This window comes from Lepidochelys kempii, chromosome 16 (assembly GCF_965140265.1).
Source record: "Lepidochelys kempii isolate rLepKem1 chromosome 16, rLepKem1.hap2, whole genome shotgun sequence".
NCBI classification, from domain to species: Eukaryota; Metazoa; Chordata; order Testudines; family Cheloniidae; genus Lepidochelys; species Lepidochelys kempii.
In genome coordinates, this window is record NC_133271.1 from 3,214,265 (window position 1) to 3,285,778 (window position 71,514).

At 48.9% G+C, this 71,514-nt stretch overlaps 1 protein-coding gene and 1 long non-coding RNA gene across 3 annotated transcripts; both read left to right on the forward strand.

The window, feature by feature from the left end:
- Positions 1 to 13,589: 13,589 nt before the first annotated feature.
- On the forward strand, positions 13,590 to 29,114 carry LOC140899365 (uncharacterized). Of its 2 annotated transcripts, XR_012155299.1 has the most exons (4): positions 13,590 to 13,730; positions 25,093 to 25,166; positions 26,902 to 27,065; positions 29,034 to 29,114. It is a non-coding gene; the product is annotated as an uncharacterized lncRNA (long non-coding RNA). The 2 variants fall into 2 exon arrangements; XR_012155300.1 differs by lacking the exons at positions 13,590 to 13,730; positions 25,093 to 25,166 and adding an exon at positions 26,419 to 26,482.
- An 11,594-nt stretch (positions 29,115 to 40,708) lies between these two features.
- Positions 40,709 to 42,574, forward strand: LOC140899372 (sperm acrosome membrane-associated protein 3-like). The gene is made up of 4 exons (XM_073314802.1): positions 40,709 to 40,847; positions 41,245 to 41,403; positions 41,730 to 41,808; positions 42,499 to 42,574. Exons 1-4 carry the CDS (start codon positions 40,709 to 40,711, stop codon positions 42,572 to 42,574), a joined length of 453 nt encoding a protein of 150 aa, XP_073170903.1.
- Positions 42,575 to 71,514: the final 28,940 nt, after the last annotated feature.

Genomic DNA, 71,514 nt, shown 5'->3' on the forward strand with positions numbered 1-71,514 from the left:
ACTCCCCTGTTTACAGCTCTGTTTGCTAGCTCCTGTGCCGCTGCAGCTGTCTGTGCCACTGCCTGACTGGCTGCTCCCTTTATAGGACCCCTAGTCAGTGAAGCCCCGCCCCCTAATGAGGGCTCAGCTTCTCTCCCAGCACAAAGCCCCTCCAAGCCTCTACACATACAGATACTACCAATACAAAAACACACACAAACACCTTCTCCTCCAACAGAACTCCAACTCAAACTCCCCTGTTTACAGCTCTGTTTGCTAGCTCCTGTGCCGCTGCAGCTGTCTGTGCCGCTACCTTTATAGGACCCCTAGTCAGTGAAGCCCCGCCCCCTAATCAGGGCTCAGCTTCTCTCCCAGCACAAAGCCCCTACACATACAGATACTACCAATACAAAACCAAACACACACAAATAACTGCTCCTCCAACAGAACTCCCACTCAAACTCCCCTGTTTACAGCTCTGTTTGTTAGCTCCTGTGCCGCTGCCTGACTGGCCACTTCCTTTATAGGACCCCTAGTCAGTGAAGCCCCGCCCCCTAATCAGGGCTCAGCTTCTCTCCCAGCACAAAGCCCCTACACATACAGATACTACCAATACAAAACACACACACAAATACCTTCTCCTCCAACAGAACTCCCACTCAAACTCCCCTGTTTACAGCTCTGTTTGCTAGCTCCTGTGCCGCTGCAGCTGTCTGTGCCACTGCCTGACTGGCTGCTACCTTTATAGGACCCCTAGTCAGTGAAGCCCCGCCCCCTAATCAGGGCTCAGCTTCTCTCCCAGCGCAAAGCCCCTACATATACAGATACCAACAATACAAAACCAAACACGCACACAAATACCTTCTCCTCCTACAGAACTCCCACTCAAACTCCCCTCTTTACAGCTCTGTTTGCTAGCTCCTGTGCCGCTGCCTGACTGGCTGCTACCTTCATAGGACCCCTAGTCAGTGAAGCCCCGCCCCCAATCAGGGCTCAGCTTCCCTCCCAGCACAAAGCCCCTACACACACAGATACCACCAATACCAAACCAAACACACACACAAATACCTTCTCCTCCAACAGAACTCCCACTCAAACTCCCCTGTTTACAGCTCTGTTTGATAGCTCCTGTGCCGCTGCCTGACTGGCTGCTCCCTTTATAGGACCCCTAGTCATTGAAGCCCCGCCCCCTAATCAGAGCTCAGCTTCTCTCCCAGCACAAAGCCCCTACACATACAGATACCACCAATACAAAACCAAACACACACACAAATACCTTCTCCTCCAACAGAACTCCCACTCAAATTCCCCTGTTTACAGCTCTGTTTGCTAGCTCCTGTTGCTGGCACCCAGTGCCGAGAGGCTGAACAACAGCTTGAGTTGGTTCGTTACCCGGTGTGCTACACCCAATAATTACAACGAGTTGGAGAAGCAGAAAAGTTTATTTGAAGCTTTGAAAAGGTACAGGGAGATTTGGAAAATCTTGTGGTCTTCCATCCCCTTGAGTTACCTAGTGGCCATGCCCCAGTGTTCCCAACAACTCCCCCCTTTGAGAACACTCAACAGCCTTGGCTTTGAGTTTTTTTACTTGGGCTACTTATTTTTTTATAATATAACTTTGCATAAGCACTTTGTGATAGCCCTGAAGAGAATGACTTATTAACTTTTGCAAAAGGGCCCTGACACATGATACCGCACAGCATAATACCAGTAATACAAGCAATACAGGAAAGAGAAATTTCAATAGCAGGCTAAATAAACCACCAAGCCAAGACGACAAACCCCAGCCCGCTATTTGTGTTTTTTAAACAGTAGCTTTAGCCCGAGATTGTCACTAGATGAGGAGTCAGCAGGTTGGACGGTCCACGGTTCTGCTGACGAGGGGGCAGGTACTGCCTTCAGACGAGAGTGATGGATCCAGTTCTTGTGTTTTTTGATTTTTGCCGCTGTATGGGAAATCAGCAGGATGGTATAGGGTTCTTTTTACTTTTTTTGGAGAGGCTCGTTTTTTTAGGTGCGAACAAGCACAGAGTCACCGGGCTGTAAGGAGTGGACGGGAGAGTCCAAGGGCAGAAGCTGGGAATCCTTGGTATACCTGTGAAGAGACAAGAGAACAGCAGACAGGGAACACATATACTGTGACAAAAAAACATTACCCAACTTTCATTCCCCTGACAGAACCGGGGTGCCATTCATGGGCCATGCCCTTTCCAACATAATTTCAAAGGGACTGAGCCCTAATCTACCCTTTGGGAGAACGCGGATACGGAGTAGGACGAGGGGCAAAGCATCAGGCCATCGCAGTGAGGCTTCTTGGCACACTTTTGAGAGATGCCGTTTAAGGGTCTGATTGGTACGCTCCACTACCCCACTGGCTTGCGGTCTCCAGGGCGTATGGAGTTTCCAGGGGATCTGTAAGGCATGTGAAATGCTTTGAATGATTTTTGACGTGAAGTGTGTCCCGTTGTCAGATTCCATTCACAGGGGGAGTCCAAAGCGAGGAATGAGCTCCTTAACAAACTTGGGGGGCCACTGTCCTGGCAGTGCAGTTACGGCATGGGAAGGCTTTTGGCCATCCGCTGAACCGATCCACTATAACAAGGAGATATTTGAACCCTTGGGTCCGGGGAAACTTAGTAAAGTCTATTTGCCACATTTGTTCGGGGCCTGGAGTGGGTTCTAGGGCAGCTGGTGGCACAGGATGTCCCGGTCGGGGGTTATTCTTTTGGCAGACTAAGCAGTCCGCCTGTACCTGGGCAGCCAGGGGTCGGAGTCCGGAAGTGATAAAGTATCTTCCCATTAGCTGGATAAGTGCTTTTCTGCCAGCATGAGTGGTTTGATGTAGGTTCTCCAGCACCGGCTGGATTAGGCCCTTTGGTAGGAGGACCTTCCCTTCTGGGGAATGGAGCCATCCCTCCTTTTCCCGGAGACCGAGTTTGTCAGTTAGCTGTCTTTTTTTCCCAGAGTACTGAGGGGTTGGAAGCTCCCCTACTGATGGGATAAGGGCATGCATATGGGCACTCTCAGTCTGAGGGGATGGCAGGGTGGCAGCATGCTTAGCCTCTCTATCTGCCCGGGCGTTACCTCTGGCCACATCTTAAATCCCTTTGATGGGCTTTACAGTGTACCACCGCCACTTCCGAGGGGATTTGTACAGCTTCTAGGAGCCGGAGGATTTGGGGCCCGTACTTGACTGGGAGCCTTGGGCTGTCAGCATTCCCCTTTGCTTTTATAGGCTAGCATGAGCATGCAGCACACCAAAAGCATACTTTCAATCAGTAAAAATGTTGACCCGCTTTCCTTTTGACAGTTTAAGTGCACGGGTCAGGGCTATTAGTTCGGCAAGCTGGGCAGAGGTCCCAGCAGGCAAACCTTCAGCTTCCACAGTGTCATGGAGGGTCACAACAGCATAACCCGCCCTTTTTTGCCCATCTATTACAGTACTGCTACCATTAGTGTACCACTCATAATTTGCATTTGGGAGAGGTACATCCTTTAAATCCGGACGGCTGGAGTACTGGACATTTATGATTTTTAAACAGTCATGTTTCTGTTCCTCTGTTTCTGGCAAGAGAGTGGCTGGGTTAAGGGAGGGGCAAGGCTGTAAGGTGACTTCAGAGTTCTCTAACAGCTTAGCCTGGTACCGAGCAATCCGAGCCTGGGTGAGCCAAAGCCCTCCCTTTGCATTCAATAAGGCTCGGACCATATGGGGAGTATAGATTTGCGTAACCCCTTCCAATGTTAGCTTCTCGGTTTTTTTAAGCAATAGGGCAGTAGCTGCGACCGCCCGTAAACATGCCGGCCAACCCTTTGCAACCTGATTCAATTGCTTAGAAAAATAAGCCACAGGACGCTTCCATGCTCCTAACAGCTGTGTAAGCACTCCTAGCACCACCCCCCTTCGTTCATGTACATACAACTGAAACGGCTTAGAGAGATCTGGCAGGCCCAGAGCTGGGGCTTTTATTAATTTTTTTTTTTTAGGATTTTAAATGCTTTGTTAGCCTTTGGGGTCCAATAGAAGGGGTCATGATTTGCTCCTTTTACACAGTTGTACAGGGGTTTAGCCCACAGTCCAAACTCTGGGATCCATATTCTGCAAAAGCCTGCCATACCCAGAAATGCCCTGAGCCGCTTACGGTTACTTGGGGTAGGAACTTGACAGATAGATTTTTTTTTTTGAAAGCTGACGCTCCCCTTGCCTTAGCTGTAACCTGATTCCTCTTCACTTTAGACAACAGGGTTCTCAGGAGGACGTTACAATTATTCCAGTCCGGCTTGTGACTACTGAGGCACCCCTTAAAGACTGATATAAACCTGCTTGGGTTGGTGGAAAACTCTTTTGCCTGTGCTTTGAAAGCAGCCAAATCCACAGGATTAAAGGGCACATGAGTATAAACCTGCATAGTTGTGGCAGGACGCCTGTCTGATTCAGACCGGGCGACTTTAGTTTCAGTGATTAAGGGGTATAGGCCAACCATTGGGGACTTACAAGATGTGGGTGTAGGGGCCGAAGGGGACACCGGCTCTGCCATTACAGTGGGGGTGGGGGTCTGGGGACTAACATTAGCTGCTACCAAACCAGTTGGAGTCAGATTACAGCGCTGTAAAATATCTGGTCGAGTACATAAAGTCAGAAACAAATGCGCATACATATGTTTATTCCATTTTCTTGTTTTTTGACAGAACAGGAGTAACTGAAGGATCGTGTTGTAATTAATTGACCCTCCTGGTGGCCACCACTCCTGGTCCTTTAGTTGATATTGAGGCCAGTCAACTGTACAGAATTGTTTTAATTGGCTTTTAGTTATTGGATTCGCACCAAATATCTTCCAGTTTGCTAGAATGCACTCTAGGGGCGTACACCGTGCCCTAACCTCTGAGCTCTGTCCCTGTCCCGTACCTACAGGGTAACTCTGGGCGTCCCCAGGTTCCAACAGAGCATATAATCCGGATTTTAAAAGGATCCTACCTTATCCAAGGAACCGGTCCTTCACCGTGGCCTGCAGCTGCTCCTCCCCCAAGTCTAAGGGACCAGTTTTTTACCGTGGTCCACAACAGCTTCTCCACTATATGAGTGCATTGCACCATTGTGCCCTCTGGGGTCGATCAAATCGCGTCTCCTCCGAGGCCCCCGCTGAACTCACCGGTGCGCACTGGGCGTCGGTTCTTGCCGCAATCCTTGACCTCCAGGAGGGGTCCGGGCAAGGCTAAATTGCAGCCTCGAGCCCACCCAGGGACGCCAAAAGCTGTTGCTGGCACCCAGTGCCGAGAGGCTGAACAACAGCTTGAGTTGGTTCGTTACCCGGTGTGCTACACCCAATAATTACAACGGGGTGGAGAAGCAGAAAAGTTTATTTGAAGCTTTAAAAAGGTACAGGGAGATTTGAAAAATCTTTTGGTCTTCCATCCCCTTGAGTTACTAGTGGCCATGCCCCAGTGTTCCCAACACTCCTGTGCTACTGCAGCTGTCTGTGCCGCTGCCTGACTGGCTGCTACCTTTATAGGATCCCTAGTCAGTGAAGCCCCGCCCCCTAATCAGGGCTCAGCTTCTCTCCCAGCACGAAGCCCCTACACATACAGATACTACCAATACAAAACCAAACACACACAAATACCTTCTCCTCCAACAGAACTCCCACTCAAACTCCCCTGTTTACAGCTCTGTTTGCTAGCTCCTGTGCCGCTACCTTTATAGGACCCCTAGTCAGTGAAGCCCCTCCCCCAATCAGGGCTCAGCTTCTCTCCCAGCACAAAGCCCCTCCAAGTCTCTACAAATACAGATACTACCAATACAAAACCAAACACACAAATACCTTCTCCTCCAACAGAACTCCCACTCAAACTCCCCTGTTTACAGCTCTGTTTGCTAGCTCCTGTGCCGCTGCCTGACTGGCCGCTACCTTTCTAGGACCCCTAGTCAGTGAAGCCCCGGCCCCTAATCAGGGCTCAGCTTCTCTCCCAGCACAAAGCCCCTCCAAGCCTCTACACATACAGATACTTCCAATACAAAACCAAACACACACCAATACCTTCTCCTACAACAGAACTCCCACTCAAACTTCCCTGTTTACAGCTCTGTTTGCTAGCTCCTGTGCCGCTGCCTGACTGGCTGCTCCCTTTATAGGACCCCTAGTCAGGGAAGCCCCGCCCCCTCATCAGGGATCAGCTTCTCTCCCAGCACAAAGCCCCTACACATACAGATACCACCAATACAAAACCAAACACACACAAACACCTTCTCCTTGAACAGAACTCCCACTCAAACTCCCCTGTTTACAGCTCTGTTTGTTAGCTCCTGTGCCGCTGCCTGACTGGCTGCTCCCTTTATAGGACCCCTTGTCAGTGAAGCCCCGCCCCCTCATCAGGGATCAGCTTCTCTCCCAGCACAAAGCCCCTACAAGCCTCTACACATACAGATACCACCAATACAATACCAAACACACACACACAAAAATACCTTCTCCTCCAACCGAACTCCCACTCAAACTTCCCTGTTTACAGCTCTGTTTGCTAGCTCCTGTGCCGCTACCTTTATAGGACCCCTAGTCAGTGAAGCCCCGCCCCCTAATCAGGGCTCAGCTTCTCTCCCAGCACAAAGCCCTTACACATACAGATACTACCAATACAAAACCAAACACACACACAAATACCTTCTGCTCCAACAGAACTCCCACTCAAACTCCCTTTTTAGGGGAGTTTGAGTAGGAGTTCTGTTGGAGGAGAAGGCATTTGTGTGTGTGTTTGGTTTTGTATTGGTGGTATCTGTATGTGTGGAGGCTTGGAGGGGCTTTGTGCTGGGAGAGAAGCTGAGCCCTGATTAGGGGGCGGGGCTTCACTGACTAGGGGTCCTATAAAGGGAGCAGCCAGTCAGGCAGCGGCACAGGAGCTAGCAAACAGAGCTGTAAACAGGGGAGTTTGAGTGGGAGTTCTCTTGGAGGAGAAGGTATTTGTGTGTGTGTTTGGTTTTGTATTGGTCGTATCTGTATGTGTAGGGGCTTTGTGCTGGGAGAGAAGCTGAGCCCTGATTAGGGGGCGGGGCTTCACTGACTAGGGGTCCTATAAAGGGAGCAGCCAGTCAGACAGCGGCACAGGAGCTAGCAAACAGAGCTGTAAACAGCGGAGGGTGAGTGGGAGTTCTGTTGGAGGAGAAGGTATTTGTGTGTGTCTTTGGTTTTGTATTGGTCGTATCTGTATGTGTAGAGGCTTGGAGGGGCTTTGTGCTGGAAGAGAAGCTGAGCCCTGATTAGGGGGCGGGGCTTCCCTGACTAGGGGTCCTCTCAAGGTAGCAGCCAGTCAGGCAGCGGCACAGGAGCTAGCAAACAGAGCTGTAAACAGGGGAGTTTGAGTGGGAGTTCTGTTGGAGGAGAAGATATTTGTGTGTGTTTGGTTTTGTATTGGTAGTATCTGTATGTGTAGGGGCTTTGTGCTGGGAGAGAAGCTGAGCCCTGATTAGGGGGCGGGGCTTCACTGATTAGGGGTCCTATAAAGGTAGCAGCCAGTCAGGCAGCGGCACAGACAGCTGCAGCGGTACAGGACACTGTGTATTCACCTACATGGTATAGGGAAGCACAGAACCTGCCCTGGGGGCTGCAGATCTAAATATAGGAGGCCGTGCCTGAGTCTTCAACTGCCTGAAGCAACAACTGGGAGAAGTGCAAACTGGCTTGTTTCCTCAATGGAACATTAGTTCTGAACCCTAATGATAACAAACTGCTTTATCATGGGCGTGTAAAATGTACTGGTGCTAGAGCCCAGTCAATGCTGCAGGCTGGTGCCCAATTCATCAGAACCTCCCTTTTTTCAAATTGATCTCATATGTCTGTGAACTCCCACCATTTGCTATGGGTCACAGGCCCTCTCTGCAAATGGCTCACTGCATGGCTCCTACCATGGTCTTTCAGTCTCTGATGGTCCCGTTTTCACTAAGAACCCTGGGTGCACCTGGCTTTCCCAGAATTACTCTGCTCTAAGAGCCAGTTCAGCTAAAGGACACTAAGGGGGCAGCTGGAGCACCTTGTTCCTCACACCACAGGCACATTCTTCTGGTCGCCGCACGTTACTAGAAACCCGGCAACTGCAGACCAGGCCCCTTGGCCTAACATGAGCAGGTGCACCAACGGCATAGCACACGGAATGTTTTGTTAGGACAGAAGCCTGGGAATCAGGGCTCTGGGGCTCTATCTATGCTCTGAGAGGGGAGTGGGTTCTAGTAGTTAAAACAGGGTGGGGAGCTGGCAGCCAGGGCTCCTGAGTTCCTTTTCTGTTTGTGACAGCAGTGAGCTGTTCCCCACCCACCCCATTGCCTGGGCTGGGGCTGCTCTCAGCCAGACCTGGCAGCTCAGCCGGGTGAACAGGTGTTACTTATTTAACACAGTGCAGGAATGCTAAGTGGTTGATCAGCGAGGCTGTTGTCCCCCTAATCCCTTAAGGCTCATCAATTCCTGCTTGGCTGCAAGCAGCTTGCGGCTCAGATCCTGAGAGAGGCTATTTAACACAGCTGGTGCTTTGGCTCCAACTCCTAACAGCACTGGCCTGCAAAGCCACACCATACACACACACAGCTCTGCCACTCCCCTCACTGCCACAGCCGCCCCTGCCCCCCAGCCAGGGGGCAGCATAGGTAGGGCCCGAAGTGTCCTTCCGAACAAACCCCTCCTGAACTGAAAGAACAAAAAGGGGGATGTAACCAGGACTGAGCGACATGCTTAGACTGCAGGGCCCAGCCCTAGGGGCAGATTGTAAGGCCAGAGGGACTACTGTGATCATCTAGTCTGACCTCCTGCATAACACAGGCCATTGGACTTAGTTTAAAAAACAGCCAATCTGGACTTAAAAATTGCCAGTGATGGAAATCCACAATGAGCCTCGTTAATTACCTTCACTGTTACGAATTTGTACCTCATTTCTAGTCTGAATTTGTCTAGTTTCAGTTTCATCCATTGGATCTGGTTATACCTTTTTCTGCTAGGCTGAAGAGACTTAGATAAATTTCTGTTCTCCATGTAGGTACTGTGATCAAGTCACCCCTAACCTTCTTTCTGTTATGCTCCTTTGGAGACTGAGCTCCTTGAGTCCATCACTGTAAGCCATGTTTTCTAATCATTCTCATGGCTCTTCTCTGAACCCTCTCCAGTTTACCAACATCCTTCTGGAATTATGGGCACCAGAACTGGACACAGAATTCCAGCAACGAACATAAGGACAACCTTGGGTCAGACCAATGGTTAATCCAGCCCAGTGTCCTGCCTTCCAACAGTGGCTGGTGCCTGCTGCTTCAGAGAGAGTGAACAGAACAGGGCAATTTATTGAGTGATCCATCCCCTGTCATCATGTCTCAGAATCCGGCAGTCAGAGGCTTAGGGACACCCAGAGCAAGGGGCTGTGTCCCTGATAATCTTGGCTAATAGCCATTGATGGACCTAACCTCCATGAACTTTCTAATTTGTTTAACCCAGTTATACTTTTGGCTAGTGGTTGCATCCGTGCCAAATACAGAGCAAATATAACCTCAATACTCCTGTTTTGGACTGGGGGTGTGGTGAAGGGAAAGAGAGATGTGACTTTGGTGAATGGTGGGTTTGTGATTTGGCGTGGGGGCTGGTATTGCAAGGAGGAAGGGGACAGGGGATAGATGAGCATGGTGAGGTGGTGGAGGGGTGGGGGCAGTGTAGATGAGTGTGGTGGAGTTATGGGGGCAGGGGTAGATAAGTGTGGCAGAGTGGGGTCTGGGGACAGGGGGTATATAAGTGTGGCAGGGTGGTGGACAGTGCAGATGAGCATAGTAGGGTGGTGGGGGGCATGGAGTAGATGAGTGTGTCTGTGGAGTAGAGTGGGTGGCAGGGGTAGATAAACATAGCATGTGGGGGTTGGAGTTGGAGGCAGGGAGTCCATAAGCAGGAGGGGTGGAGGATGGGGGATCTATGATCATGGCAAGGGGGGGTAGATGTGTGTGGTGGGGGGCAGGGAGTAAATGAGCAGGGTGGATAAATGTGTGTGGTGGGGGTCATGGGGGCTGGGGTAAATAAGCAGGGTGACGGGAGGTGGTAGATGAGCATGACGGGGATGGATGGGCTGGATGAATGGACTATAAGGTGGAGAGAAAGCTGGCTAGATTGTCGGGCTCAACAGGTAGTGATCAATGGCTCCATGTCTAGTTGGCAGCCGGTATCAAGTGGAGTGCCCCAAGGGTCGGTCCTCGGGCCGGTTTTGTTCAATATCTTCATAAATTATATGGAGGATGGTGTGGATTGCATCCTCAGCAAGTTTGCAGACGACACTAAACTGGGAGGAGTGGTAGATACGCTGGAGGGTAGGGATAGGATACAGAGGGACCTAGACAAATTGGAGGATTGGGCCAAAAGAAATCTGATGAGGTTCAACAACAACAAGTGCAGAGGACGGAAGAATCCCATGCACCGCTACAGACGAAAGACCGAATGGCTTGGCAGCAGTTCGGCAGAAAAGGACCTAGGGGTTACAGTGGATGAGAAGCTGGATATGAGTCAACAGTGTGCCCTTGTTGCCAAGAAGGCCAATGGCATTTTGGGATGTATAAGTAGGGGCATTGCCAGAAGATCAAGGGACGTGATCGTTCCCCTCTATTCGACATTGGTGAGGCCTCATCTGGAGTACTGTGTCCAGTTTTGGTTCCCACACTACAAGAAGGATGTGGAAAAATTGGAAAGAGTCCAGCGGAGGGCAACAAAAGTGATTAGGGGACTGGAACACATGAGTCATGAGGAGAGGCTGAGGGAACTGGGGATGTTTAGTCTAAGGAAGAGATGAATGAGGGGGGATTTGATAGCTGCTTTCAACTACCTGAAAGGGGGTTCCAAAGAGGATGGCTCTAGACTGTTCTCAGTGGTAGCAGATGACAGAACAAGGAGTAATGGTCTCAAGTTGCAGTGGGGGAGGTTTAGGTTGGATATTAGGAAAAACTTTTTCACTAGGAGGGTGGTGAAGCACTGGAATGTGTTACCTAGGGAGGTGGTGGAATCTCCTTCCTTAGAAGTTTTTAAGGTCAGGCTTGACAAAGCCCTGGCTGGGATGATTTAATTGGGGATCGGTCCTGCTTTGAGCAGGGGGTTGGACTAGATGACCTCCTGAGGTCCCTTCTAACCCTGATATTCTATGATTCTATGGGGCGGGTGCAGAGGATAGATGAGCATGGCACGGGGGAGATGAGCATAGCAAGGGCAGGGGAGAGCATTTAAGTCACACATACTAATTAGAGGTTTCAGAGTAGCAGCCGTGTTAGTCTGTATCCGAAAAACGAAAAGGAGTACTTTTGGCACCCTAGAGACCATCAAATAAATTTGTTAGTCTCTAAGGTGCCACTAGTACTCCCTTTCTCTTTGAAGAACATCTGAGGAATGGGGGCGGGGGGAATAAACATGGGAAAATAGTTTTACTTTGTGTAATGACCCATCCACTCCCAGTCTTTATTCAAGCCTAAGTTAATTGTATCCAGTTTGCAAATTAATTCCAATTCAGCAGTCTCTCGTTGGAGTCTGTTTTTGAAGTTTTTCTGTTGAAGAATTGAACTTTTAGGTCTGTAATCGAGTGACAGAAGAGATTGAAGTGTTCTCCAACTGGTTTTTGAATGTTATAATTCTTGACGTCTGATTTGTGTCCATTTATTCTTTTACGTAGAGACTGTCCAGTTTGACCAATGTACATGGCAGAGGGGCATTGCTGGCACATGATGGCATATATCACATTGGTAGATGTGCAGGTGAATGAGCCTCTGATAGTGTGGCTGATGTGATTAGGCCCTGTGATGGTGTTCCCTGAATAGATATGTGGACACAGTTGGCAACGGGCTTTGTTGCAAGGATAGGTTCATGGGTTGGTAGTTTTGTTCTGTGATGTGTGGTTGCTGGTGAGTATTTGCTTCAGGCTGGGGGCTGTCTGTAAGCAAGGACTGGCCTGTCTCCCAAGATCTGTGAGAGTGATGGGTCTTCCTTCAGGATAGGTTGTAGATCCTTGATGATGCGTTGGAGAGGTTTTAGTTGGGGGCAGAAGGTGATGGCTAGTGGCATTCTGTTATTTTCTTTGTTGGGCCTGTTGTAGTAGGTGACTTCTGGGTACTCTTCTAGCTCTGTCAATCTGTTTCTTCACTTCAGCAGGTGGGTATTGTAGTTGTAAGGATACTTGATAGAGATCTTGTAGGTGTTTGTCTCTGTCTGAGGGGTTGGAGCAAATGCGGTTGTATCGAAGAGCTTGGCTGTAGATAATGGATCGTGTGGTGTGGTCTGGATGAAAGCTGGAGGCATGTAGGTAGGCACAGTGGTCAGTAGGTTTCCGGTATAGGGTGGTGTTTATGTGACCATCTCTTATTAGCACCATAGTGTCCAGGAAGTGGACCACTTCTTTGGACTGGTCTAGGCTGAGGTTGATGATGGGACGGAAATTGTTGAAATCATGATGGAATTCCTCAAGGGTTTCTTTTCCATGGGTCCAGATGATGAAGTTGTCATCAATGTAGTGCAAGTAGAGTAGGGGCATTAGGGGACGAGAGCTGAGGAAGCGTTGTTCTGTCAGACATAAAAATGTTGGCTTACTGTGTGGCCATGCGGGTACCCATCGCAGTGCCGCTGATTTGAAGGTATACATTGTCCCCAAATGTGAAATAGTTATGGGTAAGGACAAAGTCACAAAGTTCAGCCACCAGGTTTGCCGTGACATTACCAGGGATAGTGTTCTTGACGGCTTGCAGTCCATCTTTGTGTGGAATGTTGGTGTAGAGGGCTTCTACATCCATAGTGGCCAGGATGGTGTTATCAGGAAGATCACCGAGGGATTGTAGTTTCCTCAGGAAGTCAGTGGTGTCTCGAAGATAGCTGGGAGGGCTGGTAGCGAAGGGCCTGAGGAGGGAGTCTACATAGCCAGACAATCCTGCTGTCAGGGTGCCAGTGCCTGAGATGAAATTTATTTGTTGGTCTCTAGGGTTCCGCAAGTCCTCCTTTTCTTTTTCTGGATACAGACTAACACAGCTGCTACTCTGAAACCTGTCAGATGTTCTTGTCAACTGCTGGAAATGGCCCACCTTGATTATCACTAAAAAGGTCCCTCCCCCCCCTTGCTGGTAATAGCTCACCTTACCTGATCACTCTGGTTAGAGTGTGTATGGTAACACCCATTGTTTCATGTTCTGCGTGTAAATCTCCCCTCTGTATTTTCCACTGAATGCATCCAATGAAGTGAGCTGTAACTCAGAAAAGCTTATGCTCAAATAAATTTGTTAGTGTCTAAGGTGCCACAAGTCCTCCTTTTCTTTATACCAATTAGAGAGGAGCAAAAGACGGTGGGGACACCACTTTTCGGATTATCCCTCCCTCCATCACAGGCCCCACACCCCACTGCCAAATGTGGGTTTCCCCCGGTCATCAGCCTCACTCTGCACCCAATATCCACCCGAAGTGCCCGGAATCTGGCCCTCCCCCCAGGCCAGGGGTGACTCTGAATTGTCCCTGGAGAAACTGAGCTCCCTCCGTGTTCATTCAGTTGCCTCCCCCCCAGCCCAGCATTCGCACTCGCCTTCCTGTCCTCGGCTAGGAGCGAGACGCCTGGTCTGCGGAAACTCCTGGGCAGCGCGATTAGCCGCCGCCGCAGCCGCAGGGCACAGCGCATAGAAACCTGCGGGCTTCCGCTCATCGCGGAGCATCGCCGGTCTCGGTGGGGGAGTGCAGGGTCCTCCGGCTTTCACCCCTGAGCCTCCACCCGGAGAAATTCGTCAGCTGCCGCAGGTAACTCCCGGACGTACTGACCCTCTCTTCCAGCTTTTAGTGGTGGGGGTGTTGAAAGCTGCCCCCTGAGACCTGTCCGTGTCTCGCCCCGCTCAGTGGGGTTGGGAGCACAGTCGTGTCTCCGGGAGTGGGGACCCGGACAGGGGTAAGGGCCGGGGGCCCAGGCTTGGGCCACAGCCGGGACCCCGGGCGCGGGACCGGGAGCGGAGCCCCTTGTGAAACCTGGGGGTGGGCGCCTATCCTTCCCGCGGAAGGGGGCCTTCGAGTGTGTGCGTTCAGGGGCGCAGGTTCATTTCACCCCTTCTCCGCTGGCACCCACCGCCTATGAGCTCCTTTCCCTGCCAAGTTTTGATCTTCGCGACTCTTTGAGTTTAGTCTATTTCGGAACATTTTCCTTCAACCCGAATCACTGTTTCAGCTAAAAGATTCTTAAGAGAGGAATTTTGTTCTGAAAGGACTTGACAATTGAACAAATCAACAAAGTACGAATTTCCCTCATGCTGAGTTATTTGTAAATTTCTGAAGTGGGGCTCAGCCACCTCTCCGGGTAGCATTAGTCCAGTTCTCAGTAATAATCATTAACTCGAATAACGTCCTCCTTATTCCAGCGCTTTGGGATTGGAATGGATTCTGTCATTCCAACATTGCTGGAAAGCTGACCTGCATGTATTATTTTACTAATGAAATACATTTATGCTGTTATTTTTTTAAGTAAAGGCATTTATTATTTCTTAATTTGGATGAAAGTTTGGAACATTGTTGAGGCTTAGGATTCCTAGCGCACTTTAGAGCTCTCTTTAGTAGCAACTGGTGAGCCAGATTTCTTAAACAATTTATTAGCAGAATGCAAATGTTTTATCAGATACTGGAGGGACAGGAACAATCTTAGACTGACAAGGACCTAGAAAGACAGAGAGGAAATAGACAGACAGGGGAAGAGACAGAAAGCAGGCAGAGACACAAGACAGTGTCATCCACAAATTGGATAAACAAATAATGCTAGATTGGGGATATCCTTTTAAAGCTGCTAACTATTTTATCTTATGTGAATTTTCCCAGCAAAGACCTTCTTACATCCTTTAAAAAGATGTTACATTTGATCTGAATGTAGAGGGGTTATTGGTTTGATAAAGGCTCCAGCTGATACCAGGGACCCATCATGCTATGTCTATCTATCAATTGCCAAACACACCCATCTTTCGCTTTATCCCTCTCTTTTTCACCATTCTTTTTCCTAATTTTTGGAAACAAGTTTGACAACTGATAGGCCCCTGTATTATTATTAATTAATCCCACATTTTTTCTGCAATATAATTAGAATTTTTTGAAGTTAAAGATTTGCTAAAGCAATCCATATCCCTTATCCACAATAAATAAAGCAGCCCAGATTGTTACTTTGTTCTGATCTAAAAGTGCCCCTGGTCTAGATAGACAGATAGATGCTGTCATATTTACAGGGTAGCCACAGTCCGGTCAACCTCCTTGCATCCCATCAGGTGTTTGATCTCTTGCCCTTACTTGTCTGGGTGTGGGAATCTCACAATTCTCCCACACTTAACCTGGGATCTGGGTACAACCCCGTCTGTGTCAAACCCTTCTTACTGAGCAGGTCCACCTGGCTGTCACAAGTGCATCCTCTTAAATCCAGCTACCATATTCAGCAGCAGAAACAAAACTTTGGAGAAAATTTAGGAACACACACATCCAGTCTCTTCTAATCTCACTGAGCTACTGGAACCCAATGGGTCCAGCTCACAGTCCTGTAGGAAGCCATGGGGCCCATGCTAACTTCAGTCTAGCAGGTGCAGATAATGCTGGTAGTGAACATGTGGCATCATGGGCTCGCTGCCCCAGTACCAGCCTGCCAGGGATGTACTCCAGTGGCTGGCTAATGACAGGGGTCCACGCTGCTGCAACTTCTTTGTTGTTGTTACCCATGTTAGCTAGATTGAAGCTGGCATGTTATGCCTAACTGTGCCACAATCACACCTTTCTGGATCTGTAGCCATAACCTCAGCTTGCCCTGCATGTTGGTCTCCCATTTCTCAGGGAAGTTGGGTCTTTGGTCCCAATCATCCCGATGCAACTATGGTGCCAAGTCTTGCCTTTTCTTTAGGCCTTGTCTGTATGGGGAAATAGGGAGCAGATCAATGATTCTGGAATTCAGTAACATTTATTCTGTAACAGTATCCACCCAGAGAGCTGGCTTGTTCTGCCCTGTCCCATTTCCCAGGGTAGACAATGAGAATGGCAGTGGGTCAGTTGGACCATCTAGAACAGTGGTTCTCAACTAGGGTTACGTGTACCCCTGGGGGTACTCGGAAGTCTTCCAAGGGGTACAAAAGCTCAACTAGATATTTGCCTAGTTTTACAACAGGCTGCGTAAAAAACACTAGTGAAGTCAGTACAAACTAAAATTTCATACAGTGATTTGTTTAGACTGCTCTGTGTACTATACACTGAAATATAAGTACAATATTTATATTCAAATTTATTTATTTTATAATTGTATGGTAAAAATGAGAAAGTAAGCCATTTTTTCAGAAATAGTGTGCTGTGACACTTTTGAATTTTTATGTCTGATTTTATAAGTTTTTAAGAGGTGAAACTTGAGGGGTACACAAGACAAATCAGACTCTTAAAATGGGTAAGGTAGTCTGGAAAGATTGTGAGCCACACTTTTTGGCATCGTGTCCCCTTTTTAATTTTCAAGAAACCCTCACGCCCCCCACCTCTCCTTTACCATCATCCAACCCCCCTTTTAACAAATTCAATTTGTAATTTAAAATTAAAAATAAGCACAAATAGTTTTTCTTGGCACAAAAATTTAATAAAAATGAAATTTAAGATAAGAAATAGCATAAACAAAACAAATTTAATGTGAAGGATGATGCTGCATTTTCTTCATGAGTTGGGAAATCCTAGGTTTGAAAGATGAAAGTGTGCAACGCAAATTGTTTTTGACATCCAGTTGATTCCTTTGTTTTGTTTTTATTATGACTAAACTTGAAAAGCTTTTTTCACAGAGGTACATGGACGAAAACGAAAGAACAATATGTAGTGCTTCTTCTCCAACTTTTCGGGTAAATTGGGAAATATTTTATCCCAAATTGTTCCAGGCTTAAGTTTTCAAAATTATCTTTTGCACTTGAATCGTATCTCATTTTGAGTGCTTGTTCTTGCAATACTTCTGGCAATGAATCGACATCAACACTGAATGGATTATGTGCTAATTTATGAACAGGGTTGCCAGAAAAGTTGTCTGGAAAATAGCAGATGAATTCGTCAGCAAGGCAGTCCAGATGAAACACAACTTTGTTCTTTGCATTCTCTTTACAAAGTTCTTGGAAACCTTCATTTTCAGCGAGTGATGAAAATGTTGGAAAAGACAAAAAGTTAGGCATCTGGGCTTGTGTTCGATGTTTCCAAAGCTTGATTTTTTCCGCAAACACTTTGATGGCACCGTGGTGCACTATAATGTTTTCAGTGTTGTTTCCTTACAACTTCAAATTGAGATTGTTCAAAGATTCAGAAATGTCCATGACGTATGCCAGTGAAAGTTGAAACGTGTGGTCTGTAAATGCATGCTATAACTCTCTTCTTTTTTCTGTTGCTTGAGGAAAATTTCCACTTCATCTTTCAGTTCGAATAATCTCGAAAGCATGTTCCCTTTGGAAAGCCATCATACCTCTGTGTGAAACAAAATAATTTTATGATCCACTCAAAAATCTGCACAAAGAGCTGCAAAAAGTCTCGTATTTAAAACACTGTTCTTCACAAAATTGACAACTTTGATGGCCAAATTCAACGAGTCATGTAAGTCATCTGGAAGGGTTTTAGCAGCCAATGCTTATCTGTGTATGACACAGTGAGTCATGGTTATGGCTGGATTTTTTTTCTTTCACCAAGGTCACAAATGCAGAGCAAGAGCCAAGCATCACTGGAGTACTGGCTGTGCATACACCAACCAGTTTTTCACATGAAAGGCCATTCTCTTAAAAAAAAAAAAAAAAAAAAAAGTCAGAAAACGTTTTCATAACATCCGAAGCCTTTGATGTGGTCATCAATTCCTTCGAAAAAAGCAGTTATTCTTTCACAGTTCCATCGTTAATGAATCAAACGTAGACAAACAAATGACAGCATTGTACTACATCAGTGGTATCGTCGCACTGAATTGCGAAAAAAGGAGAAGCTTTCACTGCCTCCACAACTTGAAGTTTTAGATCTTTCGCCATGTCATCGATGCGATGTTTCGTGGAATTGTCAGAAAACGAAATTTCCGATATATTTTTCTTGCTTTCAGCACCAAGCACAATATCCGCTTCTTTCAATAAGCAAGGCTTCACAAGAGTTTCTCCTATTATGTGCGCTTTCTTAGCTTTAGCGATGAGCAATGACAGTTCATAAGATGCTTCTACCACTTTGGCCGACGCTTAATGAAAAGCTCCAGTAGTGTCCAGCTTCATGCATTTTAAACGTTGAAGTTTAGCAGCAAAAAGCTCTTTTGGTTTCTCTTTCAAAGCGTTGTGGCTCTTTGCCAAGTGTCACTCAAGACGACTAGGTCTCAAGGCATCATTGCTGAGAACCGCGTGGCATACTATGCATTGAGGATGATCGATCCCATTTTTTTCCATGATGGTGAAACCATACTTAATGTAGTCTTCATCATACTTCCTTTTCTTAATCGTGGCCATAATACATTATAAAAAAATCTATAAAAATAATTTTCCTGATTCATGAATAATAACGGATGCAAGTTAATTTGAGTTGTCGCAAACATTTATTTACTACTACTACTATTACGTAGGGACGCGTGCTGCCCTATATATACCCCACCACCAGTCCGGCAAGTAGCCGATCTTGCATTGTGAGTGGTGGAGATAACCACTCCCATGATAGAACACTCTCGAAGTCTCGAGAGTCTTGAATACTCTCGCAAGTGAGCTAGGAAGTTTTTAAAAGTTCCCTTGCTTTCTACATCGTTCTTCGGCTTCCTCACCAACTGAAATGGCACTCCGACACGTCAAAAGGCAAAAAAATAAAAAATATTCCCATTTTGTGGTATGAAATTTGAAAACATTGCAGTTATATAGTTTTATTTATAGTTGTATTTTTATTATTGTACTTTATGTTATACCTTTATTCTTGTCTACTTATATTCATAATCAGAAACGAGAAGATTGTTAATACTTTATTGTAGTTAAATAATATAGACCTGTAATTGGACAATTTTATGAATACTTATTATTATGTATACATAATAATTATAATTTTGTCTGTTGGTCTATTATCTCCTTGACCCTTGACTACCCCCTCCCGGGACCCTACCCCCTATCCAACCCCCCTGCTCCTTGTCCCCTGACCCCAATCAACATCCCCGCCCCCTGACAGGCCCCCCGAGACTCCCGCACCTATCCAAACCCCCTGTTCCCTGTCTCCTGACCGCCCCCACAAAACCTCTGCCCCATCCAACCACTCCCTGTCCCCTGACTGCCCCCTGGACACTGTTCCTGGTTCGCTGTGCACGCACACACAGATCCTAAACCCCCCCGTGCACAGCGAAACACCACATGCACAAAAAATGAAATACTCTATTGGAGTCAGGCCGAAATATCATTTACGGGCGACTTTTGACACTGTTACCCTGCCATCTGTCAACACAGCCAGATTCTACTAGCTGGCAAGGGGAGAAAAGGGAAAGGAGGGCAATGAATCATACCCCTCCCTGCCAGCATTTCAAACGTGGAACGTTGATCATGTTGGGAAGGTCGGACCCACACATCTCCATTTTCCCTCATTTTTTTGCCCCAGATGCGTGGGCATGATTGGAGCTATGCACAAACTTCAGGTATCCTGATCTGACTGATCTCCTGTTTGCCCTTTTGTCGAGTCACGCTGCTAAGCGCATTGAAATAGTAGCCATATAATAAAAGTATTAATTTTAAATAAACCAATCTGGTAAAAATCAATCCCAAAATGTCACTGTCTAGAGGTCTAAAGCGTAAAAGAACAGTGACTTCATTTAAATCTGGAAGACTGGATGAGACTACAGAAACGGTTACACCGAAGTCACATAGTGTAATGCTTATGGCACCTTAGAGACTAACCAATTTATTTGAGCATGAGCTTTCGTGAGCTACAGCTCACTTCATCGGATGCATACCGTGGAAACTGCAGCAGACATTATATACACACAGAGATCATGAAACAATACCTCCTCCCACCCCACTGTCCTGCTGGTAATAGCTTATCTAAAGTGATCATCAAGTTGGGCCATTTCCAGCACAAATCCAGGTTTTCTCACCCTCCACCCCCCCACACACAAACTCACTCTCCTGCTGGTAATAGCCCATCTAAAGTGACAACTCTCTTCATAATGTGCATGATAATCAAGATGGGCCATTTCCTGCACAAATCCAGGTTCTCTCACCCCCCACCCCCATACACACACAAACTCACTCTCCTGCTGGTAATAGCTCATCCAAAGTGACCACTCTCCCTACAATGTGCATGGTAATCAAGGTTGGCCATGTCCAGCACAAATCCAGGCTTTCTTTGTGCTGGACATGGCCCACCTTGATTACCATGCACATTGTAGGGAGAGTGGTCACTTTGGATGAGCTATTACCAGCAGGAGAGTGAGTTTGTGTGTGTGGATTTTGGAGGGGGGGTGAGGGGGTGGGAGAACCTGGATTTGTGCAGGAAATGGCCCACCTTGATTATCATGCACATTGTGAAGAGAGTTGTCACTTTAGATGGGCTATTACCAACAGGAGAGTGAGTTTGTGGGGGGTGGGGGTGGAGGGTGAGAACCTGGATTTGTGCTGGAAATGGCCTAACTTGATGATCACTTTAGATAAGCTATAACCAGCAGGACAGTGGGGTGGAAGGAAGTATTGTTTCATGATCTCTGTGTGTATATAATGTCTGCTGCAGTTTCCACGGTATGCATCCGATGAAGTGAGCTGTAGCTCACGAAAGCTCATGCTCAAATAAATTGGTTAGTCTCTAAGGTTCCACAAGTACTCCTTTTCTTTTTGCGAATACAGACTAACACGGCTGTTACTCTGAAAGTGTAATGCTTGTTAAACTTCGTGAAATATTCACATATCATGAGGACAACGGAGTGGTTTGTGTCTATTGTCGAGACGCCAGAGCTTCAGGAGAATTTTCAACAGGAAGAATGTGGAATGATGTATGGAAGTTGGATTTCTTAAAGCGAAATCTGTCAAATCCCTATGTTCAAAATACAAAGACTTTCTTGCTGAAGAGATTGTTATAGTCAGTCAGTACAACGATTTCAAGTTTGCAGTAGCCAAAAGAATCAAAAGCCAACTGGTTTTAAGTTTCCCGGATATGGTGATATTTGCTCACCCGAACGAAGAGTTTCAGGATCTTGCAAAGTTGATGGATATTGGAGGAACATTCCTAGCATCAAGTGCAGACTGTGAGCGTGGCTTTAGCTTAATGAACACTCTAAAAAACACTACGGAATCGTTTACAAGTAGATCATTTGAACATGCAGATGTATATTAAGAGTTACCAGCTGGATGGAGGACTGATAGATCTGGACAGAGTTTATATTGAATGTGCAAATGAAAAAGATCGCAGGGAAAAACAGTAAGGTTAGTTTAGCAGTCTTTGACATTTCAACCAATAAGAAAATTTAAAATGCATTTGTAATTACATATCTTATTCTTGGCTGATAATCATTTATTGATATTTTTTAGGAAAATTTTAAATTTAAAACACAAACTCTTGTTTTGCTTTTTTAACTTATGATGTCTCTATCTGAAAACCCATATAAATGGACATAATGGCATACTTATTAAATTCTTTATCATATGTTTATCAAAGTCTTTTCGGACATGTGTATAGAATGAAAGGTGAAAGTGGACACCAATGGGCAGAAGCCTATGGACTGATAATGATCATGATTAATATGTGCTTGATATATGCTCGTGATTGTCTATAAAAAAGATCATAAAGGGTAATGCTTAAAACTAACTTCTGCTTCATGAAGAATGGTTAAATTTCCTTTTTCTAAGTATTTAAAATGACATTTATAAAATAACATGGTGTAAAACTATTATTATTACAAATTGCAAATTAAAACTTTTTAAATGTATAAGCATTTTACTCGCTTGAGTGCATTTGCCTCATGGTGCACAAATTTGAACTCTGCTTCAAAAATTTGCACAGAAGAAATTTTTTGCACACACGGCCTGTCAAAAATTAGAGGGAACGTTGTCCCCAGGACCTCCTGCCCCTTATCCAACCCCCACCCCCCTTACCAGGCCACTCAGAGTGGCAGGACTGGCTTACTGGAAAGCCTGGGAGGTGGGCGGGCACAAGCCGCGCTGCCCGCATGGTGGCATGGCTGCGAGGGGCATGGGGGCGGGGGGGACAGCAGAGGAGGAGCTGGGGGCTAGCCTCCCCAGCAGGGAGCTCAAGGGCCAGGCAGCCTCACGTTCCCCCTTGGAATTTCTTCTTGCCCCCCAGTTTAGGAACCAATGATCTAGAAGAATGCCTGTGATGGCTGTTCCATTGCTTGGCATCTGGAACAATTTAATCTAAATGGGTTAAATCACTCCTCTTATGACTGCATCTGTCTCTGAGAAAGGTGTTCAAACTGACCATTCCCTCCAGCAGGCTCAGCACCTGTCACAGAAACCCAATACATAAACCATGTTTTGGGGTACAGATCAACACTCTCACCATGGAGCACCTTCCCAGCCATCACAGATTGAAGATATGTATTGAGTGTCAGACAGATAGATACAAATTGGGGATGCACAGAGAAATAGATACATATTGCAGATGTGTGGGTGGATATGTATTGGGATGGACGGCGAGAAGTTTATTGGGGATAGAGGGATAGATGCACGTTGGGGATGGCTATGGGATTTGGGTAGATGTATGTGTATTGGATGGATAGATGTTTATGAGGGTGGATAGATAGACATGTATTTGTAGTTAATGTATGTTTTTGCAAAAAGAAAAGGAGTACTTATGGCACCTTAGAGACTAACCAATTTATTTGAGCATAAGCTTTCGTGAGCTACAGCTCACTTCATCGGATGCATACTGTGGAAAGTGTAGAAGATCTTTTTATATACACACACACAGCATGAAAAAGTACCTCCTCCCACCCCACTCTCCTGCTGGTAATAGCTTATCTAAAGTGACCACTCTCCTTACAACGTGTATGATAATCAAGGTGGGCCATTTCCAGCACAAATCCAGGGTTTAACAAGAATGTCTAAGGGAGGGCGGGGTAGGAAAAAACAAGGGGAAATAGGTTACCTTGCATAATGACTTAGCCACTCCCAGTCTCTATTCAAGCCTAAGTTAATTGTATCAAATTTGCAAATGAATTCCAATTCAACAATTTCTCGCTGGAGTCTGGATTTGAAGTTTTTTTGTTGTAATATCACAACTTTCATGTCTGTAATCGCGTGACCAGAGAGATTGAAGTGTTCTCCGACTGGTTTATGAATGTTATAATTCTTGACATCTGATTTGTGTCCATTTATTCTTTTACGTAGAGACTGTCCAGTTTGACCAATGTACGTGGCAGAGGGACATTGCTGGCACATGATGGCATATATCACATTGGTGGATGTGCAGGTGAACGAGCCTCTGATAGTGTGGCTGATGTTATTAAGCCCTGTGATGGTGTCCCCTGAATAGATATGTGGGCACAGTTGGCAACGGGCTTTGTTGCAAGGATAGGTTCCTGGGTTAGTGGTTCTGTTGTGTGGTATGTGGTTCCTGGTGAGTATTTGCTTCAGGTTGGGGGGCTGTCTGTAGGCAAGGAAGTGGGTTTGTGTGGGGGGGGAGTGGGGGGGTGAGAGAACCTGGATTTGTGCTGGAAATGGCCCAACTTGATTATCATACACATTGTAAGGAGAGTGATCACTTTAGATAAGCTATTGCTAGCAGGAGAGTGGGGTGGGAGGAGGTACTTTTTCATGCTTTGTGTGTATATAAAAAGATCTTCTACACTTTCCACAATATGGATCCGATGAAGTGAGCTGTAGCTCAAATAAATTGGTTAGTCTCTAAGGTGCCACAAGTCCTCCTTTTCTTTTTGCGACTACAGACTAACATGGCTGTTACTCTGAAACCTGTATGTTTTTGGGCACCTCATTGCTGAGCAAAAAAAAAACAAAAAAAAACGCCCAGCAGTTTGGCAAACTGCCCTGCTTGTCCACCCCTAGAACTGACCCCGTAGATGTGTATTGGATGGATAGCTGTATATTGGGGTGGGTGGATGGTGTGGCAAGGCACCTCCTTCGCCTTGCTGGACCAAGCACTTCCCCCTCTGGTGATGGGTAAATCAGCCCCACCCTACTCCAAGGAGTGTTCATCCTCCCATTATCTGTGCTCCTTTGGCCCTACTGGGTGATCCTACACAAACAAAAGGGCAATAGTCCCATAAACATGAAAACAAAGGGATGATACCTTCCCCTGCCTCCTCACTGAGGTGGGTGTTGCCCTGTAGCCTGCCCCAGGATGTCAGTCCTTCCCCTAGAAGGCACTCAGGCTTGTCTGCTTCCCCTATGGGGAGGAGTGTAGCCTCCCATTCTGGAGAAGCTTACTTCCCTGCTGCCACTAGCCTGGTAACAGCTTGTCTCTCTCTCCCTTCCAGTTTTAAAAGTTCTCAGGCAGCCCTTAACTGGATCCAGGTGTTCCTAATTGACCTGAGGTAACCCCTTCTCAGCTTATAGGGAAGAGGGCCTTTAACATTCTAGGGCTAACATGCCTGCCTTCCCACACCCTCTTGCAGCTGTCCAGCTGACTTTGTCACAATGACTGGATAGATAGATATGGACTGGATGGATAGATATGTTTTGGATGTATAGTGGCTGTATATTAGAGAGGGTGAATAGGTAGATCGTATTTCATAGACTATCAGGGTTGGAAGGGACCTCAGGAGGTCATCTAGTCCAACCTCCTGCTCAAAGCAGGACCAATCCCCAATTTTTGCCCCAGATCCCAAGTGGCCCCCTCAAGGATTGAAAATTCTTTATTATTTTATTATTATTATTAATTCTTTACTCTTTATAAAGAGTATTTTAAATTCTCTTTATTAAAACTCCTAATTATTCACTATTATGGATTGGATTGTCAAATTGTCACCATCCTCTTTGAAGTGTGCACCCCAAAGCCAGATACAGGACTCATTGTTAGTCTGACTAAGGTCATATCCCAAGGGATCCCACCACTCTGCTCCTTCTTAATCGCTCTCACATGATATCGCACTAGGAGTCACTGGTCTGCTGGTTCTCATTGGGGCTCCTGAGTCCTTAGGGCCCAGAAATCGTCCCCAGCCCATATGTCTTATCTATATTCTCAGTACCTAGCTGGATGGCCTGGCGTCTGGTCCTCTTTCTAACCATCTCCAACCAATCCACCATTTGCACATGACAGGTGAGTTGCTTTCTCTGGGTCCCTGACTGGGCCAGCAGAGTCAGCCACTCAAAATTGCATGAGATTGGCTTCAAACCAAGAGTTTTAAAAGTAATCCATGTTGGCTTCTTTCTTTGCTTTCTGCTTTGTGACCCTTCAGGGGGGCCTGGGGGTTGTCTCCAGCCTTTGTGGGGAGGGAGCAGGGATCACATCTCCAGCTTTCTTGAGGGGCAGGGGTCTGGTTCCAGCCTCCTTGGGGAGTTAGGATGGGCATATATCACATCAACAACTTTCGGTGGGATGGGGGGGGAGTTTGAGTCCCCAGCTTTCGTGGGAGGTGGGGGTCATGTCCCCAGCCTTCTCTCTACAAACACAAAGATTAGAAAGTGCCTTTTTCCTCCATGGAGGCTGAGATTCCCCCCCACCCCACCCCCGTCTGAGGAGCTGAGGCTTTAAGGGAGTCAGCATAGCTGGTGAGTCTGGAGATCAAACCTCAGAGCTGCCATGTCATCTGGCTGAGCCAGGTGGCCCTCCATGGCACTGCCCAGGGTGCGGGGGGTGGGTGGGTGGGAAGGGAAGGACTGATGCAAAGCTCTGCCTAGTTACTGGGTAGTGGCACTAACATCATTTCTGTTATTTCTCTCTCCCATCCTCAGTTTGTCCAATTCCCTCTGTCTGCCTCCTATAGGCCTCCCCCTCAATCCTCTGCCCTGTCCCTCTCTGTTCCTCACACCCCAATCCCAGACCCATAACCCTCTGTTCCATACTCGGATTGCTTGTCCCATTCCTCTCATTCCAGCCCCACACAAAACTGCCCCATCCCCGCTCGCCCTGATTCCTGCCTCATCCCTCCTCCATCCCATACTCCCATCCCGATCCCCTGCCCTGTTCCCCTTTTCTTGCTCTATACCCTCCTGCCTCCTGCACTTTACCTCTCCATCCCATATTCAAACCTACACCTTTCTCTGCCCTGGTCCCATCCCCCCACTGGCCCTATGCCACTACCACCACCTGGTCTGTCACTCTTCCCCCCAGGGCAGGTGGCCCGAGTCTGTGAGGCCCTGCAAGAGAGTGGGGAGTTCGAGCGTCTGGCACGGTTCCTCTGGGCCCTGCCGCCTACCCTTGCCCACAGGTCCCACCAGGTCCCTCCATGGGTGCGGGCCTGCCCTGAGCTGGGGCCACTGGGCCCCCACACCGCAGCCCTGCTGGCACCCTATTGCAGCCAGGCCTCACCCCGTGGGGCCCCAGGGACCTTGGGGGGCCTGGACCAGTACCCATCATGCAGGAGACTATCCTTCTCCAACAGCAACATCCAGCACAGGGCCAGCAGCTTCAAGGTGAGCAGGGCATCGGGTGGTGGGGCAGGAGAGGAAGAGGGTCATGAGCAGCAGATTGACAGCTCCTTGGTGAGAGAATAGAGTGTAGGGTACAATCCCCCACCCCCAGGGAATAGACTGTGGGCGATGATTAAATAGACTGCTGGGGACAGCTCTGCCCCCCCTCCCCAAGAGGAATGCTCTGTAGGGCAATCCCACCTCCTCCTCAGGTGGGACAGACTGGAGGGGATGATTCTGTCTCCCACAGCCACCACCCAGTGAATAGACTGCAGTGGATTATGCTGCCCACCAGGATGGTGAATGCTCTATATGGGCCTGTGCATGGCTGGGAAGGCTCATCAGGATAGGGTATAAGGGTCTCCCTGCTGACCCCATCCCTGTGTTGATACCCATCCCACTGCCCTTCTCTCTGTCCCCAGGAGAAGACACGGAACCTGCTGCGGGAATGGTACCTGCAGGACCCCTACCCCAACCCCTCCTGCAAGCGCCATCTGGCCCATGCCACTGGCCTTACCCCCACCCAGGTGGGGAACTGGTTCAAGAACCGCCGACAGCGGGACCGTGCTGCCTCGGCCAAGAACAGGTGAGGGGCCTGAACATCCCCAGGATCCAAGATGGTGCCTGCCCCAGGCTGCAGCATACAGGCCAAGTGGGACTGGATAGGATAGGAGACATACATGAAATATTCAAGGGGTCCTGTGCTGCCTGGAGTGGGGCGGGGGCAATAAGGGGTCCTGTGCTGCAGAGAGTGGGGCGGGGTGCTTAGTAGAAGGCCCCTTGCTGCTGGGAGCGGGTGGGTCAGTAGTGTGAGCTGTGCTTCAAGGATCATGGTGGAGGCTCAGTATGGGGTGTTGTTCTTCAGGGATTGGGATAGGGTGTCAGTAGGGGGCACCAGGGTTCAGGGAGAGGGTCAGGGCCTGAATAGGGGGCGCAATGCTGTATGGAGTCGGGTGGCAGGGGTGCAGTAGAACAGGGGTTATCAACCTTTTTCTTTCTGAGGCCCCCCTCAACATGCTATAAAAACTCCAGGGTCCAGAGGGGGAGGGGAATCAGGGCTCCAGACCAAGAGTGGGCCGCTGGACATAGGCGTAGTTTGATTTCTATTGGGGGAGGGCAGGGGCTGGTGGGGCTTGGGCCAGCTCCGCACAGTGGGGTCCAGGAAGGCAGCGCCACCTCCACCCTCTGACTCACCACGTCAGGCCACCTAGCCTGTCTGGGTTGTGTGTGGTGGGGGTTCAGCTCCAAAAGTTTGAAAACTGTTCAGAGTACAGGGAGGGGGGAGCTCAGGGCTGTGGGTGGGGGGTGTAGCTCAGGGTGCAAGGAGGGGGGAGCTAGGGGCTGTGTGCATGCAGGGGGTAGTTCAGGGTGCAGGGAGGGGGTAGCTGGGGGCTGTGTGCGGGCAGGGGGGGGTAACTCAGGGTGCAGGGAGGGGGTAGCTAGGGGCTGTGTGCCAGGAGGGCTCCCCTGCGGTCACTACTCCCCAAGGGCTCTGCTGGCCACAGCGCAGGGTCCCCCTGCCTGGGCAGCTCTTACCAGATGTGTGAGCTGAGGAGCCGCTGCAACCCCAGGCACCAGCAGCAGCAGACAGGGGAATGCCGTGGCTGCCTGCTCTATGAAACTAGCCAGAGCAGCAGCTGCCCGCATTGCCCAGACTCTGGCTTCCTGCTTCCAACCTGGCCAGGGGGTGGGGGCCTCAGGGGCAGGGAGAGGAGGAAGTGGGGTGGGGAGCTGCCCCAGGGACTGTCCTGCTCTGGCACTGCAGTTGGTGGGGGGGACCAGGGCTTGGAGTTTCAGCACCGTGGTGGGGGGTGCTGGGGCTCAGGGTTTCAGCCCCATGACGTAGAGTGCCAGGGCTTGGGATCTGGGTTTCAGCCACAGGGTCCCGTCCCGTCCCCCCCACGAAAGGGCGCATGGACCCCTGGTTGAGAACCGCTGCAGAAGGGGATGTAGTGCTGCAGGGAGCTGGATGGAGGTTCAGTAGGGGGCACAGTTCTGCTGGAAGTAGCTTTCAGGGCTGAAAGCCAAACTGAATCTCCCAGTAATGTGGTTTTATTATTTCCTCCAAATACAAGTGGGGCTTCAGGGTGCGCCTGCTCAGGTTCAGTCCCTGGGATCCCAGTGCAGCCCCCCTGCTTATTGGAGAAAATGTTGCCACCTTATTTCCCATGTCGTGAGGGCTGGTCCAGGAGCACCTCATGTCTGGCACATGGGATCAGGACACTTGGGTTCTATTCCTTCCTCTTCCAGAGACCTTATGCAATTCCCTACTTCTCTCAGTGCCTGTTTGTTGTCTGTGCAGTGCCCAGAACAATGGGGAACCCAGTCTAGGTTGGAGGTCTATGCAGCATCCAGCACAATGGGTCCCTGATCTTGGATAGGGTCTGGACAATATCTGGCACCAAAGAGGCCCTGATCTTGGACAGGGTCTCTTTGCATGACCATAGCATGGTACTAATAACTTGCAGAGAGGGTTTACACTGGGAGAGGGATTACTATAATTGAATGGGGCTTTTAATTCTCTAGTTGCATTATTAATTGCCCCCACACCCAGACTCCAGAAAGATTCATCATCCCAGCCTCCCAAGGCTGAGAGTCAAGACACTGTGGGCCTGAGTGACACCCCATCTCTGCAAGAGCACAGCAGTGCCCTCAGCAGGAAGAAGTATCCCACCTCAACCATCAGTGACAGCAAGAGCAGTCTATGAACAGCAGAGACCTGCACCTGGCCAGGGGTGGGTAGGAGTCATGGATTTCCCCATCCCCACCATCCCCCTTGGATGACATGGAAGGATGTGACCTGCAGGGGGATCCAGCCAGAAGCCACAGGACAAGGATTACTTGTGTAAGCAAAGGCTGAATGAACTCTCCTCTGACATCTAGCAATGAGCCAAGATGAAAAGATTTCAGGAACAGACTGTATTTTCATAAACTCACCTACTCTTTCTAGGTGCACAGCATGATGGAGCTGCTTTGCCAAAGTGATCAGTTTTTGCTAGTCTTGGGTTACAAATCACTTTATTGAATGCAGGGGTAATGAAATGTTGTTATCCCTATTATATGAGTAAAGGGCAGCAGAACTGTACTTAGCCTGCCCTGATTGAGGGGCTTACCCTAAACTGAATCTCACTTGCTATGCAGGGGGCAGGGATGCCAATACCTAGGGCAGAAGAAAGAGAGTAAGAGTGAGTGTTCATGTCTGGGGGTATGGGGTCTTACTAGGGAGTCCTAGGTATTATTTGCTACTGTTCTCTGTAGTGTTTAAAAATAGAGCTGATTAGAGTTTTTGTGTGGGTTCAGTGATCACTAGAGCTGAAATCACTGATAACTAGGTGCTGAGCGTTAGATCTGGGGTATAGTAGTAATGGACTGAAAGAAATTGCAAAGTCTGTGGTAGACGTGAGGTTCCTTCCACCTCTTAAAATCACAGAGCTGTTTTAAGTAGTAGCACCTCAGAATGTGATATCACAGCAGAGAAATGGCAGTAGCAGTGGCCCAGTGAACAGTCCTGGCCCAGTGAACACTAGCAACTATGAGACAGTTGCAATGGTGAGCACAGAAGCAGTGCTCAACGCTTTTGGGGTGAACTCATGTGAACACACCTCTGAACTATGGGTCTTTACTGATTGAGGACAGTAACTGTGAGGAGGGTGCACTGGGGAGAGTGGTGTGTTTTTACACTGCAAGATGAGAAACTGAGGCAAAGAGTACTGCCCCGTGTACTCTGAGATGGGTGTTTGCTCATGGTCATATACTTTTGAATTGTGGTGTTTTCCAAAATTAATGCTGGGTTCCTTTTCCCGTTTTACTAAAAATGTTCTTTGTTGTACACAGACTCAATGCTTGTGAGTCTACCTCTTAGAGATGCCCAGGGGTGATATTTAATTTTCCCAAATTACTGGGTGGAGGTTGAAGCTATTTCTGTTTTGTACTATTAAGAGGCATCCCTAAATATTGAACCTGGCCCTTGTTGCTGCTGACTCCACCTGACAGAAGGGTTAAACCTGAGTGAGAAAGATACGATTTTTACCCCCTTCTGAGGGGGTGGGTGAGAGTAGGGCAGCAGTGCTGAGCTGCAGAGCAGGCCTCTCTCCATTGCTTTCTCCCAGCATGCACTGGGGCCCCTCAGGGAGTCTGCACGGTCCTGTCCAGTATGCATTGGGGCTCAGCAGGCGGTGCAGCTGGGGCTCACCAGGGCCTGATTCAGGAATCTAACCTGCTATCCCCACACTCTGAATAGCTGGTGCTACAGGAAACTAAGTCAATGGGGAAGAAAAATATATGTTATGAGAGACCTGGACTTGTGTATGGCTTTAGCATAACCATGTATGCTCAGCCACCATAAGTTGGAAACAAAAACCATAGAGTCAGGACAATTTGGCCTTGTACTGCAGCGTAGGTACACCCTGTCACAGGGTGTCAGGTCACGAATGGTTAAACAGAAGGGATGTACTGCCGCCGGCTAGATTCCATAATGGTGACTGACTACCAAGCAGGTTAGTACTGTCTAGTATTTAGACTCCCTTAGACTTCTCTCACTCTCAGGCAGTGTGGCCTGATGGCCTAAGTCAATAGGTAGCCCTTCCTTACAGGGCTCTGTGGGCCAGTGGCTGGAGTCAATAAAGTGGCCCTTCCTTAACGGGCTGCATGGCCCAAGGGCCAGAGTCAACAAAGCTGCCCACCTCCATGGGGATGTGTGGCCTATTGGCCCATCAGGGAAGCAGGACACCACCTAGGAGCGTGGGGTATCTGCGGTAGAGGAACTGGGATCCTTCCTGCTCCTCAGAGTCCCAAAGCAGGGCCTTGGCAGGTCTCAGACCTGGAACAAAAAGCAAAGCTACAAAAGTTGGTCCAAGACTTTCCCTCCATTTTATCTTTCCATCTAGTGCAGATGAACATTACCAGTCATCATAGACACCATTCCCAGGCAGAGAAGGTCTGCACCCAGCATTGCCCACTTCCCAGAAAAAGGTGGGAAGTGGTCCAGAAAGAACTTGAGGCAATGCTGGCCCTGGGGGATAATGGAAGAGTCCCAGCGTGAATGATGAAGCCCAATAGTCCTGATCCCAAAGTCTGAAGGGACGGTGAGGTTCTGCATAGACTTTAGGGCCCTGGCAATGGGGATCCTCCTGAAACATGCTGACCGGTTCGCTGGTTCTACAACTGGAGCAATGTTTCAGTCCCCTGGGCTACCTCCTACTTTGTCTTCTGCTGCAGTGGTCCACAATTCCCCTAGGTCTCTGGGGTCCTCAGCCAATGCAGCTCCTTATGGCTCATTACCCTCTCTGGGTTCTGCTGTCAGCCAGGGATCTGTCTGGGGCTCGGTGTGTGGCCCGGGCTGTTTACACCCAGTGTTGAGATGCAGCCTCCTCTGCAGTGAGGCACAGAGGCTGTTTATACAAGGATTGTTCACCTGAAGCAGAGATGAGTCCATTGCTGGGGTAAGGCACTGGGGCTGTTTGTATGTGGATCCTTCACATACACCTTTAGGCCGTGGCCCCCAGTTGTGTGTGGGGTTGACCTATTCCCTGAGGGGATGAACCCTGATCCCCAGCACTGCCCACCCCACCCCTTCACCACCACCACCAAGGCAACAGCACAGTGGGAACTGACGGGGCAGCTCTTGCTTTGGCTGAGTCACAGAGAACAGCCAGTTTGGGTGAGCCAGCTGGAGGGCTACACATATGGACATCTGTGCACAGATACAAACGTCTGTACACAAACACACACGGACGCAGCAGCCTTCTCTCCTGGAAAGAGCAGTATGTGAATCATAGAAGATTAGGGTTGGAAGAGACCTCAGGAAGTCAACCCCCTGCTCAAAGCAGAGCCAACCCCAACTAACTCATCCCAATCAGGGCTTTGTCAAGCTAGGCCTTAAAAACCTTTAAGGATGGAGATTCCTCCACCTCCCTAGATACCCATTCCAGTGCTTTACCACCCTCCTAGTGAAATAGTTTTTCCTAATATCCAACCTAGACCTCCCCCACTGCAACTTGAGACCATTGCGCCTTGTTCTGTCATCTGCCACCACTGAGAACAGCCTAGCTCCATCCTCTTTGGAACCCCATTTCAGGTAGTTGAAGGCTGCTATCAAATCCCCCCCTCACTCTTCTTTTCTGCACACTAAATAAGCCCAGTTCCCTCAGCGTCTCCTTGTAAGTCATGTGCTCCAGCCCCCTAATCATTTTCGTTGGACTCTATCCAATTTGTCCACATTCTTTCTGGGGTGGGGGGGAACTGGACGCAGTACTCCAGGTGTGGCCTCACCAGTGCTGAATAGAGGGGAATAATCACTTCCCTCAAACTGCTGGCAATGTTTCTACTAATGCAGCCCAATATGCTGTTAGCCTTCTTGGCAAGTAGGGCACACTGCTGACTCATATCCAGTTGCTCATCCACTGCATAGGGGTTTCCATTAATCACCCCCACAGTGGTTTTAGTTCCTGCAGGACACTCCCATGGGGACAGAATACAATCCCCAGCCTACATGAACACATACAACCTTTATACAGTTGATACCATGGCCTTGTGAGCCCAAGAGCAGGGCCAGCCCTACACCAAATCCCGCACGCCCCCCCCCTCCACCATTTGTTAAACTTTTCAATACCTTATTTATTGCCTTTGTGCCCATTTCATGACTTTGATGCACAATTTGCATGCATGATTTAGCCCTGTCATATAAGATGATAAATTAGTATGCTAGGAACTGTAAATGTGTATATATTCATGCCATTTTTAAGCAAATAAAAATTTTGTTTCAGCTAAGCTTATAGAAACTTTAATTTTAAGAATAATTGAAATTTACTAACATCAAGAAATTGATCTGTGCACCAGCACTATGTAGACCAGTATTAAACAGAGTTACACTAGGTGAGAGTATGAGAATGTTAACACTCGTTCAGAAGGCTGCTTTTCTCATCTTTGCCCTCACGAGCTGAAGCACAGCATCAGAGGAGCCAACACTTTCACAATTATATATATATATAAAGTTGCAGCTGGGCTCTCCCTTCACTTCAGTTCATTCTTATTTCTCACTGACTGGCTGGCAACACCCCGACCCTTATGTAAGCGGGTGAATAGTCCCGCTATTGTGAGGAACCTTCCTGGCTTCTGTACTACCCCGGTGAAGTAGGCTAGCGAAAGGATCTGAGTCCTTGCTCCCACTTCCTTTACCCACTGGCCTCCCTGTCCTTAAGGACTCCCCTTCCACTCTCCTGTCTGGCAGAGTCCTCGCAACTCCAACAAGGCTGGGCCCAGGATTCCTGGGGGGCTCGACCCCCAACCCTGCTGTGGTCACCTAGGACAGGGGCTAGGGTGTCCCCACTCCGGGGTACTCTCTCTGCACTGGGCACTTCTCTGACCCACTGACCATTACATACAAGTTAAAGCAAATACAAGTTATTTAATCAACAATTAATTTTAAAAAGAATAAGGCAAAATGGGAAAGGTTAAAGGAAACACATCAGCCCGCTCTGTGGCAGGGAACACCACAAACAGTGTCTCTGAAGTGTCAGGGCAGTTCACAGTCTGCTCCTTGTAAGTCCCAGGCCTTCTTCTCAGGCCCTGGCTGTGCTGCAGGGATGCTGTGGGTTGGACACTTGCTTTGGTGGTGGCCACATGCTCTCAGACTCTAAGTGGTAGGACCCTTCTTCCCAGTGTCACCCCCGCCCTATTGGGGTTATGATCCAAGCCTGGCCTGCAGAACCTCTTGACTGAGGAATCTCCCTGTGCTGGGCCCGCTGCCCAGGGTCCCCCTCGGTCTCCCCAGCTGCTCACTACACCCAGCTCCAGACGGCTCCAGCTGCACCACTTGGTCTCTGCACTGCTGCTGCTCTGCCTCCAGCTCCCTGGGCTGCTTCTTTGGCCCCTCTGGCTCTGGGTGCTGCAGCTCCACTCACAGGACAGGTCTGCTCTGCAGGGTGCTTCTGTAACTCTGCTCCCAGCACTGACCTGCTTCCTGGGCTGCTTTTCTGGCCCCTCTGGCTCTGGTTCCTGCAGGTCTGTTCTCTCTGGGTTGTGCCTCTGGCTTTGGGGCTGCAGCTCTGCTTCCAGGACAGGGTCTGTTCTCTCTGGGCTGCTTTTCTGGTTCCTCTGGATCTGGCCCAGCTCTGCACCCCAGCTCAGCTTGAGCCCCTGCTTTCTCCTTGGCTCAGCCCCACTCTGACCCAGGCAATTCCAGCTCACACAGAGGACAGGACCTCCCTGGCCTCCTGACTCCCTGATTAGCCTGCTCGCCCTGTCATTCAGGCTGACCTGGAGCATTGGCCTCTCCCCATTGTTCCTGGGGGCTGTCAGTCTCAGGGTCCTGATTCCCCATCGACCCTTCCCCCTTTTTAGTACTGGGAGCTAGCAACTAAAACAACCCCATTGAATGTTAGTAAGGGGGCAACAGTCCCCTTACACTTATATACCCATAAGGGTGTGGCTGACCTTCTAGGACGTTGGAGGAAAATGTAGTTCTCAGAAAGTCTGGAAGATTCCATGAGATTCTACAAAGGTCCAGATATCTAGGACATTGGAGGAAAATGTAGTTCTCAGAAAGTCTGGAAGATTCCATGAGGTTCTACAAAGGTCCAGAACATTCTCAGAGGTGACCCCACATATGGAATACCTGAGACATTTTACTTCAAACATTCTATTTTCCCTTTTGTCACTAACAAAAACAGCCCCCTGAGCCCCCTGCCAAGAGTGCAAAATCTCTGTCACAGCTTCCCCTTTCGGAAAAGGGCCAGCAAGCGGTCTGGACCAGTAGCCTGGGAGAGCCTGCAGGTTGTGCCATGTCTGCTACTATGTCTGGTAATTTCAAATTTCAGCTATTCAGATAATAAATCAGCTTATAACAAGCTGGCACATCATTCATAAACCAGCTGGTTGACAACGACCCCATATACACATGTTCGTTTTAGACCCTGCAGAGAGGATTTGCAGCAGAGGTCTCCCATGCCCCCCTTACATCTGTCACCCCAAAACCTTTGGATGTGAACCTGAGACCTATTCCTCCCACCCGGTGCCTAGGGATGGTGACTTTGTTCCTTAAGGCATCAGCAGCCCTGGTGCTGCCCTGGAGTTCACTCTCTTGGGGCATTATGGGGACCAGGCAAGGCCTGGCTCTGAACCATGCACACTGCTTGAAATCACGGAGGGAGCCCAACCTCTGGTAAGGGACCCTCTCTCACAGCCAAAGCCCCTACTCTGCTCCATCTCCTCTCAGGTCAGGGCCTGGGGATCCTGTGGCATCCTCCCAGGTTCTCTGGGTACAGGGAGTAGTGGATTGACCTCCCCATCCTCCCGCTGGGTTAACCTTTGTTCCCACATGCTGAGGTGAGATGAAGATTTCTCCCTCTTCCATCCTGTTCAAGGTCATTCAGATTGTCACAGACCATCTCTGCATGGGATGGGGAAGGCTGCTTCCTTCCCTGAGGGCTTTTGGGGTGTGTCTGCCTCAACTATCGGAGGGGTAGCCATGTTAGTCTGTATCCACAAAAACAATGAGGAGTCCGGTGGCAATTTAAAGACTAAGATTTATTTGGGCATAAGCTTTCGTGGGTAAAAAGCCCACTTCTTCAGATGCAACTGCCTCAACTCTTGCTTCTGAAGGGTTTTTGTCTGGCGAGAATCCCTCAGGGGTTGTCATTGCCTCCCCCTCCCAATGGACACACTGCTCCACTAGAGCGAATTCCATCACTAGCTGTGGTGGGATAGCCAAGGCAGAGGGGCCTGGCTCAATCTTTTCTCTCCAATAAAATGCTCCAATCTGGAGAGTCTGGGAGCATAACAAAGGCAAGGCAAACTTGGCTTCATAACAGAGTGTTTGGCAGTCTTCCCTCTAGAGGCTATGGAACACACCTCCTTCCCAAGGAGGTCAGTGTGGAGTGAACACCATAATATCGCTGCTAAAATCAGAACTTTCTGCTTAGCAAGCCAGTACAAACACCTTGGGCTACTGAAAGCTGTCTGTCTCATAGGCAAGTAGCCACAGGTTCAAATCCTAGCCACATGCACAGATAGCTACTTGAGCTAGAGAAGCAGCACTTTTATCTGATAGTGGTACACGGATATTGAAATCCTCAAATGGACCAGGCGGTCAGCATTTGAATCCCATAATGATATTTACTGCGTAACAGAAAGTGCTCCCTGCCCTGCTGCAGCAAAAATGGAAGCTGGGATCCAGACTTCCAAACAAGATAGGAAACAAAGGGTAGGACTAAATGGTTAGTTTTCAGAATGGAGGGAGGTAAATAGCCAGGTTCCCCTACGGACCTGCACTGCACCAGTGCTGTTCGACATATTCAGAAATGCTCTAGAAAAGGGGATAAACAGCTAGGTAGTGAAATTTGTGGACAATACAACATTTACTCAAGATAGTTAAGTTCAAAGCTGACTGGGAAGAGTTACAAAGGAATCTCACTAAATTGCGCAACAAAATGGCAGATGAAATGCAATGTAAATAAATGCAAAATGATACACATTGGAAAACACAATCCCAACTATACATACAAACTGATGGGTCTGAATCAGCTGTACCGGAATGTGAAAGAGCACATCAACGTCCTATTCCGCATCTAGGCATGCATGTATCCCTAACCCTCCTTGCCCCAAGAGTCCGCACTGAACAACTTCCTTCCCAAAATAAAAGCTGCTTACTGGGAACCTCCTCTGGTGTTTGTCCTTCCCCAAGCACCGGCCGCTGTGACTGGCTACCTTCCTCTTGGCTTGAGAACAGCTCCTGGCTGCATGCATCTAGGGATGCCGGGGTGTCTCCCTCTTCCTCAGCACCCTTGCTCCCGCTTTCCTCCTCCTCCTCCTGCCTTGTTGAACTGGGCTCTGAAGTGACCAGGGTGGTCCTTGGAGTAGAGGTGGAGTTGCCCCCAAGTATATTGCATCCAGCTCTTTGTAGAAATGGCAGGTCGTGGGGACAGCACTGGAGCGGCGGTTTGCCTTGCAGGCTTTGTGGTAGGCGTTCTATAGCTCCTTCACTTTAACCCTGCACTGCAGTGCGTCCCGGTCATGGCTCCTTTCCATCATGTCCCTTGATATCTGCTCGAAGGAATCGACTGGACAGCTTCCTCCACCCAAATACTGATGAGGTCCAGCACCTCGCCATTGCTCCATACTGGGGATCACGTGGTGCGTGGAGGCATGGTCAGCTGGAAAGGTTAGCTGGGAGCACTCCATGCCTTGCTGAGCAAACAGGAAGGGAATTTTCAAAATTCCCAGAGAATTTAAAGGGTGGGTCTCATGGTTGGTCACCTGAGGGCAGGACAGTACTATAGCCCCGTTGTAAGTGGTGGCTATTAAGGTAACCACCGTAAGCAGCAGGGTGGGAAAAAGACAGAAGTGAAAGCTTTGGCCATTCATTATTTGGAGGTTTGTTATGGTCAGTTGTCTGACTCCTATTGCAGCAACAGAGACACACTGGTCTTGTATTATTCCAGAACTGAAATATCTTTAAAATCATGATGAGATTACTGGTTCTGTGGATGAAGGGAAAGCAGTGGATGTATTGTTTCTTGACTTTAGCAAAGCTTTTGACACGGTCTCCCACAGTATTCTTGTCAGCAAGTTAAAGAAGTATGGGCTGGATGAATGCACTATAAGGTGGGTAGAAAGTTGGCTAGATTGTCGGGTTCAACGGGTAGTGATCAATGGCTCCATGTCTAGTTGGCAGCTGGTGTCAAGTGGAGTGCCCCAGGGGTTAGTCCTGGGGCCGGTTTTATTCAATATCTTCATAAATGATCTGGAGGATGGTGTGGATTGCACTCTCAGCAAATTTGTGGATGATACTAAACTGGGAGGAGTGGTAGATACGCTGGAGGGCAGGGATAGGATACAGAAGGACCTAGACAAATTGGAGGATTGGGCCAAAAGAAATCTGATGAGGTTCAATAAGGATAAGTGCAGGGTCCTGCACTTAGGACAGAAGAACCCAATGCACAGCTACAGACTAGGGACCGAATGGCTAGGCAGCAGTTCTGCGGAAAAGGACTTAGGGGTGACAGTGGACGAGAAACTGGATATGAGTCAGCAGTGTGCCCTTGTTACCAAGAAGGCCAATGGCATTTTGGGATGTATAAGTAGGGGCATAGCAAGCAGATCGAGGGACGTGATCGTTCCCCTCTATTCGACATTGGTGAGGCCTCATCTGGAGTACTGTGTCCAGTTTTGGGTCCCACACTACAAGAAGGATGTGGATAAATTGGAGAGAGTCCAGCGAAGGGCAACAAAAATTATTAGGGGTCTGGAACACATGAGTTATGAGAAGAGGCTGAGGGAACTGGGATTGTTTAGTCTGCAGAAGAGAAGAATGAGGGGGGATTTGATAGCTGCTTTCAACTACCTGAGAGGTGGTTCCAGAGAGGATGGTTCTAGACTATTCTCAGTGGTAGAAGAGGACAGGACAAGGAGTAATGGTCTCAAGTTGCAGTGGGGGAGGTTTAGATTGGATATTGAGGAAAAACTTTTTCACTAGGGAGGTGGTAGAATCTCCTTCCTTAGAAGTTTTTAAGGTCAGGCTTGACAAAGCCCTGGCTGGGATGATTTAATTGGGGATTGGTCCTGCTTTGAGCAGGGGGTTGGACTGGATGACATCCTGAGGTCCCTTCCAACCCTGATATTCTATGATTCATGACTGATGTACAAGGCGAGTCCAGTGAACCATTTTAGAACATTGCATGGCAGATGCTGTCATCTCATACACCTTTGGAAGATGCGAGTCAACACACATTGTGACTGTTGACACCAGTCACAAATTATGGACCACACTGTAAATCAGTGCTCACTTTGATTGTTTGCTACTGGCATATCAGATTTACATCAAGCCATTTCCGAAGGTGCCCTCTGGCTCACTAATCTGGACTAGGTTATTTGAATATCTCTAATCACCTTTCTTGCCATATGAAAGATGAATACATTCTCAGAGAAGGGTGTAAGCTTGCTGTGTGAACCACAAAGCTGAGCATTCCAAGTTTTTCCTAATATCCAACCTAGACCTCCCCCACTGCAACTTGAGACTTGTTCCGTCATCTGCCACCGCTGAGAACAGCCTACCTCCATCCTCTGTAATCCCACTTCAGGTAGTTGAAGGCTGCTATCAAATCCCACATCACTCTTCTCTTCTGCAAACTAAATAAGCCCAGTTCCCTCCAGCTCTCCTCATAAGTCATGTGTCCCAGTCCCCCTAATTATTTTCGTTGCCCTCCGCTGGACTCCCTCCAATTTGTCCATATCCTTTCTGTACTGGGGGGGGCCCAAAACTGGACACAGTACTCCAGCTGTGGCCTCATCAGTGCCGAAAAGAGGGGAACAATCATGTCCCTCGATTGGTGGCAATGCCCCTACTTATACATCCCAAAATGCCATTGGCCTTCTTGGCAACAAGGGCACACTGCTGACTCATATCCAGCTTCTCGTCCACTGTAATCCCCAGGTACTTTTCTGTTGTTTTTCTTTCTGTTTGTTGCACCCTAGAAGTGATATGAATTGTCTGTCACCACAAGGAGAAAGATAGACTGTAACTTAGAACTTTTGGTGTAGCTGTACTTGATCAGCTTTAACACAGTAGACCAATACTCCCCGGCTCCAGCCCTGAAGCTGGGGCTAGAACCATACTTTTATCTTGGAGCTCACAGTAAGGGTACACTTTGTAGGCCCAGTAGTGACAACAGACCCATGCCTCAGACAGGGAAGGTTCTAGAAGCAGTGAAGCCATGACATCACAAGTTCCCAGGGGGTTCTGGAACACTAGCCCTGACTTTGGCACTCAGGAGGAATCTGGGACTTGCTGCTGCTCTACACTCCACAGGCCCAGTGAGCAGCTATCTGGAACGGGATCCAAGAATCCAGGCAGGGGCCAAAACTCACAGTTCCTATTCCAGCTAGGCCCACAAAGGGGGAAGGACAGCCATCAGCACCCCTGCAGCCCTGACAACACTCCATGATCCCCGGGGCTGTCAGCTTCCACGCAGTGCTGGCCCCCTGGGCCCTCTTCGCTGGCCTAGCCATGGCGCCTAGTCTGAGGGCTGCCCAGCAGAGTGGGCAGACAGGCTCCAGGCTCTCATTACTATGGTTGCCCTGCTGATGGTAAGGTCCCACAACAGACACTAACCCAACTGCTTGCCTCCTCCTTCACAGTGCACCTTGTGTAAGCAGCTTGTGCTGGGCCTGGGGCCCCAGCTGTGCTCAGACATCACCTAGAGTGCAGCCTCCAGCTCTGGCCACACTGCAGGAATGGCAGCGCTCGTGCTCCTGTCCATCGTGGCCTGCCTCCTTGTGGGGAACATGGGAAAGATCTTCCGGCGCTGCGAGCTGGCCCAGGTGCTGCACCAGGCAGGGATGGATGGGTTCCGAGGCTACAGCCTGGCTGATTGTGAGTGATCTCCTGGCCTCCTCATGAGGCTGTACATATATTTCCTTCCCCTCCCCCTGGGGCTCGGTGCGTATCCCTCCCCCTGCCCTCCCCCTGGGGCTCGGTGCGTATCCCTCCCCCTGCCCTCCCCATGGGGCTCGATGCGTATCCCTCCCCCTGCCCTCCCCATGGGGTTCGATGCGTATCCCTCCCCCTAGGGTGACCAGACAACAAGTGTGAAAAATGGGGACCGTGTCGGGGGTAATAGGCACCTACATAAGACAAAGCCCCAAATGTCAGGACTGTCCCTATAAAATCGGGACATCTGGTCACCCTACTCCCCCGGCCCCATCCTGCATGGGGCTCTGTGCATATCCCTCCCCCCGCCCTCCCCGTATATTACTAAATCCTGTACCAGGGCTGTGCATGGCGTTCCATGAAAGCCGGTTCAACACGGACACCGTGGATCATGAAGCTGATGGCAGCACTGACAACGGCATCTTCCAGATCAACAGCCGCCAGTGGTGTGATGACTATAAGCGCTCCGCCCGGAACCTCTGTCACATGCACTGCAGTGGTGAGTAACTCCTTTCCAGTCCTGGTCCTGACCCCTAGGCCATGGCTCAGTGCTAGAGACCTGTGCGGCAGGGAGCAGGGTGGGGCCTGTAGGGGGCAAGTCCTCCTGGTAGTCAGGGGAACCAACGTCAGGCCCAAGACATTTTGGAATGGCAAAGGAAGGTCACCCTTGCCTTCAGTGGACAGCAGAGGGCAGCACAATGGGGGCTGGGTTGGTTGGCTGAATGGTGGTATCTCCTGCTAGGAGGACCAGGGCTCCCATGCTACAGTGTTGAGCTACCAAGGGTTATGCCCTATCCTCACTCTCTTCTCCTCCCCCACCACCAGATTTGCTGACCAGTAACATCAACGATGACATCGTGTGTGCCATGCAGATTGTGCAACAGCCAAGGGGAATGGGGGCCTGGTAAGGGGGAGCTGGTGGAGGGGTGGGGGTGGAGTGCCAGTGTAGCAGTGCATGGCAAAATATGCAGCACAGGGTAACATGGCACTATGCTGCCCACCCAGCTCTGCAGCACGCAACATGAAACCGCACAGCACTACACGCCGCTATACAGCTTTACACAATGTACTGCTACAGCACGGAACTACATAGTCAATGCCATGAAACACAATGTTATACAGCTGTATTTAGTGCAACAAGGCACTACACCAGACAACCCCACGATACAATGCAGTGTAAAGAAAACATACAGTGTAGCGCAGTACTTTGTTTATACAACCAAACAAAAGACAAAACTCCACAGAGCAACAAGGCTGTTACCATGCTGCCCTGCCCATAGGCAGCTGCATCTCAGTGCTGGACAAGCAATCCTTATGCAGTGTTGCTGTTCCCCAAATGCTCCACCCCGGAGGCAACTACTGCTCAGCACCCTGGGAGTTATCCCCATACATTTTCACTGTGTGGTTGTAACCTGGCTGCCCCACCCGAAAGGCAGCTGCATCTCAGAGCCTGGTGAGTAAACCCTGCATAGCTGTTACCCAGCTGCCCCGCCCAGAGGGCTGCATCTTAGGACTGGCCCATCCCCATGCGACAGCACTGCTCTCAATGCCAGCTGATCTTGCTGACCTTGCTTTCTTTGTTTATCCTTCTCAGGCTGGCCTGGAGGAAACACTGTGAGGGCCATGACCTCTCACAGTGGGTGGAAGGATGCAATGTGGGAAGTAGATGAAGGAGCACCTTTGGATGCCCTGGACCCGCTAGATGCGGTGTACTGCAGTCACATTAGGCCCCTGCAGATTTAGCACCTCATTGAAATCCTCTGTGAGCAACTGCTTCTCCTTCTTAACTAGCTCCAAAGTGGGTCTTTAACTGTGGGGGAGTGTTGTCCCCCTAGTGGGATTGCACCGTAGGGTGCTGGGAGCAGGTTTTCCTGAATAAAGCTATCTGACAGTCTAATGACAAAAGGGTCACAAGTTTTATTTAGAGACGACAATAGGATCTTGGGGGGGGGGCTGAGAGTCAGGACTCCTAGGTTTCAGAGTAGCAGCAGAGTAGGAGTAGAACTCCTAGGTTCTATCCCTCGCTCTGGGATGGGAGTGGGGATTCTAGTGACAAGATTGGGTGAAGGAGGGCTGAGTGTCAGGGCTCCTGGATTCTATTCCCAACTCTGGGACAGGCTGGGAGTCAGGATGCCTGGGTTGTATTCCTGACTGTGGGAATGGCTGGATGTCAGGAATCCTGAATTCTGTTCCCATTTCTGTTAATTCATCTCCTTGGAGCCTGTTTCTATCTATTGTGGCCCCCTTGTCACATTAACTCTGAAGCAGCTACTATCTACAATGAGACCTGGGGGAAGATGGAGTCCTCCTGGCCATCTCAGGGAGGGCAGGCTCATCCCCACAGAAGGGGGGGCGAAAAGTGACCCTTTGCACACAAGGAACTGTAAAATACAAAACTCAATACAATACACTTCTTGGTTTAGCATGGTGAAGGGCCTCTTTGCCTTTCCTGATCCTCCGCTGCGCCCATGTGATTGCTTCATTGTGTTTACATAAATCCCCAGTGGCTTACATGGGAAATGTTTTCAAATTCCCCAGCTAAGGCCACACACATTCCAGTGTCAGTCACTTAAACTGAAGTCAATTCATCTGTCGGACTCTATGGTGGTGGTGGTGTGGAGTGAATGGGGATAAATAGATAGCCAGGTGTTTATGGTGATAGACAGACAGATGCATAGGGCAATAGAAGAACAGACAGAGGTAAAGCTAGGAGTGGGAGAAGAAGACTAGTGGTATCTGAGGTGATCAGAGGGCAAGCAGAAGGAGCTAGTGGCTCTGGGCAGCCCCAGACCTGTGTGAACTGGTCCCATATGCTGGTCAGATTTGCCTGTGCCCTGATCCTAGCCCCACTGCCTGTATGACCAGCATGGGTGCAGGGACCTATGTACCCCTCTAGCTCCAACTGGGAACAGGTTGAAGGGACAAGCCTGAGCATGTTCAGTGCTCCCCTTCTTCAGAGTGTGTTGCACAACCTGGATAGGTGGTTAAAACGCCAGAACAAACCACTCTTGGATACATTACTGCACATAGCCCTGTGGCTGGGGTTTGATTAAATAAAAATTAGCAGCGAAGCTGCAGCACTGCCAAATAGTGCAACCCCCTCCTGCTTTGGTATAAATAATTCAGTAAGCACGGAACCCAGGAGTCCTGATTCCTGCACTAAGCATTGATGAATGGGGAAACTCCACATCTCTCTGCTAGCAGGTTATTTTCCTGCATGTTACAAAGCAGCAACCAGGCAATATATTGGGCCTGAAGCCTTCAGCACCTAGGAAACTCCAACTAGTACAAAATGCTTCAGTGTGTCTCCTCAGAAACTGGCTACCATGAACACATCAAACCTGTCCTGCATTGCCTACTCTGGCTCCCTATAGAATTTAAACAAGTTCAAGGTCTCAGTCCCTGTCTTCAACGTGCTCCATGGACTTGGCTGAGGGTATTGAAATGACTGTCTAAAGAGACTTTAGGTGAAGAAACTGATTATTTGGGTCATTATTTCCTTGGTGCAATCCCGTTCATTTACAAAGAATGGCCGCACAGGCCTGTTTCCATGAACACAGCAGAAACAAACAACAGCAGGCAGTTTCCTTATTCAGAAATCAAAGGACATGTCTACACTAGCACTTCTGTCACTATAACATATGTAGCTCAGGGGTGTGACAATCTCCCCCCCCCAGCAACATAAGTTACACCGACAGAAGCACTAGTATGGACAGTGCTAGGGTGGTGGGAGCGCTTCTTTCGCCACCCTAGCTACTGCCATTTGTTGGAGGTGGTTTAATTATGTTGACAGGACAGATCTCTCCCAGTACAGCTGTGCTGCTGTAGGCTCTTTAGTGTAGACATGGCCTCTCTCCCCAAAAAGTACTGCATTCAAAAGGAAGCCCTGCCTCTTGCTTCCTGCCAGGGTCACACTCACAACTAGAGCTGGCTGAAACTTTGGGGTTTCACAAGAAAGTTTGGTATTTTGCAATTTGGTTTTGTTTCAATTCTGGACATACCAAACATTTCAGGGTCACAGTTCTCTCCCATTTCTCACTGAGCGTTGTGTTGAAGCTTTTGAACAATTTTTTAGTTTTCTCATGTTACGGGGGTCAGAAGGATTTCCAAAAACAGCTGAGTTTTCTCACCGTATGTTTCTCCTGCAGCTTTTGTGCTAAATTTAGTTGAGATTTTGGTTGTTAGGATCCAGTAAATATCTGTAGTGGCAAACGTGTTGGCAGTAACTGCAGAAAACTCGTGTTTTCTGTGTGTTACACAGTGATTCTAAGTTTTCCATTATGAAATTACCTTGGTGCGCAGAATCTGGTGGTCATTTCAGTTATTTGCCAGCCTCTTCAGAGTTTCTGCTTTAGAACCAACAAACTCAGCATGATCTAAGACAGTGATTCTCAATCGGGAGTCTGTGGCGGCCCCGACGCCCCCTGCAGGGCTGAAGCTGGAAGCCGAGGGACTGAAACCTGGAGCCCATGCAGGGCTAAAGCTGGGAGCTGTGGGGCTGAAGCCCTGAGCCCCAGTGCTCTCAGCGGGGCAAAAGCTCTGAGCCCAAGGGTGGAGTTGAAGGGGTAGGGGGAAGAGAAGGGAAGGGAAGGGGTCGGAGGCGGGTAGGGGTGCAGGAACAATTTCTATAGTGGGGGTGCTGAGAGCCATTGAACCAAATTGTAAACCATGTATAGAATGTAATCCACTTCAACACCTAGTTCCAGCACCTGTGGCGGCAGGAAGTCAAAGCCGGGCAGTGTGGGGCAGCTGCTGCTCTGGATGGTGCCATGGAGCAGGCAGCAGCGGTGGTCCCGTCTCCTGCTGCTGCCTGGGATTGCAGCTGCTCCTAAGCTCCCAGCCCACTTTGACTGCTCATGCAGTCAGTAAGAGCCCCCCAGGCAGGGGGATCCAGCTCAGAGGATGCAGAGTCCTTGGGTAGCAGTGATGACAAGGGGGCCCTCCCAAGCTACCCCTCTGCCCACACACAGCCCCTAGCTAATCCGTCTCTGCACCCTGAGTTACCCCCTGCCTGCACAGCCCCTAGCTACCTCTGCCTTCACCCTGAGCTACCCCTTTGCTCGCACACAGCCCCTAGCTACCCCCTCCCTGCACCCTGAGCTACCCCTCTGCCCGCACGCAGCCCCTAGCTATCCCCTCCCTGCACACAGCCCCTAGTTCCCCGGCGCATGCATCCTGAGCAACTTTCAAATTTTTTGAGCTGAGCCCCACCCCTTGAGTTATAATTTTTCATTGCTCCACCACGACCCAGACAGGTGAGTTAGGGGGTGGAGGTTGCGCTCCCTCCCTGGACCCTGCCATGTGGAGATGGCCTGAGCCCCACCAGCCCCTGCCCCCCAAATACAGAAGATAAACTACGCTATGCCTGAGGTCCCCTCCTGCCTTGGAGTCCCAAGTCCCCTCCACCCAGATCCTGCAGTTTTTATAGCATGTTTAGGGGATCTTCAGAAAGAAAAAGGTGGAGAACCCGTGATCAAGGAGATGCATTAGCCCAGGCTACATGTTATTTACATGACAGGTAGCAAAGTACAAGCTCATCCACTGATGTGGCACAACAGGGGTAAGTAAGCAGCAGTTGTCTCTGTATTCTTCTCGCACTGTGTAAAACAAAGCCTTCAACTTCTTTGCATGCTTGAAAATGGCCCCGAATCCAATGATGCAAGATTTCAGGTCTTTCATTTCTTCTTGGTGGTGTTGGTCCTGTTTTGAGCAGGGGATTGGACTAGATGACCTCCTGAGGTCTCTTCCAACCCTGATATTCTATGATTCTATGATTCTGTAGCAGTAGCTGCTGACAGCGCAACGTTAATCAGATCAGCAGGACAGGTATTATGTAGCAGCTCCGTTTTCCAATTGAGTTTAATCTCCATGCCCACTTAGCTATGTAGGAAGCAGAATCTATTAGTTGTGGCCACATTTTCCAAGTTTATTGGAACATCGTGTGACCCGGTGTGCCTAGGGTAGCCCTCACTGGAAATGCCAAGGTCAGGGCAACCTGCAAAAGAGAGAGCAGACATTCCCAAGACTGGTGGTTAACACGAAAGTTAAACTCTTCAACCAGTCACAAACTGTGCTTCTGATCCCCCACACTGGTTATCAAGAAGCAAAAAAAGAAACCACACAGCCCCCTTTATTGCATTCCAGTTCTCTGGCTCCCAGTCAGGACCTAGGTGCAGTAAGGTGAGGAGTTACTTAAAAACTCTTCTCACTACAAAATTTTCTTCTGAACCCCACATGGCCAGCCACATTGCTTGGTGAGTATTAGGTTGGATCTTGCCCAAAATACCACGCTGCCAGCCAATCCTTTAGTATCTAAAATAAAGGTTTATTAAAATTAAAGAATGGATGGATTCACCAAGGGAAGGTCATGCCTGACTAATCTAATTGCCTTCTATGATGAAATTACTGGTTCTGTGGATGAAGGGAAAGCAGTAGATGTATTGTATCTTGACTTTAGCAAAGCTTTTGACACGGTCTCCCACAGTATTCTTGTCAGCAAGTTAAAGAAGTATGGGCTGTATGAATGCACTATAAGGTGGGTAGAAAGTTGGCTAGATTGTCAGGCTCAACGGGTAGTGATCAATGGCTCCATGTCTAGTTGGCAGCCGGTGTCAAGTGGAGTGCCCCAGGGGTCGGTCCTGGGGCTGGTTTTGTTCAATATCTTCATAAACGATCTGGAGGATGGTGTGGATTGCACTCTCAGCAAATTTGCGGATGATACTAAACTGGGAGGAGTGGTAGATACGCTGGAGGGCAGGGATAGGATACAGAGGGACCTAGACAAATTGGAGGATTGGGCCAAAAGAAATCTGATGAGGTTCAATAAGGATAAGTGCAGGGTCCTGCACTTAGGACAGAAGAACCCAATGCACAGCTACAGACTAGGGACCGAATGGCTCAGTATCAGTTCTGCGGAAAAGGACCTAGGGGTGACAGTGGACGAGAAGCTGGATATGAGCCAGCAGTGTGCCCTTGTTGCCAAGAAGGCCAATGGCATTTCATAGAATCATAGAATCATAGAATCTCAGGGTTGGAAGGGACCCCAGAAGGTCATCTAGTCCAACCCCCTGCTCAAAGCAGGACCAATTCCCAGTTAAATCATCCCAGCCAGGGCTTTGTCAAGCCTGACCTTAAAAACCTCTAAGGAAGGAGATTCTACCACCTCCCTAGGTAACGCATTCCAGTGTTTCACCACCCTCTTAGTGAAAAAGTTTTTCCTAATATCCAATCTAAACCTCCCCCACTGCAACTTGAGACCATTACTCCTCGTTCTGTCATCTGCTACCATTGAGAACAGTCTAGAGCCATCCTCTTTGGAACCCCCTTTCAGGTAGTTGAAAGCAGCTATCAAATCCCCCCTCATTCTTCTCTTCTGCAGGCTAAACAATCCCAGCTCCCTCAGCCTCTCCTCATAACTCATGTGTTCCAGTCCCCTAATCATTTTTGTTGCCCTTCGCTGGACTCTCTCCAATTTATCCACATCCTTCTTGAAGTGTGGGGCCCAAAACTGGACACAGTACTCCAGATGAGGCCTCACCAATGTCGAATAGAGGGGAACGATCACGTCCCTCGATCTGCTCGCTATGCCCCTACTTATACATCCCAAAATGCCATTGGCCTTCTTGGCAACAAGGGCACACTGCTGACTCATATCCAGCTTCTCGTCCACTGTCACTCCTAGGTCCTTTTCTGCAGAACTGCTGCCTAGCCATTCGGTCCCTAGTCTGTAGCTGTGCATTGGGTTCTTCTGTCCTAAGTGCAGGACCCTGCACTTATCCTTATTGAACCTCATCAGATTCCTTTTGGCCCACTCTTCCAATTGGTCTAGGTCCTTCTGTATCCTATCCCTCCCCTCCAGCGTATCTACCACTCCTCCCAGTTTAGTATCATCCGCAAATTTGCTGAGAGTGCAATCCACACCATCCTCCAGATCATTTATGAAGATATTGAATAAAACCGGCCCCAGGACCGACCCTTGGGGCACTCCACTTGATACCGGCTGCCAACTAGACATGGAGCCATTGATCACTACCCGTTGAGCCCGACAATTTAGCCAGCTTTCTACCCACCTTATAGTGCATTCATCCAGCCCATACTTCCTTAACTTGCTGACAAGAATACTGTGGGAGACCGTGTCAAAAGCTTTGCTAAAGTCAAGAAACAATACATCCACTGCTTTCCCTTCATCCACAGAACCAGTAATCTCATCATAAAAGGCGATTAGATTAGTCAGGCATGACCTTCCCTTGGTGAATCCATGCTGGCTGTTCCTGATCACTTTCCTCTCATGTAAGTGCTTCAGGATTGATTCTTTGAGGACCTGCTCCATGATTTTTCCAGGGACTGAGGTGAGGCTGACTGGCCTGTAGTTCCCAGGATCCTCCTTCTTCCCTTTTTTAAAGATTGGCACTACATTAGCCTTTTTCCAGTCATCCGGGACTTCCCCGGTTCGCCACGAGTTTTCAAAGATAATGGCCAGTGGCTCTGCAATCACAGCCGCCAATTCCTTCAGCACTCTCGGATGCAACTCGTCCGGCCCCATGGACTTGTGCACGTCCAGCTTTTCTAAATAGTCCCTAACCGCCTCTATCTCCACAGAGGGCTGGCCATCTCTTCCGCATTTTGTGATGCCCAGTGCAGCAGTCTGGGAGCTGACCTTGTTAGTGAAAACAGAGGCAAAAAAAGCATTGAGTACATTAGCTTTTTCCACATCCTCTGTCACTAGGTTGCCTCCCTCATTCAGTAAGGGGCCCACACATTCCTTGGCTTTCTTCTTGTTGCCAACATACCTGAAGAAACCCTTCTTGTTACTCTTGACATCTCTGGCTAGCTGCAGCTCCAGGTGCGATTTGGCCCTCCTGATAACATTCCTACATGCCCGAGCAATATTTTTATACTCTTCCCTGGTCATATGTCCAACCTTCCACTTCTTGTAAGCTTCTTTTTTATGTTTAAGATCTGCTAGGATTTCACCATTAAGCCAAGCTGGTCGCCTGCCATATTTACTATTTTTTCGACTCATCGGGATGGTTTGTCCCTGTAACCTCAACAGGGATTCCTTGAAATACAGCCAGCTCTCCTGGACTCCTTTCCCCTTCAAGTTAGTCCCCCAGGGGATCCTGGCCATCCGTTCCCTGAGAGAGTCGAAGTCTGCTTTCCTGAAGTCCAGGGTCCGTATCCTGCTGCTTACCTTTGTTCCCTGCGTCAGGATCCTGAACTCAACCAACTCATGGTCACTGCCTCCCAGATTCCCATCCACTTTTGCTTCCCCCACTAATTCTACCCGGTTTGTGAGCAGCAGGTCAAGAAAAGCACCCCCCCTAGTTGGCTCCTCTAGCACTTGCGCCAGGAAATTGTCCCCTACGCTTTCCAAAAACTTCCTGGATTGTCTATGCACCGCTGTATTGCTCTCCCAGCAGATATCAGGAAAATTAAAGTCACCCATGAGAATCAGGGCATGCGATCTAGTAGCTTCCGTGAGCTGCCGGAAGAAAGCCTCATCCACCTCATCCCCCTGGTCCGGTGGTCTATAGCAGACTCCCACCACTACATCACTCTTGTTGCACACACTTCTAAACTTAATCCAGAGACACTCAGGTTTTTCTGCAGTTTCGTACCGGAGCTCTGAGCAGTCATACTGCTCCCTTACATACAGTGCTACTCCCCCACCTTTTCTGCCCTGCCTGTCCTTCCTGAACACTTTATAACCATCCATGACAGTACTCCAGTCATATGAGTTATCCCACCAAGTCTCTGTTATTCCAATCACGTCATAGTTCCTTGACATCACCAGGACCTCCAGTTCTCCCTGCTTGTTTCCAAGGCTTTGTGCATTTGTATATAAGCACTTGAGATAACCTGTTGATCGCCCCTCATTCCCAGTATGAGGCAGGAGCCCTCCCCTCACAGACATTCCTGCCTGTGCTTCCTCCCGGTATCCCGCTTTCCCACTTACCTCAGGGCTTTGGTCTCCTTCCCCCGGTGAACCTAGTTTAAAGCCCTCCTCACTAGGTTAGCCAGCCTGCTGGCAAAGATGCTCTTCCCTCTCTTCGTAAGATGGAGCCCGTCTCTGCCCAGCACTCCTCCTTCATGGAACACCATCCCATGGTCAAAGAAACCAAAGCCTTCTCTCCAACACCATCTGCGTAGCCATTCGTTGACTTCCACGATTCGACGCTCCCTACTTAGGCCTTTTCCTTCCACGGGGAGGATGGACGAGAACACCACTTGCACCTCCAACTCCTTTATTCTTCTTCCTAGAGCCACATAGTCCGCAGTGATCCGCTCAAGGTCATTCTTGGCAGTATCATTGGTGCCCACGTGGAGAAGCAGGAAGGGGTAGCGATCCGAGGGCTTGATGAGTCTCGGCAGTCTCTCCATCACATCACGAATCTTAGCCCCTGGCAAGCAGCAGACTTCTCGGTTTTCCCGGTCAGGGCGGCAGATAGATGACTCAGTCCCCCGGAGGAGAGAGTCCCCGACCACCACCACCCACCTTCTCCTCTTGGGGGTGGTGGTCGTGGAACCCCCAACCTCAGGACATCGCATCTCATGCCTTCCAACCAGCGGAGTCTCCTTCTGCTTTCTCGCCCCAGACATATCATCTGGTCCACTCTCCGCAACGATACCTGTGGAGAGAACATGAAAGCGGTTAGTTACCTGTGTCTGTGTTACTGGAACCTGGACATTCCACTTACCTCTTCTGGAGGTCACATGTTGCCAAGCTTCTTCACTGGCCTCTTGGCTCCTCTGTGCAACCTGCTCTATATCTGTAGAGCTTTGTGCCCCTAGAAGCCTATCCTGAGTTTCGTCCAGGAAATCCTCAGTTTCCCGTATGCAACGCAGGGTTGTTATCTGTTGCTCCAGACCTTCAATCTTCTCTTCCAATATGGAGACCAGCTTGCACTTTGTACAGACAAAGTCGCTTCTGTCCTGTGGAAGAAAGACAAACATGGCACATCCAGTGCAGGTCACAACAGCTGAACCCCCCCCTTCCATATCACCTTCCTACTATGAGCTTCCTCAGAGCAGTTTGCAAGACGTAAGCCTCACTGGGCTCCCTCCAGGCGAACTCCCAGGCAAACTCCTGCTGTGTGCTGCTCTGCTGTCCCCGCTGCTCAGCTGGTTCGCGAAGCTCTGGCTATTTTTAAACAGCCAGGCTTCCCTGTCGCAAACAAACAGACACCCTACTGCCCGCCCCCTGCAGGCTAGCAGCCAATCAGACACTCACTCAGGCTCTCACACTGCCCCCCCAGCAAACACACGCTCGGATACTTCCTCAGCAAGCAAACAAACACAGACTCGGATACTTACCAGTCCCAGGCAAACTCCTGCTGTGTGCTGCTCTGCTGTCCCCGCTGCTCAGCTGGTACATTTTGGGATGTATAAGTAGGGGCATAGCGAGCAGATCGAGGGACGTGATCGTCCCCCTCATCTGGAGTACTGTGTCCAGTTTTGGGCCCCACACTACAAGAAGGATGTGGATAAATTGGAGAGAGTCCAGCGAAGGGCAACAAAAATGATTAGGGGTCTGGAACACATGAGTTATGAGGAGAGGCTGAGGGAGCTGGGATTGTTTAGTCTGCAGAAGAGAAGAATGAGGGGGGATTTGATAGTTGCTTTCAACTACCTGAGAGGTAGTTCCAGAGAGGATGGTTCTAGACTATTCTCAGTGGTGGAAGAGGACAGGACAAGAAGTAATGGTCTCAAGTTGCAGTGGGGGAGGTTTAGGTTGGATATTAGGAAATACTTTTTCACTAGGAGGGTGGTGAAACACTGGAATGCGTTGCCTAGGGAGGTGGTGGAATCTCCTTCCTTAGAAGTTTTTAAGGTCAGGCTTGACAAAGCCCTGGCTGGGATGATTTAATTGGGTATGGGTCCTGCTTTTGAGCAGGGGGTTGGACTAGATGACCTCCTGAGGTCCCTTCCAATCCTAACATTCTATGATTCTATGAAAAAAGAAAGAACAAGAAGAGAGTGGTTAAATGGTAAAGCAGTCACATACATACAAAGACTTCAAAGTCCATATGTCAGGTTCTTAGCAGTATTGGTGAATTTGCTGTCTTGAAAGTCCCGCTGGAACACATCCACAGCTCGGATAAGTCATTCAGTCCTTTGTTCAGCGCTTCAGTTTGTAGAAAAGTTACTCCAGAGGTAAGAAGCAGGACTGAATATAAAATGGAGGTGATGCAGCTGCCTTTTATAGTCCTTTTGCCATGTGTCTGGTACTTCCTTTGTTCCAAACACAAACTTTATAGCACTTGGAAAGGCCTTAGAGTTCTCAGTTCACAGGCATGCCCCTACATGCCTTGCTGAGCCATGTATCCCCTGGCTCCTTTCATAGAATCATAGAAGATTAGGGTTGGAAGAGACCTCAGGAGGTCATCTAGTCCAATCCCCTGCTCAAAGCAGGACCAACCTCAACTAAATCATCCCAGTCAGGGATTTGTCAAGCTGGGCCTTAAAAACCTCTAAGCATGGAGAGTCCACCACCTCCCTAGGTAACTGTACCCCACTCTTGAACAATGAGGGAAAAGTAGGCTGATTGGGGAAGCAGCCACAGCTGGGGCCATGCCCCAATCAGGCCACACCTGGTCCTGTTATAAGGGATCAGGGAGGAGCTGGGTCAGTCTCCCTCTAGCTCATAAAAACATGAGAATGGCCATACTGGTTCAGACCAAAGGTCCATCCAGCCCAGTACCAACAGTGGCCAATGCCAGGTGCCCCAGAGGGAGTGAACCTAACAGGTAATGATCTAGTGATCTCTCTCCTGCCATCCATCTCCACCCTCTGACAAACAGAGGCTAGGGACACCATTCCTTACCCATCCTGGCTAATAGCCATTTATGGATTTAACCTCCATGAATTTATCCAGTTCTCTTTTAAACCCTGTTATAGTCCTAGCTTTCACAACCTCCTCAGTTCCAGAGGTTGACTGTGCACTGAGTGAAGAAGAACTTCCTTTTATTTGTTTTAAACCTGCTGCCCATTAATTTCATTTGGTGGCCCCTAGTTCTTATATTATGGGAAAAAGTAAATAACTTTTCCGTATTCACTTTCTCCACACCACTCATGATTTTATAGACGTCTATCATATCCCCCTTTAGTCGCCTCTTTTCCAAGCTGAAAAGTCCTAGCCTCTTTAATCTCTCCTCATATGGAACCCATTCCAAACCCCTAATCATTTTATTTGCCCTTCTCTGAACCTTTTCTAATACCAGTATATCATTTTGAGATGAGGGGACCACATCTGTATGCAGTATTCAAGGTGTGGGCATATCATGGATTTATATAAGGGCAATAAGATATTCTCCATCTTATTCTTGATCCCTTTGCTAATGATTCCTAACATCCCGTTTGCTTATTTGACTGCCGCTGCACACTGCGTGGACGTCTTCAGAGAACTATCCACGATGACTCCAAAATCTTTCTCCTGATTAGTTGTAGCTAAATTAGCCCCCATCATATTGTATGTATAGTTGGGATTATTTTTTCCAATGTGCATTATTTTACATTTATCCACATTAAATTTCATTTGCCATTTTGTTGCCCAATCACTTTTTTGTTTTGTGAGATCTTTTTGAAGTTCTTCACAGTCTGCTTTGGTCTTAACTATCTTGAGCATAGAATCATAGAATCATAGAATATCAGGGTTGGAAAAGACCCCTGAAGGTCATCTAGTCCAACCCCCTGCTCGAAGCAGGACCAATTCCCAGTTAAATCATCCCAGCCAGGGCTTTGTCAAGCCTGACCTTAAAAACCTCTAAGGAAGGAGATTCTACCACCTCCCTAGGTAACGCATTCCAGTGTTTCACCACCCTCATAGTGAAAAAGTTTTTCCTAATATCCAATCTAAACCTCCCCTACTGCAACTTGAGACCATTACTCCTCGTTCTGTCATCTGCTACCATTGAGAACAGTCTAGAGCCATCCTCTTTGGAACCCCCTTTCAGGTAGTTGAAAGCAGCTATCAAATCCCCCCTCATTCTTCTCTTCTGCAGGCTAAACAATCCCATCTCCCTCAGCCTCTCCTCATAACTCATGTGTTCTAGACCCCTAATCATTTTTGTTGCCCTTTGCTGGACTCTCTCCAATTTATCCACATCCTTCTTGTAGTGTGGGGCCCAAAACTGGACACAGTACTCCAGATGAGGCCTCACCAATGTCGAATAGAGGGGGACGATCACGTCCCTCGATCTGCTCGCTATGCCCCTACTTATACATCCCAAAATGCCATTGGCCTTCTTGGCAACAAGGGCACACTGCTGACTCATATCCAGTTTCTCATCCACTGTCACCCCTAGGTCCTTTTCCGCAGAACTGCTGCCTAGCCATTCGGTCCCTAGTCTGTAGCGGTGCATTGGATTCTTCCATCCTAAGTGCAGGACCCTGCACTTATCCTTATTGAACCTCATCAGATTTCTTTTGGCCCAATCCTCCAATTTGTCTAGGTCCTTCTGTATCCTATCCCTGCCCTCCAGCGTATCTACCACTCCTCCCAGTTTAGTATCATCCGCAAATTTGCTGAGAGTGCAATCCACACCATCCTCCAGATCATTTATGAAGATATTGAACAAAACCAGCCCCAGGACCGACCCTTGGGGCACTCCACTTGATACCGGCTGCCAACTAGACATGGAGCCATTGATCACTACCCGTTGAGCCCGACAATCTAGCCAGCTTTCTACCCAACTTATAGTGCATTCATCCAGCCCATACTTCCTTAACTTGCTGACAAGAATACTGTGGGAGACCGTGTCAAAAGCTTTGCTAAAGTCAAGAAACAATACATCCACTGCTTTCCCTTCATCCACAGAACCAGTAATCTCATCATAAAAGGCGATTAGATTAGTCAGGCATAACCTTCCCTTGGTGAATCCATGCTGGCTGTTCCTGATCACTTTCCTCTCATGCAAGTGCATTAGGATTGATTCTTTGAGGACCTGCTCCATGATTTTTCCAGGGACTGAGGTGAGGCTGACTGGCCTGTAGTTTCCAGGATCCTCCTTCTTCCCTTTTTTAAAGATTGGCACTACATTAGCCTTTTTCCAGTCATCCGGGACTTCCCCGGTTCGCCACGAGTTTTCAAAGATAATGGCCAATGGCTCTGCAATCACAGCCGCCAATTCCTTCAGCACTCTCGGATGTAACTCGTCCGGCCCCATGGACTTGTGCACGTCCAGCTTTTCTAAATAGTCCCTAACCACCTCTATCTCCACAGAGGGCTGGCTATCTCTTCCCCATTTTGTGATGCCCAGCCCAGCAGTCTGGGAGCTGACCTGGTTAGTGAAGACAGAGGCAAAAAAAGCATTGAGTACATTAGCTTTTTCCACATCCTCTGTCACTAGGTTGCCTCCCTCATTCAGTAAGGGGCCCACACTTTCCTTGGCTTTCTTCTTGTTGCCAGCATACCTGAAGAAACCCTTCCTGTTACTCTTGACATCTTTTGCTAGCTGCAGCTCCAGGTGCGATTTGGCCCTCCTGATATCATTCCTACATGCCCGAGCAATATTTTTATACTCTTCCCTGGTCATATGTCCAACCTTCCACTTCTTGTAAGCTTCTTTTTTATGTTTAAGATCCGCTAGGATTTCACCATTAAGCCAAGCTGGTCGCCTGCCATATTTACTATTCTTTCGACTCATCGGGATGGTTTGTCCCTGTAACCTCAACAGGGATTCCTTGAAATACAGCCAGCTCTCCTGGACTCATTTCCCCTTCAAGTTAGTCCCCTAGGGGATCCTGGCCATCCGTTCCCTGAGGGAGTCGAAGTCTGCTTTCCTGAAGTCCAGGGTCCGTATCCTGCTGCTTACCTTTCTTCCCTGTGTCAGGATCCTGAGCTCAACCAACTCATGGTCACTGCCTCCCAGATTCCCATCCACTTTTGCTTCCCCCACTAATTCTACCCGGTTTGTGAGCAGTAGGTCAAGAAAAGCGCCCCCCCCCCCCAGTTGGCTCCTCTAGCACTTGCGCCAGGAAATTGTCCCCTACGCTTTCCAAAAACTTCCTGGATTGTCTATGCACCGCTGTATTGCTCTCCCAGCAGATATCAGGAAAATTAAAGTCACCCATGAGAATCAGGGCATGCGATCTAGTAGCTTCCGTGAGCTGCTGGAAGAAAGCCTCATCTACCTCATCCCCCTGGTCCGGTGGTCTATAGCAGACTCCCACCACTACATCACTCTTGTTGCACACACTTCTAAACTTAATCCAGAGACACTCAGGTTTTTCTACAGTTTCGTACCGGAGCTCTGAGCAGTCATACTGCTCCCTTACATACAGTGCTACTCCCCCACCTTTTCTGCCCTGCCTGTCCTTCCTGAACACTTTATAACCATCCATGACAGTACTCCAGTCATGTGAGTTATCCCACCAAGTCTCTGTTATTCCAATCATGTCATAGTTCCTTGTCATCACCAGGACCTCCAGTTCTCCCTGCTTGTTTCCAAGGCTTTGTGCATTTGTATATAAGCACTTGAGATAACCTGTTGATCGCCCCTCATTGCCAGTATGAGGCAGGAGCCCTCCCCACACAGACATTCCTGCCTGTGCTTCCTCCCGGTATCCCGCTTTCCCACTTACCTCAGGGCTTTGGTCTCCTTCCCCCGGTGAACCTAGTTTAAAGCCCTCCACACTAGGTTAGCCAGCCTGCTGGCAAAGATGCTCTTCCCTCTCTTCGTAAGATGGAGCCCGTCTCTGCCCAGCACTCCTCCTTCATGGAACACCATTCCATGGTCAAAGAATCCAAAGCCTTCTCTCCGACACCACCTGCGTAGCCATTCGTTGACTTCCATGATTCGACGGTCCCTACCCAGGCCTTTTCCTTCCACGGGGAGGACAGATGAGAACACCACTTGCGCCTCCAACTCCTTTATCCTTCTTCCCAGAGCCACGTAGTCCGCATGTTTAGTATCATCTGCAAACTTTGCCACCTCATTGTTTACCCCTTTCTCCAGATCATTTATGAATAAGTTGAATAGGATTGGTCCTAGGACTGACCCTTGGGGAACACCACTAGTTACCCCTCTCCATTCTGAAAATATACCATTTATTCCCACCCTTTGTTCCCTGTCTTTTAATCAGTTCTCAATCCATGAAAGGATCTTCCCTCTTATCCCATGACAATTTAATTTACGGAAGAGCCTTTGATGAGATACCTTGCCAAAGGCTTTCTGGAAATCTAAGTACACTATGTCCACTGGATCCCCCCTGTCCACAGGTTTGTTGACCCCCTCAAAGAACTCTTATAGATTAGTAAGACATGATCTCCCTTTACAGAAACCATGTTGACTTTTGCACAACAATTTATGTTCTTCTATGTGTCTGACAATTTTTATTCTTTACTATTGTTTCAACTAATTTGCCCGGTACTGACATTAGACTTACCGGTCTGTAATTGCCAGGATCACCTCTAGAGCCCTTCTTAAAAATTGGAGTTACATTCGCTATCTTCCAGTCATTGGGTACAGTAGCTGATTTAAAGGAGAGGTTACAAACTATAGTAGTTAGTTCCGTAATTTCACATTTGCGTTCCTTCAGAACTCTGGTCCTGGTGACTTGTTACTGTTAAGTTTCTCAATTAATTCCAAAACCTCCTCTAGTGACACTTCAATCTGTGACAATTCCTCAGCTGTGTCACCTACAAAAGACAGCTCAGGTTTGGGAATCTCCCTAACATCCTCAGCCGTGACGACTGAAGCAAAGAATTCATTTAGTTTCTCCACGATGACTTTATTGTCTTTAAGTGCTCCTTTTGGATCTCAATTAGCCCGGGGCCCCCACTTGTTGTTTAGCAGGCTTCCTGCTTCTGATGTACTTTAAAAACATTCTGTTATTACCTTTTGAGTTTTTGGCTAGCTGTTCTTCAAACTCCTTTTTGGCTTTTCTTATTACATTTTTACATTTAATTTGGTAGTGTTTATGCTCCTTGCTATTTACCTCACTAGGATTTGACTTCCACTTTTTAAAAGATGCCTTTTTATCTCTCACTGCTTCTTTTACATGGTTGTTAAGCCATAGTGGCTCTTTTTTAGTTCTTTTACTATGTTTTTTAATTTGGGGTATACATTTAAGTTGAGCTCCTATGATGGTGTCTTTGAAAAGTGTCCATGCAGCTTGCAGGGATTTCACTCTAGTCACTGTACCTTTTAATTTCTGTTTAACTGACCTCATTTTTGCATAGTTCCCCTTTCTGAAATAAAATGCCACAGTGTTGGGCTGTTGAGGTGTTCTTCCCACCACAGGAATGCTAAATATTATATTATGGTCACTATTTCCAAGCGGTCCTGTTATAGTTACTTCTTGGACCAGAGCCTGCGCTCCACTCAGGATGACATTGAGAGTTGCCTCTCCCCTTGTGGGTTCCTGTACCAGCTGCTCCAAGAAGCAGTCATTTAAAGTACCGAGAAATTTTGTCTCTGCATTTCGTCCTGAGGTGACGTGTCCCCAGTCAATATGGGGATAATTGAAATCCCCCACTATTATACTATTATTGAGCTTTTTATTTTGATAGCCTCTCTAATCTGCCTTAGCATTTCATCGTCACTATCACTGTCCTGGTCAGGTGGTCGATAATAGATCCCTACTGTTATATTCTTATTAGAGCACAGAATTACTATCCATAGAGATTCTATGCAACATATGGATTCATTTAAGATTTTTATTTCATTTGATTCTACATTTTCTTTCACATATAGTGCCACTCCCCTCCCTGCATGACCTGTTCTGTCCTTCCGATATATTTTGTACCTCGGAATGATTGTGTTCCATTGATTGTCCTCACTCCACCAGGTTTCTGTGATGCCTATTATATCAATATCCTCCTTTAACATGACGCACTCTAGTTCACCCCTCTTATTATTTAGACTTCTAACATTTGTGTACAAGCACTTTAAAAAACTTGTCACTGTTTATTTGTCTGCCTTTTTCTGATGTGTCAGATTCTTTATGTGAATGTTTCTCGTCTGATGTGGCCCATACTTGATCCTCTTCCATCCCCTCCTCCTGACTAAAACCTTGAGAATCTCTATCAATAGACTCTCCTCTAAGAGAAGTCTCTGTCTGATCCACGTGCGCCTCTGCAGCCATAGGCTTTCCCCATCTCTTAGTTTAAAAACTGCTCTGCAACCTTTTTAATGTTAGGTGCCAGCAGGCTGGATCCACTTTGGTTTAGGTGGAGCCCATCCTTCCTGTATAGGCTCCCCCTATCCCAAAAGTTTCCCCAGTTCCTAATAAATCTAAACCTCTCCTCTCTACACCATCGTCTCATCCACGCATTGAGACTCTGAAGCGCTGCCTGCCCACCCGGCCCTGCACCTGGAACTGGAAGCATTTCTAAGAATGCCACCATAGAGGTCCTGGATTTCAGTCTCTTTCCTAGCAGCCTAAATTTGGCTTCCAGGACATCTCTTCTACCCTTCCCTATGTCATTGGTACTCTCTGGAGAGAGAAGGACCAGGCTGTCTGGGAGAGAAGGGTGCCTGAGGTAGAGTAGTGCTGGGGAAAGGCAAGAGGAGCTGGGGAGTTCCAGCCTGGTAACTCCTCAGGCTGCAGGCCTTGTGCAAGGCCTAAAGAAGCTACTGGGGCTGCAGAGGTACCATCCGGGGTTAGGCAGAGGCAGCTGGTCCAAACCCCCTTGCCAGTGATGAGTGATTTACAGACTGCAGTCTGCCCCAATGAGCAAGGACTAGATGATGACTGGCAACAGCCACTGAGGCAAGGTGGGCTTAGAGGGTTGGGGGTTCCCCTGGGAGTGGAGACCCAGCGTTTGGGGGTACTGCAGTGGGCAGAACCCCAGGATAAAGGGGAACTGGGGTCTGGGAGGGACATGGGTGGCCTGAGGCAGGCAAGACACTGGCCAGCAGAGGGAGCTCCAAAGCTGGTGAAGAGCTAATTCCCAAAATGACCAGCAGGAGGCGCCTCACCAGTGAGTCTTCGACTTCGCTACAATAACCCATTCCAGTGCTTCACCATCCTCCTAGTGAAATAGTTTTTCATAATATCCAACCTAGATCTCCCCCATTTCATTTTAGACCATTGCTTCTTGTTCTGTCATCTACCATCACTGAGAACAGCCTAGCTCCATCCTCTTTGGAACCCCCCTTCAGGTAGTTGAAGGCTGCTATCAAATCTCCCCTCACTCTTCTCTTCTGCAATCTAAATAAGCCCAGTTCCCTCAGACTAGCCTCATAAGACATGTGCCCCAGCCCCCTAATCATTTTCATTGTCTTCCACTGGACTCTCTCCAATTTGTCCACATCCATTCTGTAGTGGGGGCCCCAAAACTAGATGCAATACTCCAGTTGTGGCCTCACCAGTGCCAAATAGAGGGGAATAATCACTTCCCTCCACCTGCTAGCAATGCTCCTACTAATGCAGCCCAATATGCCGTTATTCTTCTTGGCAACAAGGGCACACTGTTGACTCAGATCCAGCTTCTCATCCACCGTAATCCCCAGGTCCTTTTCTGCCGAACTGCCACTTAGCCAGTTGGTCCCCAGCCTGTAGCAGTGAATGGGATTCTTCTGTCCGAAGTGCAGGACTCTGCACTTGTCCTTGTTGGCCCAATCCTCCAATTTGTCTGATCACTCTGTACCCTATCCCTACTGTCCAGTGTATCTACCTCAATGCTTTTTTTGCCTCTGTCTTCACGAACAAGGTCAGCTCCCAGACTACTGCACTGGGCAGCACAGCATGGGGAGGAGGTGGCCAACCCTCTGTGAAGAAAGAAGTGGTTTGGGACTAATTAGAAAAGCTGGACGTGCACAAGTCCATGGGGCTGGATGCGTTGCATCCGAGAGTGCTAAAGGAATTGGCGGATGTGATTGCAGAGCCATTGGCCATTACCTTTGAAAACTCATGGCGATCAGGGGAAGTCCCGGAAGACTGGAAAAAGGCAAAAGTAGTGCCAATCTTTAAAAAAGGGAAGAAGGAGGATCCTGGGAACTACAGGCCGGTCAGCCACACCTCAGTCCCCAGAAAAATCATGGAGCATGTCCTCAAGGAATCAATTCTGAAGCACTTAGACGAGAGGAAAGTGATCAAGAACAGTCAGCATGGATTCACCAAGGGAAAGTCATGCCTGACTAATCTAATTGCTTTCTATGATGAGGTAACTGGTTCTGTGGATGAAGGGAAAGCAGTGGACGTGTTATTCCTTGACTTTAGCAAAGCTTTTGACACGGTCTCCCACAGTATTCTTGTCAGCAAGTTAAAGAAGTATGGGCTGGATGGATGCACTACAAGGTGGGTAGAAAGTTGGCTAGATTGTCGGGCTCAACGGGTAGTGATCAATGGCTCCATGTCTAGTTGGCAGCCGGTATCAAGTGGAGTGCCCCAAGGGTCGGTCCTGGGGCTGGTTTTGTTCAATATCTTCATAAATGATCTGGAGGATGGTGTGGATTGCACTCTCAGCAAGTTTGCAGATGACACTAAACTGGGAGGAGTGGTAGATACACTGGAGGGTAGGGACAGGATACAGAGGGACCTAGATAAATTGGAGGATTGGGCCAAAAGAAATCTGATGAGGTTCAACAAGGACAAGTGCAGAGTCCTGCACTTAGGACACAAGAATCCAATGCACCGCTACAGACTAGGGACCAAATGGCTAGGCAGCAGTTCTGCAGAGAAGGTCCTAGGGGTGACAGTGGACGAGAAGCTGGATATGAGTCAACAGTGTGCCCATGTTGCCAAGAAGGCCAATGGCATTTTGGGGTGTATAAGTAGGTGCATTGCCAGCAGATCGAGGGACGTGATCATTCCCCTCTATTCGACATTGGTGAGGCTTCATCTGGAGTACTTTAAGAGTAACAGCCATGTTAGTCTGTATGCGCAAAAAGAAAAGGAGTACTTGTGGCACCTTAGAGACTAACCAATTTATTTGAGCATAAGCTTTCGTGAGCTACAGCTCACTTCATTGGATGCTCATGAAAGCTTATGCTCAAATAAATTGGTTAGTCTCTAAGGTGCCACAAGTACTCCTTTTCTTTTATCTGGAGTACTGTGTCCAGTTTTGGGCCCCGCACTACAAGAAGGATGTGGAAAAACTGGAAAACGTCCAGCGAAGGACAACAAAAATGATTAGGGGTCTGGAACTCATGACTTATTAGGAGAGGCTGAGGGAACTGGGATTGTTTAGTCTACGGAAGAGAAGAATGAGGGGGGATTTGATAGCTGCTTTTAACTACCTGAAAGGTGGATCCAAAGAGGATGGATCTAGACTATTCTCAGTGATAGCAGATGACAGGACAAGGAGTAATGGTCTCATGTTGCAGTGGGGGAGATTTAGGTTGGATATTAGGAAAAACTTTTTCACCAGGAGGGTGGTGAAACACTGGAATGCGTTACCTAGGGAGGTGATGGAATCCCCTTCCCTAGAAGTTTTTAACGTCAGGCTTGACAAAGCCCTGGCTGGGATGATTTAGTTGGGGATTGGTCCTGCTCTGGGCAGGGGTTTGGACTAGATGACCTCCAGAGGTCCCTTCCAACTCTGATATTGTATGATTCTATGATACCTCTCCCCCCAGCCTAGTGTCATCCACAAACTTGCTGAGGGTACAATCCATTCCATCATCCAGATTATTAATGAAGATATTGAACAAAACCTGCCACAGGACCAACCCCTAGGTCACTCCGCTTGATACCAGCTAGACATCGAGCCATTGATCACTATCTGCTGAGCCCAACGATCTAGCCAGCTTTCTATCCACCTTATAGTCCATACTTTTTGAACTTCCTGGCAAGAATACTGGGGGGGACCGTATCAAAAGCTTTGCTAAAGTCAAGGTATATCATGTCCACCGCTTTCCCCAAATCCAGAGTCAGTCATCTCATCATAGAAGGCAGTCAGGTTGGTCAGGCATGACTTGCCATTGGTGAATCCATGTTGACTGTTTCTGATCACCTTTCAATGGGTTCACTGTACAGTTGATGACTTCTGATAAGCCATCAAACAGGGTAGGCAATGCGGATGCCAACTGTCTGGGGGTGTCACCCAGAAATACAACACAAGTTTGGAAATACAGATATACCATACATATCTATAACTCGTAATACAAAGTTGATAAAAACTTATAAACAAGATTATCATATTTGGAAATTGTAACATTTTTGCAAATATCTCATGTGGCATATCTGGTCAGATTTCTTGCAATTTTAAAATATTGGTGTCAACAATATCATGAGGTGTCTCCCATATTCCATACAGCATCACACATCTCAAATATGTCAGTTACTGCTGCATCGACAAAACGTCTGTCAGCAGAGAGGATGAATATCACATCAGCACAAAACAATGCGGGTTTATTCGCTTTGAAATAAAACAAGGAAAACAAAAGGCCAATAACTGGATGGTGAAAAGCATCAGGAAACTCATCAAAAATGAGACTAGACACCACATTTCCATCAAGTCATTCCATCAGTTTAGATATTAAAGTATCATCACATGCTTTCATATACTTATGAGTGAGGTGGTCTGCATAAGGAAGGGTTTTTGCTGCTGGACAATATTGTCACACAAAGTCACAAACAGGCCCCTCTCAGTTGTCTGGTGAAATAAAGAGCACACACAAATTCATTGACACAATTGTGCCGTGTCCTCTTTCATTAAAGCCCTAGTGAAAGCTCCTGATATTGATGGTTTATGCCAAAGCTCACTTTCTCCTTTAAACTTCTTGTGTCACTTGCTTTTGACATGGTCCTTTATTCTGTCAGCACATGCACTGCCCTGAATGGTGCAGTACTTGTAGTGCAATGCATCCTCTTCACACCCGTCTTTACTTTCCTTGAAAATTTAGCACTGATTTTCCTGTTGGTATTCAGGCATAGATTTGTAGTTTTGCCCCATTTTTACCTTATCTATATTTGTGGAGGATTGATTGTTTAAATTCAGCACTGTACTAAATGGATGCAAAGAAATAGGTGGAAAGCATCTACCTGTGATCCAATCACAGAGTGATATTAACATTGTTTGATTTTCTAACCTTCACCATGTGTGTGTTCTGTGTTTTGCACTGTGGAACTGCTTCAATCTCAGAGCTGCAGGACGTTAATGTTTAACAAAAGTAAGCACTCGAAAAAAATACTGAGTGGCTTGATAAACGGGTGTAAATCAGTAAAAACCGAACTCCTTTATTTAAAAAACCTGGTAATTTATTGGTGAAAATCAGTTAAAAACCAAAAATGAGGAATACTAGTTATACTGCAGGGTGACCTCAACACACCCACAATCCCAGCTCTTCCCCAGAAATGTATATCGTGTACTGCCCAGCCCTTTTCTGGACAGTAGAAATGTATTAAGTTAATTATTCCTTTAAAGGAATAATATGCCAGTTTATTATCTTAAATGGATTTACCCAGATACTTCAATTTAAACACACTGGATTAGATAAAACAGTAAAACAAGTTATTAACTATAAAGAGAGATTTTGACTTAAGCAAATACAAATAACGAGGCATAACAGTCAGAAATGATTACAAGAAAAATAAAGATAATACACTTACTAGTAGATACTAGTACTTAAGATACTAGCTTAATTACAAGGCAAATATTTTCACCACGTGCCCCTGCAGATTATTGCCCAAACTTCAGGTCAGGACCCCTCCCCCAGATGCCAACGACTATTTTCTTTTGTCATCTCAGGTGTGGAGAATGAGTGGGGGGGACGGGACCCTTGGGGTGTTTGTCTCTTCTTTTTATAGTTTCAGTCGCACTCTTGAAAAACATTTCCAGCTGAGATCCAAGAGACAAAAAGTCAGTGTAGAAGGATGTTCTCTGCTGTTTTTTTTCACCTGTTTGAAAAGACAGTTACCTTTTCTGTAACTGGTGTTCTTCGAGATGTGTTGTTCATGTCTACTCCACAATAGGTGTGCGTGCTCGCCACGTGCACTGCTGTCGGAAGTTTTTCCCCTAGCAGTACCCGTAGGGGAGTGCCCCTAGAGACCCCTGTAGTGGCGCCTCCTGCGTGCTTCCACCACCCTCAGTTCCTTCTTGCCAGACAACTCCGACAGAGGGGAAGGAGGACGGGATGCGGAATAGACATGAGCAACACATCTTGAAGAACACCAGTTACGGAAAAGGTAACCGTCTTTTCTTCTTCGAGTGATTGCTCATGTGTATTCCACAATAGGTGATTCCAAGCTATATCTGTTGGAGGTCGGTAAGAGTTCACAAGCTCTCAGGACGGAGCACAGCCCTGCTGAACCTGGCGTCTTCCCTGGGCTGGGAGACGATTGCATAATGTGAGGTGAACGTGTGAATAGAAGACCATGTGGCAGCCCTGCAAATGTCCTGAATGGGGACATGGGCTAAAAAGGCAGCCGACGAGGCTTGCACCCGAGTCGAGTGTGCCCTCACGACTGACAGTGGACGGATTCCTGCCAAGTCATAACAGGTACAGATGCACGAGGTGATCCAGTTGGAGAGGCACTGAGTGGAGATCGGCCGACCCCACATGCGTTCAGCTGAGGCCATGAACAGCTGCGAAGACTTCCTGTTCGGCTTAGTCTGCTCCAGATAAAAAGCCAGAGCCCATCTCACATCGAACGTGTGGAGACGGCACTCCTTGCTGGACACATGGGGCTTGGGGAAGAGGACCGGCAGGAAAATGTCCTGACCCATGTGGTAGGCAGAGGTCACCTGCAAGAGGAACAAGGGGTGTGGGCAGATCTGGACCTTATCCTTACGGAACACCGTGTATGGGGACTCAGAGGTCAGGGCCCTGAGTTCCAAGACCCGTCTAGCCGACGTGATTGCTACCAGGAAGGCTACCTTCCACGAGAGGTGTGACCAGGAGCATGTAGCGAGCAGCTGAAATGAGGGGGCCCGTCAGCCAGGCCAGCACCAAGTTCAGGTCCCACTGCGGGACAGGGGGCCTAGTGTATGGGAAGAGATGATCCAACCCCGTAAGGAATTGGCCAGTCATGGCATGGGAGAATACTGTGTGCCCCTGCACAGGTGGGTGGAAGGCTGATATGGCTGCCAAATGCACCTTGATGAACGAGGGTGCCAGGTCTCTAAGGTGAAGGAGGTAGTCCAAAATGAGCTGGATCAGGGCAGCCATGGGGGAAACGCATCGCTCAGCCACCGATTGGGAAAACTGAGACCACTTTGCCAAGTAGGCTTGGCGCGTGGAGGGTTGCTTGCTTTCCAAGAGGACGGGCTGGACGCCTTCCAAGCATGTTCTTTCCTCCTGGCCTAACCATTGAGCAGTCACGCCGTGAGGTGGAGCACCGCTAGGTTGGGGTGGAGGAGGTGGCCCTGGTCCTGGGAGAGCAGGTCCAGGTGGGATGGTAAAGGTTATGGTGGGGCAGACACCAGGCTCGTAAGGGTCCCGTACCAATGCTGCCTGGGCCATGCTGGGGCAATCAGGAGGACCCGGGCCCTATCCATCTTTATCTTTTCCAGGACCTTGCTGATCAGTGGGAATGGGGGGAAGGCATAGAGAACCTGGCCTGACGAGGACAGGGGAAAGGCATTGGAGATAGCGCCCCATCCTAGCCTTCCCCTGGAGCAGAACTGAGGACAGCGACGGTTCTGTCGAGTTGCAAACAGGTCCACCTGGAGAGTTCCCCACTCTTGGAAAAGCCTGTGCACCACCTCTGTGTGAAGAGACCACTCGTGCTGAGAAGAGAAGTCCCTGCTGAAGCAATCTGCCCAGGAGTTCTGGGCGCCCGGTAGGTGGTAGGCCTGTAGGCAAATGTCGTGGGCTATACAGAAGTCCCACAGCTTGAGGGCTTCCAGGCAGAGGGCAGAGGAATGGATGCCTCCTTGCCTGTAGATGTAAAACTTCGAGGCCGTGTTGTCCATGAGAACCCTGCCCACCAGGTGCGAGCAGAAGGCCATGCATGCCAGCCGGACCACCCTGAGCTCCTTGACGTTTATATGGAGGGACAGGTCCTGTGCAGACCACAGACCTTGGGTCTGAACATCTCCCACATGGGCTTCCCACCCCAGATCCAAGACATTGGACTCCAGCTCCAGAGACGGGGGCCTGCCTCTGAACGGAGCCCCTTATAGGGAGTCGATCACTGGTTTGGGCACAGTGAGGACCTTGTCCATCCTGTCTCTGGCCTGGGAGAACACCAAGGCCAACCAGAGCTGGAGAGGCCTCATCCTGACGAACCACATATGTGCATGCTGACATGTGACCCAAGAGTTGGAGACACGCTCTGGCTGTTGTCACTGGGAATCTTGTGACTGAGGTGAGGAGCCCTTTCAGAATCTCAACCTGTCTGGGGGGAGTGAGGCTCTGGCCGAGGTGGTGTCCAGGACTGCCCCAATAAACTCTATGCGTTGTACCGGGACTAACGTGACTTGGTGTTGTTTACCAACAGGCCCAGAGTGGCGCACGTGGACAGGAGGAGCGCCACGTGATCCCGCACCTGTGACCGGGAGCTGCCCTTGACCAGCCAGATAGGGGAAGATCTGGACCCAACGGCGCCTAAGGTAGGCCGCCACCACAGACATACACTTTGTAAATACCCTGGGGGCAGTGGACAGGCCAAATGGGAGGACTGTAAATTGGTAGTGTTCCTGCTCAACCGTGAAATGGAGGAAGCGCCTGTGCCCCTCGAAGATATGGATGTGGAAGTATGTGTCCTGCAGATCAAGGGCGGCGTACCAGTCCGCCAGGGAGACCATGTGGAACTTGAGCTTCACCATGTACTGGTTCAGGCCTCACAGGCCAGGATGGGCCTGAGCCCCGCTTTGGCCTTTGGGATAAGGAAATAGCGGGAGTAGTACCCCTTGCGTTCGAACTCTGCTGGCACCACTTCCACCCCTCCTAGTCCAAGGAGACACCCTACCTTCTGCTCAAGCAGTGCCTTGTGAGAGGGGTCCCCCAGGAGGGATGGGGGCGGAGGGTGGTTGGGCGGGGTAGAGGTAAACTGGAGGGTGTAGCCCCAAGAAATGGTGCTGAGGACCCATCGGTCCGAGGTCAGCTGCGACCACTCGAGGAGGAAAGCACACAACTGGTTGGAGAAGGGAAGCTTTATTTGGGGTGGATCCCTGATGAGAACTGGTAGGTCGCCCCCGGGCGTCCCGTCAAAACTACCGTTTCTCTGCCTGTTTTCCTTGGAGGACCCAGGCTGGGGGGGGCAGACCAAGACTGCCTTTGAGGTCATTTCTTACAGTCTCGTGACTTTTTATAAGGGGGCTCATATTTAGAGTGGGTGGCCTGGGTGGGAGCCTGCTGCGGCTTAAACTTAGATCTAGCCAGAACCGGAACATAGAGGCCTAGAGTCTTCAGCTTAGTGCGGGAGTCCTTCAGGCCAGGCAGTTTTATGTCCGTCTGTTCCACAAACAGAGCCTTGCCATCAAACTGGAGGTCCTGCAGGGAGCTCTGCACCTCACTGGACAGCCCAGACAGCAGGAGCCACCATGCCCTTCTCATGAACACCGTGAAGGCCATGGACCACATGGCTGTGTCTGCCACATCTGCTGCTGCCTGCAGGGTTGCCCTGGCAGCTGCTGTACCCTCCTCCACCAGAGCTTTGAATTCCTTCTGTCACGCTCCTGGAGGGAGTCCTCAAACTTGGGCAGAGCCCCATAGATTGAACTTGTACCAGCCCAGGAGAGCCTGATGGTTCACCACCCATAACTGGAAGCTCGAGGACAAATACATTTTTCTCCCAAAGGAATCCAGCCTCCTTGAGTCTTTATTCTTTGGAGTAGGGGCTGGTTGGCCCTGCCGTTCTCTCTGGTTGACTGACTCAACCACAAGGGAGTTAGGGGCAGGGTGGGTGTAAAGGTACTCATGACCTTTGGCGGGCACAAAATACTTGTGTTCTGCTCCCTTAGAGATGGGGGCCAGCGAGGCTGGGGTTTGCCACAAGGCATTTGAAATTTTCCCCACCCCTTCGTGGAGTGGCAAGGGCACTCTGCCCAATACCGAGGTGGACAGGATGTTAAAGAGGGATTCTGAGGGCTCCTCCACCTCCTCTGCCTGGAGGTTCAGGTTTGATGCCACCCTTTTCAAGAGTTCCTGGTAGGCTTTAGATTCTTCCTGTGGAATGGAGGGAGGAGGCGCTGTAATCGCCTCATCAGGGGAGGGCAAGGAGACAGGCGCGGTACTTTGCGTGTCCACCTGCACCGGGGATCCATTCCCTGGTCGCTCTCTGGGCACGGTGCCAAAGACGCACGTCCCACCTTCTCCTTCGTCAGAGGCTGGGAGAGGGAGGCCTACAGCTGTTCAGAAGCTTCAGCCACCGAACGAGCCCCCACCGGGGGCTGCATCGGTGGCCACAGTGCCCACTGGTACCACTGTGCTGGCCACGGGGCCTGGTACCATTGCACCTGCTGAGGCACTGGTGGAGCAGGCTGTTTGGCCTGGCTGGCCTGACCCATCAGTGGACGACTACAAAGGGAGGCTGGGCTGAGATATGACCTGCTGCTGTCCCTGGACCAGAAGGAGCAGTGATGCCGGGAGTGATGCTGACCACGAGACCACGACCCTGACATGGAAGAATGGTACCATCCGTAGCAGCTGCTCTGTGATCAGCTCCGACGAGCAGACACGCGCCAGCGAGGCACCAGCGATTGACGCCCAGGGCTACGGGAGTGGTGCTGAGGCAGGGTCCTGGAGTGAGACGACGAACGAGAATTGCATTGAAGTTTGTGTCACGACTGGCTATGGTAGCCCTGCTGAGACGAGGACCTGCATCGTCATCTGCCTCGGTCCCATTGGTATCCGCTTCTCGAGGCAGAGTGGTGCCTGGAGCCTCTGTCAGGCGGAACCCAACCAGACAACCTGGTGGGGGTCAAAGGCAACCTGCGTGGACTACGCACGGGATGGTCGCTGAGTGGCATCAGGAACATTCCCTCGACCGAGACCAGTATTGAGCTGGGGGAGATTGCGGGGATCTCAGTAGCGGCTTGCCTCTGGACTGCGGGGCCAACATTGGCGGTGCTCCTGGTACCGGTTACACCTCAGCAAAACCAATATTCCCACTGTGATTACGGCTGCTACTCTGAAAATTGTTATTACTGCTTGCTATGCGCTCCACAATCTCTGTGAGAGTAAAGGGGAGACGTTTATGGCGGGGTGGGAGGTTGAGGCAAATCTCCTGGCCGCTGATTATGTGCAGCCAGACACCAGGGTAGTTAGAAGAGTACAGGAGGGCGCAGTGCGCATCAGAGAAGATTTGAAAACCAGTTTCATGACTGGCCAGGCTACGGTGTGAAAGTTCTGTTTGTTTCTCCTTGATGAAAACCTGCCCCCTTGGTTCACTCTACTTCCCTGTAAGCCAACCGCCCTCCCCTACCCCCTTCGGTCACTGCTTGCAGAGGCAATAAAGTCATTGTTGCTTCACATTCATGCATTATTTATTTATTCATCACACAAATAGGGGGATAACTGCCAAGGTAGCCCGGGAGGGGTGGTGGAGGAGGGAAGCACTGGGTGGGGTGAGGGAGGGGGGAAGGACAAGGCCACACAGAACTTTAAAGCTTATTGAATGCCAGCCTTTTGTTGCTTGGGCAATCCTCTGGGGTGGAGTGGCTGGATGGCCAGAGGCCCCACCACCGCATTCTTGGGCACCTGGGTGAGGAGGCTATGGAACTTGGGGAGGAGGGTGGTTGGTTACACAGGGGCTGTAGCGGTGGTCTGTGCTCCTG

Bases quoted from the DNA above. Each gene is read 5' to 3' on its own strand.
- LOC140899372 (XM_073314802.1), top strand. From the start codon at position 40,709: ATGGCAGCGCTCGTGCTCCTGTCCATCGTGGCCTGCCTCCTTGTGGGG. The intron at 41,404-41,729 runs GTGAGTAACTCC...CCCCACCACCAG, and splicing joins CTGTCACATGCACTGCAGTG to ATTTGCTGACCAGTAACATC. The intron at 41,809-42,498 runs GTAAGGGGGAGC...TATCCTTCTCAG, and splicing joins CCAAGGGGAATGGGGGCCTG to GCTGGCCTGGAGGAAACACT.